This window comes from Akebia trifoliata, chromosome 6 (assembly GCF_017979445.1).
Source record: "Akebia trifoliata isolate Shusen 1 chromosome 6, ASM1797944v1, whole genome shotgun sequence".
Taxonomy (NCBI): domain Eukaryota; kingdom Viridiplantae; phylum Streptophyta; class Magnoliopsida; order Ranunculales; family Lardizabalaceae; genus Akebia; species Akebia trifoliata.
In genome coordinates, this window is record NC_141380.1 from 20,391,291 (window position 1) to 20,463,379 (window position 72,089).

At 35.3% G+C, this 72,089-nt stretch overlaps 1 protein-coding gene across 2 annotated transcripts; it reads right to left on the reverse strand.

Annotated features, from left to right (window-relative positions):
* Window positions 1-20,584: 20,584 nt before the first annotated feature.
* On the reverse strand, window positions 20,585-43,828 carry LOC147400382 (Mitochondrial glycoprotein family protein). Of its 2 annotated transcripts, none has more exons than XM_086446058.1 (4): window positions 43,640-43,828; window positions 43,175-43,521; window positions 21,922-22,108; window positions 20,585-21,377 (listed from the first exon to the last, which is right to left on the reverse strand). In XM_086446058.1, exons 1-3 carry the CDS (start codon window positions 43,751-43,753, stop codon window positions 21,943-21,945), a joined length of 627 nt encoding a protein of 208 aa, XP_086302184.1. In that variant the 5' UTR covers window positions 43,754-43,828; the 3' UTR covers window positions 20,585-21,377; window positions 21,922-21,942. The 2 variants fall into 2 exon arrangements, with proteins under 2 accessions (XP_086302184.1, XP_086302183.1); XM_086446057.1 differs by having other exon boundaries at window positions 20,591-21,405; window positions 43,640-43,827.
* Window positions 43,829-72,089: the final 28,261 nt, after the last annotated feature.

Sequence of the window (72,089 nt, forward strand, 5' to 3'; positions counted from 1 at the left end):
GTCTTAAAATAGGTTCATTATATAGGGTTGTTTTGCTCTTGAACCTTAGAAATGAGTATCTCGGTTGTATAAGATTTGGACTCAAGAAATTTTATAAAAATTGAATAGCCCTTGCTGATGAAGATCGTGGTGACCCACGAGTGGGATTAAGCCCTGAGATTCTAACGAACCTACAATAGATAAATGTTGGTTGTGTACACAACCCTTGTCGGCGAAAGATGATTGGAGTGACCCACAAGTGGGGTCGATCATGACAGATTCTAACAAACCTAAAATAGATAAGGATTGATAGCATTTCATGGCCCTTGCCGGTGAGGAATAATGAAGTGACACATACATGGGGTCGATCACGAGAGATTCTAACAAACCTAAAATATATAAGGATTGATGACACTATATTTCCTAAGAATTTTGAAGTTCTAAGGAAGGGAGAATGGAGGTATATCATATGGATTGAGACGAAAAGCTTTTCACCTCACTTTGGATTAAAGTGCAACTTAGAATTAGGAACTCGTGTTGGATTTGAAAGGACGAGTACTTTTAGACCTATAAATATACTTAGGTCTAAAGAGTCGGAACCTTAAATCTAATTTTAAGGAAACCACAAATCCTAGAGTTAGCTTGATCAAAGATGTAAAATGGATTCCTAACCTCCTTTAGGATTTTCTAAATCCGAATTACTCGAATGGGTTTACACAAGTAAAAAATTGACCACTTAAACACATTAGAATATCTATTGTGATAGGAGTGATGGCATTGTGTCCTAATCTTATACTTGAGAAAATCTGAAGGGCTTCGATAGACTTTAAGTTTGGACCTAAAAGTAAGGTTGCCTTCGACACCAACAAACCCTCAATTCAACTCTAAGTAGGAATGTAACGACATACTAGATTTGGATTTAAACACATCGTAAGAAGTCAAAAGTGTAGAAGAAAGTCAAGGTTATGTTTCGATCTATGGGCCAAGTTCAAATTAGGCCAAACACTTATTCTGGTTAAGGGTAAGGGTGGTCAATACCAAAAACCACCTCTAGAATACATTATTGCCTGGCCGAAGGTTAGATACGGCTAGGAAAATTTTTTGTCCTGGCCAAAGGTCAGGTATGGCTAGGCAAAACTTTTGCCTTGGCTGAAGGTTAGTTGTGAACCTACAAACTTTGTATTGACCTACGAACTAGAACTTATTTTTTTACAAAGTTTTTCCTCTTAACATCAGTTTTCAACTTATTTTGCTAGATTTTGGTCCTCTTCAAGTTGGAAACTAACTTTGGGAAGCTTTTATCATTAAGAAGTGCCTTGTAAGGCTGAAAAGAAAGAGAAAAGGAGAAGTCCTCCCTCACCAAAGGTGGGACATCCTAATCTAATACATGGATCATTTGAACAAAATCTTACAACTTGACCTTCGTGAATCGACTTGGACTTACAATGCTTTAAGGAATTAGCATACAATCTGTTGGGATTTTTTTTTTCAAAACACGTGTCTTAACCGAAGGCTATGCATGATTGGTGATAGGTAAGTTGAAGGTTCTCAAATCTTCAAACCTCCATACAAATCTCTGTGTCTTAAAGTGAGCAACCTCAAGGCATAAGATTACTTGGATCTGGGGCTAGAGAGTTTTTATAAAATAGGTAGTTTGTGCATTGACTATGATCGAGATGTGCACAAGTGTATTTAAAAAAGAAGTGTGCCAACTTTACAAGTAAATCAACCCCACAAGATAACCCAAATCAATTACTCATTATTACAAACATTCACCACTCAAAAAAAAAAACACAAAAGAAATAAAACAATGTTAGTTACAAGAAGAAGAAAAAAAATTAATGTTTCAAAATCTACACCATTGTTCATTAAAATCTAGTTTAAACCCTCGATAATCCCCAGTGGAGTTGCCAGGTTGTAGACACACGGGCTTCGGAACCTTTGGGGATTTTTTAGCTCATCTATATGAATTTAAGAGTCGCCACCATTCAATTAAAGTATGAATGGACATTATGAAAAAAGAAAATTTAATCTGTCTTTTGGCTTGTAGTAACTTACATATCCAAAAGATAATAGGGAAATATTCTACCTAAAAATCTAAGGTAAGGAGGTTTGGTTGAGGACCAAAGAAGGTGTTAGGCACCTTGTCCCTCCTATCCTAAGATGGTTACCAATAGATGACCAAATGGTGTAGTTAGGAAACTTTTTTTTGGCTTTAAAAATAAAGGAACTTATAGAGAAAATTAAGATGCAAAAAAACTATAGTCTAGTTTTATGAAATAAAATATTTAAACTAATGAACAAGTTAAAATAGAAATGTTGCTTGCTGAAATTTTTTGTGAGTTTGAGACTTTGATGAAAATCCACATGAATCTCATCATTTGGAGTCCTAAAGTTTCAAAATAATTTTATGTGCTCCTTAAAGAGATTTTATTTATTGGTTTGATCATTTGGTGAGGTTCATGATTTGAACTATATCATATGGGAATCAAGACTACATGCATGAGATTTTGTTCATTTTTAGCCTATTTTTGTCGGCTCTAAAGGTTGAATATAAGTTCATAGGAACCTACACTTTTATTTGTAGTCATTTTAGAAGTGAGTGTTGGCAAAGTGTATGCATGTGATGGAATTAACAAGAGAAGATTATCTCCAAGGAGGGTTTACTCTCTAACTTTATTGTCATCAAAGAAGGTAAAACAAGAAGAACTATTATTCTAAGAAACTTAAAGTGCAAGTAAAGTAAAAAAAGTAAAACATCTACATTATGAATTTAAATTGTATGGACATAAAAAAATAAAGTAAAATCTAATCTAATGCTCTCAATGAGTTTATGAGGACTTATTAGGGGAAATTACCTCTAAGAGGGATTATTCTCCCTCTCTCCCCCCAAGCCTTTAAACTATAAATTTAAATAACTACATTAAGAAACGAGTAAGTAAGCTAAGTAAAAAAAGTGCTAGAAGGTAAAGATGAGGAAAAAGTGAAAAAAGAGGGATTAAAAATGGGAGGTTAGTGGGTTTAGTCCCACATTGGTCTTCTTCTTTTCTTCTTTATTTTTCTTCTTCTTATTCTTGATTTGTTTTTCTAGGGATGTTTAGAGAGGTTTTGAGATAATAGGAAGACTTGTAGATGTTTGGGAAAGATTTAGACAAAACCTCTAGCCAAATGAGTTTTTCATCCCTCCCTCTTTGTGCCTGGGAAGGGTTTCTTATTTATAGTATTTTAGAAGACTCTTGAGGATAAATTTGTCCTAAATCATAGGATTCCCAATATTTTCAATAAAACCTCTAGAAAAAACTCAAATTACTTCTCCTCTCCTTGGACTTGATGGTCTTTTATCACCTACAAGTCTCACCAATCATAATGATCAAGAGGATAAGATTATAAAAGGTTATAGTTTCTAGAAAATTCTTTGAGGATTGTAAAAGAATCTTAAGTCATTGGCTTTGGGTTAAATCTTAGAGAACTAGGTTAGATGGCATGTAAATAAAGACTTGAATTTTGGACATTAAAGTCATTTAACCTAACTAGTTCTCTAACAACTTAAGGTTAAGAATGTCTTTTCTGACAAGTTTTCAAGAATTCTATGGGTTAGGCAAAGTTGTCAAAATCCTTTGAATGGTCTAATTACATTGACCATTCTAAGTTGAAGATAGACTTGGAAGATATATGGGTATTCTACCTTGGTCTAGTTCTAACAAAATGAGGTTAGGGTAGTAATTACACTCATATGGGGACCAATTTGACTAAGGGTCTTTGTTGGAAGAATAGAAAATTACAAAATGACCATGATGGTGGGTATATTAAAGAATTAAATGATAAGCAAAAGAGTAAAATGGAGGGACTTTCTTGGGAGAAATTCGAACATGCATGGGTTTGTAATAGAATTGGCCTTAGATGAACCAAGGCCTAAACAAAAAATATGCCTGGCCATGGGTTACTTTTGGACCAAGTAAAAAATTGCTCTTGGCCATGGGTTATACTTGATCAGGCAAAAAATTAAGCTTGGCCAAAGTTGAGGTACAGCTAAGCTTAAATTTAAGTTTGGCCAAGAGTGAGGTACAACTAGATTTAAATCATTTTTTTAAATGGCCTTCAGGCCTTGTGGTTGCTTGAAAATAGGGTTTTTGAACCCTCTTAAAACTTTTCTTCGGTCAAGCCCCTTCTCGAAAGGTTTTTGGTGCTCTCAGGCTCGACCTAAGCAAAAATGAGGTGTCTACATGGTGGATTGCGAAATAGGAAACATATCTACAAAGCAAAGGGGAGGATGACGACCAACAAACTCCTAAATGGATGTAATATTCTCTTTTCTATGCAAAGCAAGCTCGAAGGCATCCGTTAATAGTTCTGGGTGCAACATCCAAACATTGGGCTTGATATTTGATCATAATCCCTATATGAAAGTGCTTACAAGATGAGATTCGTGTAGGGGTGGGTTGACAAGGTTAGAAAATTGCTCGAACTTGGTAATAAATTCTTACACTGTGCCGATTTGTGTGAGTTTAGAAAGAGATCCTCCTTAGTTGATGTGTATCGATCGCCAAAATGAACACATATAAGTCATGAAAATTCTTGCCAACTTATAGTACCCATAAAACAATACAACCAACGAAACCAAGATGAAGCATCCCGAATAAGTGAAGACCAGCCAATGCAACCATCTGATTGTCGTAAATGCCATAAAGATGTCAATATTGTTCCGCACAATCTAACCATCCTTCAGGATCGATGCCCTCAAATTTATAAAATTTATTCGAATTGTTCGGCCATGAAACAATGTATTCAGTGTGACACCATCATCCATGAAATTGTTATGGCAACCACCCACAGGTTCTCAAGCATCATGCACTAGTAGTTGAGGGGGCCTATAAAGTCCTTGTTACACTAGTGGTTGAGGAGTTCTAGGAAGGCCTTATTTTGTACAATTCTCATTGGGAAAGAGTGTCTGTAACTGCTCTGACAATTGTTGCAATTGAGTAGTAAATTCTTGTGCTCATTTGTAGGTTACCTATATCAACAATTAGTTTGTCCAGTTTAGGTTCCAAGAGATCTACCCGATCATTGACCTCTTTTTCCAACACCATGTTTAGTACCAAGATCGATTGCTCTGATACCAGATGATAAGATCCTTGGATCTTATGTTGCCGATTTTCTTCGAAGAAAATCGTTCCTCTAATTATATTCTAAATTCTGAATTTTATTTGCTAAAAAATAATGATCTACATTTTGATATTTATAAAGAGAGCTTTCGAAACAACCTATGACTCTTACCAAATTAGAACTAATTTAAAATACTTAAAACAATTCAATGACTCTAAAATAAGTAAGTACTTAATACATAGTAAGGCTCTTACCATTTACCTGTGATGATCACTGGAAAAAATAATCTTGAAATCGTTGGAATGATTTGGAAGAAATGGTTTTTGAGAGATTTCTTGCCGAGAAAAAGAAAAAGAGAAAGATTCAAATGTGTAACCTTTTTTTCTAGACATAAGAAAAACCCTAAATTATTTTTATGTATGGTTTACTAACCTTACTAACGTAGTAAGATCGAAAATATTAGTATTGCTCGTTGGGCCCACAAGGACAATCACATTGGAAATACAACACCATCACAGCCATCTAGCTTTCATTGAAAAAATTAGATCAACAAACAATTTTGAAATAAAATTTGTGAGGTTGTGTTGAAAATGGACAGTTACCGAACTCTCAATTTTAATATTAAAATTCAATGGTGAAAATTAATCTCTTTTTTTTCCTTTTTTTTTCAAAGTTCCTAGATTTTTGTCCTTTACAACCCTGTCACATCATATCATGTTTTTGATGCCACATTATGATGCTTTCATAAAATTTTTCTTAGTCACTGAAAGCGCCCTCGATCCGCGGTACGCGCGGATCCGCTTTTGACCTTTGAGGTTTGGGAGTCACCACCTAGTTATTACGGTCTAGGAACCGAATAGATACTTGAAACAGATAAATCAACTAATTTACTATAAAAAAAATATGGGTCCAGGGATCACGTTACGAGGTTGGAAGGTGTTAGGCACCAACCCCGCCCGGCCAATGCTGGTCTCTACTTATCCCAAATAAAGTTGCATTGCTAACGAAAAGACCTAAATAAAAAAATAAAAGAATTTTACCTTCGAACGCAACGATTATATTCCCTCAGATATGATAAAATAGCTCCTTGTACAGTACTCCTCACTTCATTCTGTCTTCGAATCTGATTTTTGATCTCCGAGGCAAAGTATCTCTATCGTAAATCCGGATTCTTCGGATTTGTTTACGGATTTCTAGGTGTTTTTGAAGGGTTTCTAGGTGTTTTTTAAGCTAAAATCAAAGTATGGGTGTTAGGTAAGGAGTTAGGCCTTGAAATTAGTGTTTATGTGAGGCTAGGAAAGCTTTTTGATCTACTTCTCTTAGGATTTTTTATTTGGTGCGAAAATCCTATTTATAGATTTTTTTAAGTGTTTGTTTAGATAGAATTAGTGTTTAATTATAATTCTTTTCATTAAAGTTATATTTTAATTAGAATTATTTTAGGTAGAGTTATATTTTAGTTAGAATTCTATTAAATAGAGTTATTATTTAATTAGGATTGTTAAATAGAATTATTATTTAATTAGAACTCTATTAGGGTTTTAACTTTTGGTCTTATTTGATTGACTTTAAGATTTTGACTTTAGTCTTACTTGATTGACTTTAATTTTTTGGAGAACCCCATTTATTATATTTTTAATTATTTGAGCCCCCAGATGGAGGGGTCCTTGAATAAATATCTTGACAACCATCAACAATTTTGTCTGAGAGCTTGATTGATCGATTTTTTTGGTTAAAATTTTTAAATTAATTTTATTAATATTTCACTTTAATTATTTAATGTTTCTTTATTAATTTCAAAAATTTTAATTATAAAAATTGTAAAATTATCGTTTAGCCCTCGGAGATGATTTTTTATATTTTAAGTCATTTTTCAATGTTCCAAGATGTTTTGGAATCAATTTTTCATAAGGAATTCAATGGAAATGTTAGTTTTTATCATTTATGAAGTTTTTGTGGGGAATGGTCGTGAACTTTATGAGAGGCATTTTTGTAATTTTATCAAATTTTGTGAAAATTGGCGAAATGATTTATTTGATTTCTACTTATTATTTTATGTATTTGAATTGATTTTCCTAAGCGTAATGTAGTCTCTAGAGATATTTTAAGATTAGGGGTATTTTGGTAATTTGATCATTTTTTAGTGCTTTTATTGTAAAACTTTTTTTGGTATGTAAGATGATGATTTCTATGCTTCTGGGTCATATTTTCCTAGCGTAACGTGATTTCTACAATTTTGTCAGCTCGAGATACCTCATCCGGATTTCTGAAACATATCTGATAACAAAATAAAGCATTAGAATAAATATCCATCATTGGGAACCGTTGCGATCAGGTTGACGAGTTGATTAATCAGGCGAGTGCAAAAATGGGGTGTCTACAGATGCCCCTCTTTGACAGATGGTTGAAGCAAACTAGATAGCAAATATATTTTGGTAGATAGTGCGATATTGAATGCCAAAGCTAGTGATAGTTCATTTTACAGCCTGATTTAATAATTTGACGGGATGTTCGGTTCCTTGAGGGTAAAACTCTCCTCGAACTAAAAAGTTGTCAGGTCCTTGAACGAGAGCTCTCACTGACAGTGTCAGATCCTTGAATTTTAAAGAATTCTCCTTGACTAAAAAGTACAAGTGTGAGTGTGTGTACTGTGTGAAACTGAGTAAAAATTGATAAAAAATTCAGCATAAACTAAGCATAATCTGATTAAAATCTAAGCATAAACTAACCATAATCTGAGCAAAAGTGAGCATAATCTGAGTAAAATTTGAATGTCTTACTCTATCCTGGGTGAAAGAGTAATGAATTTTTTTTTTTTGGAGTCCTACTCTATCTACTCGGGGTGAAAGAATAATGAACTATTTTTTTTTCGGAAGTTTTACTCTACCTACTCGAAGTGAAAGAGTAATGAACTAAGTTTTTGGGAGTCCTACTCTACCTGCCCAGGGTGAAAGAGTAATTAACTAATTTTTTTGGAAAGTTCTACTCTACCTGCTCGGGGTGAAAGAGTAATGAACTAATTGAGTAAAATCTGAGCAAAATCAGTGGTATCTGGCTGAGCATAATCCTAGATAGCCCTCGGTGGCAACTGGCTGAGCAAAATCCGAGAAAGCCCTCAGTGGAAACTGGTTGAGCATAATCCGAGAAAGCCCTCCGTGGCAACTGGTTGAGTATAATCCAAGTTAACCCTTGGCGGCAACTGAGCAAAATCCAAGATAAACCTTGGCGGCATCTGAGCAAAATCCAAGATAACCATTGGCGGCAACTAAGAAAAATCCAAGATAACCCTTGGCGGCAACTGAACAAAATCCAAGATAACCCTTGGTGACAACTGAGAAAAATCCAGTTAACCCTTGGCGGCAACTGAGCAAAATCCAAGAAAACCGTTGGCGGTATCTGAACAAAATCCAAGATAACCCTCGACGGCAACTGAGTAAAATCCAAGGTAACCCTTGGCAACAACTGAGAAAAATCAAGATAACCCTTGGCAGCATCTATGCAAAATCCAAGTTAACCCTTAGCGGCATCTGAGCAAAACTGGCAAAGGAATGAATGAATTTTAGGAAAAAATGAATGAATCTGGAGAAGAATGATTAAAATGAATCTGGATGAGATTGAAAATGAATCTGGAGAATAATGATTGAATCGGGAAACGAATAAATAAATCTGGAAGATAATGAATCTGGAAGAAAATGATCGAATCCAAGAATGAATGGATCTGAAAAAGAATCTTGGAACGAAAGAATGCCATATCTCCTACTCTAGGTAAATGAGTTATTATTTAATCTATGGGCATAATCAAATGTGAGATCTGAAGTGCTTTTGTTTGAACCTCAAGGTTTTATCCAAAAGTTTTATGAATTAAAACCTGAGTTTTTATTTCTTTTGAACCTCAAGGGTTTTTTGAAAAATTGTTATAAAGAGGGTGACCTTACATTTGGGGGTTCCCACTATCTTTTAGGATTAACATTACTCAAAAACAAAATGCCCCTGGTTTGATAACAAATATGGCATTGGAGATAATTGAATACATTATGCAAAATTAAAAAAAAATGCCCTTAATATAAGGGAAAAACTACATATCTAGAGGAAAAAGAAAATGCCCCTTGTATGAAAGTTTGAAATATTTGATTACCACAAGCGCAATAAAGATCCAACTTTTAATTTTGATTAATTTTATAGAAGATTTTAAGTCAAGCTCAAGAAAATAAAATATTTCCTTTTGAGACTCATTATAGAATTCACCATTCACTCCCTTGGTTCACTTGGGGAAGTAAAAAATTTTAGATCGATCGTAGATAAGATACTTGTGGCTTCTGAGTCTGTGCCTAGATTAAGTTAAGTATTGAACTTGATTATTCAGACTTCTGATGTTTCAGCTCGGACCGCTCTTAGCTTTTCTTCTGTTTGGCTTTGTTGCTCTAACTTTTGCCTAGATCGTCTTTTCAGTTTTCAATCTAGCGAACTTACTCTAACTTTTGCCTAGATCGCCTTTTCAGGTTTTTAATTTAGCGAGCTTTCTTTTTTCTTTGCTCTGATTGTTGCCAAAGTTGTCCTTTCAGATTTTCAACCTTGCGAGTTTGCCTTAATTTTTGCCTAAGTCGCCCTTTTCGAGTTTTCAACTTAGCAGACTTTTTTTTTCTTTCTTTCCTTTATGAACTTCTGGATTTACTGTCTGATCATGCTTTACTACCTTCCGTGACATTTTCACACAGTACTTAGGAGGACTTTCATAGGTAGGCTTAGGACCGGACATAAAAAGAAAGGGAATTTTGAGGCCCAAAAATCAAAATGCCCCTTTTGTGGCATTTTTTTTATTTTGCTTTGAATTTTCTTCCCCATTTTGAAGATATTTCTTTTTTTCTTTTGAATTTTTTCTGAATTTTTTTTGTGGGGAAATAGATTTTTTTTATTTTGATGTGGTCGAGCTTGAAGTAACTTCTCAGTTGCCTACGTACCCCAGAATTTTGGGATCAGACCAAAACGTAGTTCGAATTTTTTCCTCCCTTAGGTTAGGTAATCAGGCTGAGAAATAAAAAGGCATAATTTTTTTTTTTGGAAAAGATCGCAACGGACTGAGAAAAGAGATATTGAACTGGGTAGTAGAAAAATTGATTCCACCAAAGATAGCCTCCTTAAATGTAGTACCGCTTGATCTGGTCAAGGTTGGTTAGTTCTAGTAATTTGATTCCATCATGATTTTGAAGCCTAACAACTTTTCCTGGTAATATTTCATTGATGATAAACGGACCTCCCTATCTAGTTTGAACTTCCCTCTAGAGTTAAAGATAGGTACTCAATTCTTTTTGAGTACTAAGTCCCCAACTTGTAAGTGACAGGCCTTAATTTTTTTGTCAAACGCACGAGCGACTCTTCTTTGATAAACCTGCACGTGGTACAAAGCTCTTAATCATTTTTCTTCAATCAGATTTAATTCTTCATACCGTTGACGAACCCAATCTGTTTCTAACAACTGACTTTCCAACAAGACCCTGAGAGACGGAATTTCCATTTCAACTGACAAGACTGCTTCCATGCCTTACACTAAGGAGTGAGGAGTAGCTCCCGTAGAGAATCGAATTGAAGTGTGATATATTCATAGCGCGAATAGTAACTTCTTTAACCAATTTGGTGTGATTGACACATTTTCTTGATGATTGTTTTGAGATATTTTATTGACTGCTTCAACCTTTCCATTAATTTGAGAATGGTAAAGAGATTATGCCGGATCTTAAACCTTGAACATAGAGTAATAATCTCGGCTTTGAAGTATGACCCGTTATCAGATATCAATTCCAAAGGTACCTTGTATTGACTTATGATAGATGTAGTGAGGACAATATTGAAATGTTTTGTAACATCTTCTTTATCTCGTTAGTGCTTTCATTCATCGAGCGAGTATCTATTCCATGTCGGACAACACTCAAGCTTGCACCTAACATATCCTCATCAAACCACGCGAACAAGTCTTTTGAAATTTCTGAGTAAATTCATTGTCCCTTCATGTTCCTCAAGGGATAAGATGGTTTCTATTTAAATCTCTTTAGGAATTATTTTCTGTTTCAAGGTTAATGACCTTTGCTTTCTGATTGAAAGTTGTTGAGCCCGGCCTTTATCTTCTTGTTCACAAAAGAAATCTATCCTTGAAGTTAGATTATTGGTTAATTTGCTAATGTGCTCGAGGTATTCAAAAATTTCATTTATTCAAATGGGACGATAGACACTTCTATAAACTTGACAAATTAACCTGACTCAATAGAAAAAAGTTGACTCAATCTTAAGAAAACATAACCTTGTTGGATTAATAAAAAAAGACTCAAGCTAACCCAAATGACTTATGAAAACTCCAGACAAGTAACCACAACGGACTTGATTATGGACTGAGGACTCGAGACATTGCTTATAACCGGCAAGACTGAAATATTGTGACCTTCAAGGAACAACTGGGAAATGTTGAGATATTCTAAAAGATTGATTTGGCGTTGACGTTCGTTCCAACTGACCGGACTAGTAATCCTAACAAAAAGGTGAACGATTGATCTTAGGTGCAATGATAATCTTGAAACCCCATCAAATGTGAATTTGATCAATTCCAATTACCCCCGTGATAACATTTTAAATGAACCCTAGATTTTATTGAATTTTGTGCACCAAGCCATTAAACAATTCATTTATGCAATAATCATTTCATAAGAAAAAATAATCTTACTGAATTATCAAATATCTGATTTAAATAATTTTTTCCTTTAGAAAAGCATATTTCAGTAATTTTTCAAATTCCACGCAAAAAAATAGATCTTTTGTAAAAATCCTTTTCTTTTCTTTTGGGAAAAATATATATTTTTTTAAATGAGTTGAAACTCGAATTTAAAAAAAACTTTGATTTCCCTTTTAATTTAAATGGTCCAGTCCATCATGATTGTTGGATCGAGATGGACTGGGTCATTATGAATTATTGCTACATTTTGAATGGATTCTTTATTGGGTCGGTGCACCCAGTAATACAGTAGTTTCAAATCGAGTTTAAAGAAAAAGATTTGATCCTTGAGGACAAAACCGTACATTCACATACATTTTGATCTCATCATTCACAGCATTCATTATTCACAAGGTCTCATTCAATAAACAACCCGGGAACACTCTCGATAAGTTCGGGTCGTGTCCTATGGGGGAGGTTTCTAGACTCTAGGCTTACTACGTGCAATGCATTTTTATCTGGCCACCCTTGCCCAAATACACCTATATACCTCTCGAGCGTACTCAATCAGACGGTACGTGGTGACTTGGTTTGATATACCATAAAAATGATAATCTAAAACTCCAACTTACTTCTCTGAAGTCAAAAACAACTAGTTTGATCCCCAATTGAAAGGTAGCGCACGATGCTAAGCAAGGGTCCACTTAAATACCTCTCGTTTAGAAATAGACGTAGTCTATCCCCCTCATACAGTAGGGTACAGCGGAGTAGGATCTCACTTAGGCACCAATTTTGACCAAGAAGTGCAACTAATGTACTTAAATTATCTTTGATATACCTACGAATACGAGTCAAGAGTCATAGCTTTCATAAATGGTTTGGCATCCCACGAGGGGACCGACCACGTACTAGTACTACGTTGGCAAACGGGACATGTGACTGTGCGGCTTACAATAATTCAAAGACTCAGGTCGCTCCAGCCTGGGTGCATCGATATACCTTTCAGAGTCACCTCATCAGACGGTACTGATGCCCCAGTTTAATATACCCTAAGGTACGTGACTGAGTTGTTGTTTTCATGAATGACGTCACATTTTCGAAGAAACCGAACCACGCACTAGTGCTACGTTGGCTATATTGGGACATGCAAGCGTGCAAAATAGTAAATGTGTATGTGATGTGTGCAAAACAGGGTGGGGTGTGCCCGGGGCCTTTTTCAAATAAATCAATTCATGGGTCCAAATCAAACCATACAAGCAAAAGTATTAAACCATACAGGTAAAAGCATACATTGATCAAGACAGATTAGAGACATTTCTATATGGTTCAATTCAAGATTAAAACATGCACATTTCCTGCATACATAAATCATGGCAAATCAATCAATGAATATAGCATATGATAATTGATCAGATCCAATCATGGTAGTAAGCAAAAAAAAATTTATATATATATATATATATTTTATGGTCCAATCGAAGATCACTTCGTGATCCTAAATTAATCAAGATTCTCAAAGGAAATGGAATTGAGGATGTAATATTGAATTGTTGAGATAAGGAATGATGAAAATCTTTTTTTTTTTTTTTTGTAAATTGAAAAAATAATCTGATTTTACCGACACAAAGAGAGTTCAAAATTTACTAAGGGTCACTAAGCCAACATGGTCATCTCATCGGTAATCCAATACCATAGCCTTTTTTAAATCCAAGGTTTTGAAAATTGGTGACTATGAAAATCCCAAAAAAAAAAAGAAAAAGAAAAATCTTTTTATTTGTTTTCATACATTTTTGAAAGCTCATGGAATTCCATACTCTACAAGTCTATGGTGATCATGCTTATGAGTGTCACGTGGTAAGCTTAATAACCCTTAGTAAGAAAGAAATCTTATTAAACATATGAGGCTAGCTTTACCTTTTTGTCTATTTACTACCCTCACAACAACTATTTTTTTTTTTTTTCATTTTGAATATTGTTCTTGTTGTTGCTAACAACATAAACACCCACCTTTTAAAAAAAAACTTGATTATTGGACAAAATAAAAAGGAATCTTTATTTATTTATTTATTTATTTATTTATTTATTTAACTCTCTCTTTCTCTTCTATCCAAATCACACAATCAATTTTTTGAGCATGCATTGCTGGCAGCAACAACACTCACTTCTTTATTTTATTATTTTTTTTAAATATTATGCTGCCAATACTCACAACGACAAAAACAATATGTTTTTTATATGTTGCTGCCAGCAACATACAACTCAACTCTTTTTGTTTTTTTTTTTTTTTTTTAAATCACAACAATGGACTCTTCTCTTGAATTTCAACGTACCAAGTGAAAACCCAACCCAATTAATTGAAGTAAGGGACGAAGGCCCATCACAGCAAATCCAGCATCATTAGATGATCACAGATTCACTACCTTTGTTTGGAACCTTGGAGATAGGAAAAATCAGAGACCTAAGGATACAAGCTCCTATTCGCCATGGCGAAGGGCGCATCTTGAGAAAACTCTGTTTTACAATTCACATTTTTTTTTTCTGATTCAAATTTCTCTTCAAATTTAAAGCTATGATATTAGAGGATGGAGAAGCGAGATGAAGAGGTATGATGGAGAGAGAGAGAGAGAAAAAAAAACTTTTATTTTTTTGCTATTTTTCATTTTTTTTCTATTGGAGAAGGAGATAAAAAACAACAAAAACGGATTTCTGCTAATGGCACACCACGCGTAAAAAAAAAATTTATGATTTTTTTTCTTGAAATTCTCTCCTTATCATGAACAACATTAAAAAAAGCACTTTTTTTTGTTTGTTAGCGCATTACTCACAAATAATTTATTTTCACAACTCGCCGCATATGCCTAGTAACGCACAAAAAAAATTCATCCAAGATTTTTTTTTTAAAATCATAACTCTCATCCCAACCACCATCATTCCGTCCTCAATTTATGTCAATTTGAATCTTTCATTATTTAGGGTCATCCCAAAACGACCCTAGATTGAATCATAAAAAAAGATACTCCAAAATGACCTATCCAAAATCAATCCAAATAATGTCAAGAAAAAATAATACGACCAAAAAAATATAAAATAAACCAAATAATGAAAATGGTTCAAGAACCATTTTTTCCACACTGTTATGCTCTTGACATCCTGCATTATTTAGGGTCATTCCGAATGATCACATATTGAACCATGAAAATGTGTCAAAATAAAGTACTTGAAATCCAAACAAATGATCTATAATTAAGTCAAAAAAAAATGATAAAAGAATAATAAAATAAACAAATAAACAAATAACTAAAAATCAAATAAAAAAAAGGTCCTACTGGCAATGCATCCCATATTTGGGGTTTTTCAAGTCTGATCCTCAATGGTCCCCAGTAGAGTTGCCATTGAAAGCGTCCTCGATCTGCATGGCGCGCGAATCCGCTTTTGAGGTTTGGGAGTCGCCACCTAGTTATTACGGTCTAGGAACTGAATAGAGACTCAAAACGGATAAATCAACTAACCTACTGTAAAAAATATGGGTTCGGGGATCACGTTACGGGGTTGGAAGGTGTTAGGCACCAACCTTGCCCGGCCAATGCCGGTCTCTACTTATCCCAAATAAAATTACATTGCTAACTAAAAGACCTAGATAAAAAAATAAAAGAATTTTACCTTCGAACGCAACGATTATATTCCCTCAGATCTGATAAAATCACTCCTTGTACAGTACTCCTCGCTTCGTTTTGTCTCCGGATCTGATTTCTGATCTTCGAGGCAAAGTATCTCTTTCGTAGATCTGGATTCTTCAGATTTATTTACGGATTTTCTAAGTGTTTTGGAAGGGTTTCTAGGTGTTTCTTAAGCTAAAAATCGAAGTATGGGTATTAAGTAAGGAGTTGGGACTTCAAAATTAGGGTTTATGGGAGGCTAGGGAAGTTTTTTGACCTACTTCTCTTAGGATTTTTTATTTGGTGCGAAAATCCTATTTATATATTTTTTAAGTGTTTGTTTAGATAAAATTAGTGTTTAATTATAATTCTTTTCGTTAGAGTTATATTTTAATTAGAATTATTTTAGGTAGAGTTATATTTTAGTTAGAATTCTATTAAATAGAATTATTATTTAATTAGGATTGTTAAATAGAATTATTATTTAATTAGAACTCTATTAGGATTTTGACTTTTTGTCTTATTTGATTGACCTTAAGATTTTGACTTTAGTCTTACTTGATTGACTTTAATTTTTTGGAAAACCCCCTTTATTATATCTTTAATTCTTTGGGCCCCCAGATGGAGGGGTCTTTGAATAAATATCTTGGCAACCATCAACAATTTTGCCTGAGAGCCTGATTGATCGATTTTTTTGATTAAAATTTTTAAATTAATTTTATTAATATTTCACTTTAATTATTTAATGTTTTATTTATTAATTTCAAAATTTTTAATTATAAAAATTATAAAATTATCGTTTTGCCTCTCGGAAATGATTTTTTGCATTTTAAGTCATTTTTCAATTTTCCAGGATGTTTTGGAATCGGTTTTTCATAAGGAATTCATTGAAAATGTTGATTTTTATCATTTATGAAGTTTTTTGTGCGGAATGATCGTGAACTTTATGAGAGGCATTTTTGTAATTTTATCAAATTTTGTGAAAATTGACGAAATGATTTATTTGGTTTCTACTTGTTGTTTTATCTATTTGAATGGATTTTCATAAGCGTAATGTAGGCTCTAGGAATGTTTTAAAGTTAGGGTTATTTTAGTAATTTGATCATTTTTTAGTGATTTTTATCGTAAAGCTTCTTTTTGTCTGTAAGATGATGATTTCTATACTTCTGGGGTCATATTTCCTAGCGTAGCGTGGTTTCTACAATTTTGTCAGTTCGAGATACCTCATCCAGATTTCTGAAACATATCTGGTAACAAAATAAAGCATTAGAATAAACATCCATTATTAGAAACCGTTGCGATCGGGTTGACGAGTTGATTAATCAGGCGAGTGCAAAAAATGGGGTGTCTACAGTTACTTAATAAGCAAAGTGTTTTTCTTTTAGGAAATCTCCACTTAGATGATGATTTTTCCAAATCTGTCATCTTATTTATTCTAAGTATTTGCACCAAATTTTCTAATTTACTATACATTCAATGACAGTTCTCGGTAAAGCGTCATCTTATATATTAATGATAATGTCACAATTTAAACAAAATTACCGAAATTAGATGACAATTTTTAATTAAACTTTCATCATATTTATTCATGTAGAGCAACATTCGATAGTTTTTCAATGCAACGTCATCTGATGTATCTATGGTCTATGTTACCCAATTCGTTTCCACTAGTCCAAATCATGAACTGGTATGAAGTGAACAAATTCGCGAGACGGTTCGTATGGGGTTCGTAAAATCAAGCGAATCACGAACCCATGGAATTTTGGTCGGGTTATAACTTGTATACTTGAATTATAAATATGCACAAGCGAACCGATCTAGGAAACCAAAGCAAACCCAAAAATGAATTTTCTCTACATACACCTACGAACTGGGTTCATTTTAGATTGGCTAACCACGAATGTTCAGTAAAGCGTCATCATATGTATTTGTGGTAATGTCACAATTTACACAAAAATTCTCAAATTAGATGACAGTTTGTTAATTAAGTTGTCATCATATTTATTCTTGTAAAACAAAATTAAATGTCAATTTTTATTAACGGTCATCGTTTTATTCTTGCCTAATCGTGTAAAACCACATTAGATGACATTGTTTCATTTAACTGTCATCTTATGTGGATCAAAAATAAAATTATAATAAAAAAAGATGATGATTTATCCAATAACTGTCATTTTAAGTCGCGAATCAAACAATATTGATTTTCTGAAAAACTGTCCCATATGGTCCATAAATACTTAAGATGGCAGCTTTTTGAAAAACCCTGATCTTATGTTTAACATTAAGATGACGGTTTTTCAAAAAAAAAATTCCTCTTAAAGTTTCGGTATTTTGTTCATACAAATATTGGACTTTAGATGACGGTGTTTATGAAAACTGTCAACAATTTCTTTTTCACAAGTGTCATGAAAAGTCGTTGTTGTAGTAGCATTGCCGATGTCGAGGTGCCCACATAATCATAGATGCTTTCACTCATATCTCAATGAAAAACATCTATCCACATCAGCAATGTGTGGAAAGATGTCAATTTTAATGTCACTCAACAATTTCCTTTAATTTAAAATTGTGCTGCAGTGACTTTAAAAATTATATGGACTCATCCTTCTTGCTGATGTGGAGGTGTGCATGGAACCATAGATGCTTTTCACCCGTATCTCGATGAAAAACATCTATGTACGAGTGAAAAGCATCTATGATTTTGTATACACAACAACGTAAACAAAGTGTGAATCGATGTGAATTTTAAAGTCACTTCAGTACTATTCTTTGATTTAATTAAGTATATACGATTAAAATCTTTTATTATAAAAACTAACTGAATTACTTGATACCAGTTGAACAATAGATAGTAAATCGAAGTAGGTTGATGAAAAGATAATCCTCCAAAGCTCAATGCGTCTACTCGCCAAGATTTTTTCTCTTAATAGTGTCTCGGCCATTTGAGTGTTGATGTGTATCTCTCATTAGTACCCCGGCATCCCTACTTATGGGAGAAGCAATCATTGCTTCCGAATCACTCTTGAAGGAGTGTCCGCTCATATTCAGATTGGAGATCTTCTTGTTGTTGAAGTAAATCGAGTCTCCTACTTTTATTGTGTTATGATTTCTAACTCAATTGAGTCATTTGGTTTGGATATGGTTCTTTTGAGGTTTGTCGACAACAAATTTTACAATCTATCTCGAGATGAACAATATAAGATGACAAATTATTTTATCGATTTTAATAAAGATGGTGATACAATTCTTAGTACACTCGTTTAATGGAGTGATCTCCTCTGATTAATAGCAAAATAAACGAAAATGATAAAGTGTAACATTTTTCTTTTTGAACTTTGTGCTTGATCGACTGAAAATGATTTCTTTGGGAATAACTTGCGATCAAGGGTAGAGCCAATAAGAGGCTGGTAGGAGCATGGTTTTTAAACTCGATATCTCGTCTCGTTCAGCTCTGATACCAAGTTGACTCGAATAATACGTCTCATCTCGTTCAAGTTGTCTCGTTCGACATTGAGACAATGGTTTTTAACCATTTAAAAAATCTAAAAAATTCTGAAAAAATTCAGAAATAATTCCTATTATAAAATGAACCTAAAAAAATATATAATTAAAAAAAAATTGATTTGGGGGTGAAAGAATAGAGGGTTGAGTCTTTAACTTGTTTGTCTCGATTAACTCGGATGAGATTTTGAAAATCTTGTTCAATAGATCCCGTTTAACTCGTGAGTTAATCATTTTCTGTGCTATCTCGTTTGTATCGCCCGAGATATTGGAAAATATCATCCAGAGACGATTCGCTTATCTCACGATATGCAGTCGTCTCAAAATACTTTGTGAATTAGTCTCGTTCAACTCCGATACCTAGTTAACTTGGGAGATACGCCTCGGTCTCGGATGAGTTTAAAAACAATGGGTAGATGGGAGTAGTTTGTATCCCCCCTCAATTTTGTATGTGATTCAGAAATCCCTTGCATTTTATTGATTACTTGAGATACCCTTACGTGTTTAACCTACCTCCTATAGCTTCCCCCCTCCGTCGTCCAATTTTCACCCTTGACTTTTTTTATGAACATTTTAAATACCTTTTTTATGAAAATTTATGTAAATATTTTTTTCTTCAACCTCTAACCAAAAACCCTTTTGTTTTCTCCCACAAACTATAATTAACTTTACCACTTAATAATAGTTTGCCCACCCTATCAAAAAATCTTAACCCTCACCTCTTCTTATGATGCTTAATTTTCTATAGTGACTTTATGTGAATCTCTTGTAACTTAACTCTTACCTCTTATGATGTTTAATCTTCTATAGTGACTTTGTGTGGGTCTCTTGTATTTGTACCTCGCACTTAATCGATTGAGAATTACTTTTCGACTTTTTGAGAAAAAAAATTAGACTAAATATTTTCTTGAATCAAAATCCAAATCTCTATTAAATGAATTTGCTTCTTCTTTGAACAAGGGAGTGAATTTTCTTTTCTTTAGATGGAGAGTGAAAGACTTCGGTATTTATAGACTTAGGATAAATTGACTTTCTGACAATCCTTGTAACTTGATAAACTTTTGTGTATTGGTCTCAAGATCAAATTGGTTCAAACCAATTTTGATGATTTTATAGGCTCTTGATAAGACAAGCTTGCTTATTTGATTGTAAAATTTAATTTTTAATGTGTATAACTTGAACTTATTTGAATCATGGGTTTTATGTTTGTGAAAAACTCTAACCTAAGCATAGACGGCTCTGTCACAATCAATTGGCTCAATTTGGATGTATGCACTCACTTATAGATTTTAAGGACTTTCTTATAATTTATGAAGTTGTAAGGTCCATTTGACAATTTTGATGTTTAGAAGGTCTATGAATTTAATTGTAGTACTCAACCATTTTTATGGTCTAGGAACTGTGACTCGAGATTCAGGTATGTGTTGTTCTTTCACATAAGACTATGGTATGGAATGGTACGAGGGTCAAGTTAAAAGGAAATAGGAACATGTTGAGCACCGGCTCCATGGCAACTGAGTTGTTCTTGAATAGGTTTGTCAACTTAATAACTTGTACTAAGGTTGGGCTATCGGTTCATCACATGCAACGTTGGCATGGAAACAAGAAAGAATATGTTGGGATTGAAAGCATATTCATCGGGTTAAGGAGGCTTTATATGGGATACGTTCGAATAGGGCCATCTGTGTCAAAAGGACTGGAGAGGAGGTTCTCTTTGAAATAGGGACCATGGAGACTAGGTGAAATATTTTCGGACACACCATAGCAAAATGTGGGGAGCAAGTTAAAAGAGATTGAAACCTTCAGTCCTAGAAAAATGCAATTGTCCACCAATTGAAGATGTTGGCTCACTCAGCTCACAGAAGTCATTGCGTACATCTCATCTTTATGTGCAAATATATAATAAAAAACAATCAAGGGGTGAGGGCTTCAAAATCAGATTATAAGGAAGAAACAAATACTAGAATCCAAATCAAACACACCCTCAATGGGTGAACCAAGTGTTCTTGAAACATTAAGATTTGAAGTGCTAAAGAGACAGTTTGACCATCTGAGTGGTGGAGCAGTGCTCTCCAGGGTCAGGAGATTGAGTCTCCCCCCACCCACAACTTTAACTCTACTTGTGGTGGCAGTGCGTATCTGCAGAGATTAGTCCCACTTCCAAAGCAGGTAATCATTTTGATAAAAATAGATGGTCAAAAACCATTATGAAAGAAATGTTACCAAACAGTTAAAAATGATACCATTTGAATAATCAGATTATCATCCCAATTCATTCTTTGCAATTTCCAAGTGTGAATTCTGAGTTGGGAGCATGTTTGGGCGAGAGAATCATGCTCCCATTATGAGCCTCACATGCACCTGCTGATACACCATTTGTAAGCATGCCTGATTTTCAGCCTTGAAAGTTGTACCGTCTGCTCTTCAACATGGAGTCTGGTAACCTTTAACAAACATAAGATCATATAGGATCTGCAACAGAGCCCAAAATAAAGCAAAAAAGTAAATTAAAACAAAATCAGTCCACTTCGCACAGATGTATCTAAATGCTGTGAAACTCGCATAAAAATTTCTGAAAAGAGTAATTTTTTCAAATTTGACTTGAGTCAAAGTCAGGTCACCCACGTGGCTTTTGAAAGCGTAGATTCAGTCTGGGACTACTTGACTTGCTGAAACAATGAGTTCCAAACCTTACTGAGAGAGAGAGAGAGAGAGAACCCCCACATTTCATTCTTTTCATTGACCTCGTAACCCATAAAATCAGCAGTAACTGAACTGCCTCAAAGCACACTAATTTTATTTTATTTTATTTTTCACAATTATCATTTCAGAAGAGCCACAATCACACTAGGACAAGAAAGCTATTAACCAATGAAGGCTTGAACAAATAGGTCCATTGCAGATCAGTAAATAATATGATTTGGTAGCAAAAACTATCATGCAAAAAAAGTGATGATATGGATAAGAAAAAGGGAGACAGAAAACAACCTGAGATCTTTGTCTATCTGATCAAGAGCCCTTCAATAACATAGCTTCAAGCTTACGAAGCCAACTAACATACTGATCCCTGTCTTTTTTATGCAAGTGGAATAGAATGAAGTTGGTCAAATCTTCTCCTATCCCCATAGCTATCAAGTATTCCTTGAATGCAGACTGTAATTGAGGGTCCAAAGAGCTGCACACACACACCCATTAGATGGAAAATAATTAGAGCTTTGTATGTATGTGGTCATTCAGAAGCGAACCAGTAAGATATTTGCTCATTAGAAAACTAGGGGGTAAAAATTGAAAATCATAAAAACCCCTACAATATCATTGCCTCAGATTTTTTGGAAAATAGTTCGAGATCTTGGTATTGTGAATGAACGAGACTGGCACCAAGACTGGGATTTCTTCTTCTTTCTGGTTCACCAATCTGAAAAATGCTAAAAAAATCGCCAAGAACAAGATGACTGACCTGAGTCATCTTGAATCATTCATGAACGAGATGAGATGCCATAACTGGGATTTAAAACCATGATGAAAAGGAAATCTTATTTCAACCTGTTAATACACCAAGAAACCTGGAATTTGCCCTTTTTTAAAAAAAATTATGGTTTATCCCCACTTTCAAACCCCACAAGAGCACTGAGGGTTCCTTTCCTTGCTGCAAATTTAAAAAGGCTCTAAGCATACATGCAGAAGAGTGAAAATGATGTTGATGTAATAAGAAAAGATTTGAAGGGTCATGCCTTGATAAAAGATATAGCTCTAAGATACATGGTCGAATGGGAAAATAGGATTAATGATTCCAACACCAAAGTTTGGGAGTAAGCATAAAATGATGATAATAATACTATGGTTTATCCCCAAACTAATCAATACAATTATTTAGCATATTTGAAATTCATAACTGTAGAAAAATGTGACTAACCATTACATGCTTGAATAATAATGATAAAACAATGTGATTGGAAGGCTTAGACAGATAGCTCTGTTGTTTTGACACATTGCCAAGCAACTTTGAGGTCGTGGGTTCAAGTCCAGCTTACCCATCCAAAAAGAAAAACAATGTGAATGGAATATTTCTTCACAACTAGAGAAAATAGAAAATTGAAATCTGTAAGCACCCTAATATTGCCTGATCAATCCCAAGAGTTCCCAGAAATTCACAAAAGGCCCAAGGTCTCAGAACTCAGCCCAAGTCCCAAACCAGAAAGAGTAGAGGGCGGAACCTTTGGAATTCAAAGGAAAACAGGCCAGTCCGTACCTAGGGCATGGACCAGACCAAAAATGGTCTGGTCTGGTCCACCCCTAAGGCAAGGACTCCTTCAATGTTTGCCTAGTACATGAGCAAGGAACAGTGCAAAGTTGCACAAGTCCTTACCTTGTATCCATACCGGTTCGTTTTCTGTTGAATTTGAATATTAGTCCATGTGATTACAGATTTTTACTAAGGTGTTTTTACACCTTAACCCTCCTTAAAAATCCCTTTACCACCTTTGTCTTGAGACAAATAAGGGAATTCTCCACTCTATCCATCTTCTAATCTTTTGATATGAAATTCCACCAAGTTTTCCTTGTAAATATTGGCTTTCCCAAGGGAAATTGGCCTGTTGTCCTCCAAAAGGTCAATTACCTCCTTAACCTCAAGTTACTAGACACAAGACAAGGTAATTGACCCTTAAGACCTCCCTTATTTGAATAAATTTTTAGCTTCTGCAAGTTCTTCTTTGCAAATTGACCAAGTTCAAGAGTCATGGACACCTTTGCCCATTAAAAGAACTCTCTAGAACTTAAGAGAGTAATTACTCTCCTAACCCTAAGTTGTTAAGATACGTTAGAGAATAAAGAGTAATTGACACTTAAGGTTCCTCAAGTTTGGATGATTGCATGCTACCCTTAAAGTTTTCTATGTACTCAAGCTCCCCCCAATGGCATGGACAATTCAATCACTCAAAGAATTCTTTAGAGACCTTGAGGGAAATATACTCTTAACCTTTGATTATCATGATTAATAAGACTCATAAATGTGTAAATGACAAATCAAGGCCTTTTTAATAAAGGGTAATCAAAGTCCATCACTAAGGATTTCTTGCAATTAAGTTGAACTTGTGGTGTATGGACTATTATATCTCCAAGGGTCTTGAGAAGCCTATAAATTGAGGAGGCTCCCACGGCTTAAGGACCAAACTTTTTCCATTCTCAAAATTCTGTCAAATTCTCTTCTCAAGAACTTCCAAGACCCCAAGGCTCTGTCCAACTCCCACCTCAAACCCCTTTTGAAGATAAGTCTTGAAGACCCAAGAAGAAGAAGACCAAGGTAGGAACTATATTTCGTTTTCATCTTTTACTTTACTTGCTTTGTTTTGGGTGATTCAACAAAAGTAGAAATAAAAATGCATTCTATCAGTCCAAAAGATGTTATAACATTATATATAATAATATAAATCTACTTTTAGACAGATTAGAGCCAAAGATCTGTCTAGTCTAAACCTACTATATAGCTGGTTTTAGAGCTCTTAATGGCATGCTAAAAAATGTGTGTATCTTGTTTTATGTTACTAGTGATCAAACACCTTAAATCCTTCATAAGTTTAACCGACAACTTCCCAAACCTTTGTTTCGGACCTATGTTCTTTTTCTTGCATTAGAGCCTAAATCAATCCAAGCCCCTATCTCACTTAGTACCCCAATAAATTTTTCAACTTGTAAACTAGGGTTTTTAGCTTCGGAATGGGCCGATTTTTTGGGAAGAAGATCTCCTCACCATGGAGATACGCCCATTCTGAAACTTCTACCCCATATAGGACAAAAGACGTTGGAAAAAATGTTGGATCTTGAACCTGACCCTATATATATATATAGGGTCAGGTTCAGGTTCAAGTGACAATTCTAGACAAAGTTCTAGACGAAGCGTTTCATCCTATATGGGCTAAAAGTTTCGGAATGACCTGATTTTTTGTGAGAATGATCTCTAATCATCCTCATAAAAGATCAGCCTATTTTGAAATTTCAAACCCTAGTTTATAAATTGAAGAATCATGGACCGTCAATTTTTACCATTAGTTTGTAACCACTTTTCATGGGGTTAGAAGTCGTGGAATGGGCTGATTTTTTGTGAGGATGATCAACTCACCATAGAGATCATCCACACAACAAATCAGCCCATTCCAAAACTTTTTAGCCATATGAGACAACTTTTTCTAGAACATTGTCTACAATTTTGTCTACTAAATGCTAACCATATATATATATATGGGGTCAGGATCCCTCAACTCCTAAGAATGACTCATGAAAAAAACACATGATCCCAACCCTTTAAATGCAAAATCCAATGGTTTGAGATTTATCCTTGAGATAAGTATCTCTGAGATTTGTGTTATCAAGACTCATAAATCTCAACCATTGGATTTTGTGTTTAAAGAGTTGGGATCATGTGTTTTTTTCATGAGTCATTCTTAGGAGTCAACGGATCCCAACCCATATACATATATATATGTGTGTGTGTGTGTGTGTGTGTGTAAATACCCCATTTTACACCCGACTAACCCGACAATCCATCCCCCCGGTTGTTGTGGATTCTTAATGATGAGCACGGATTAAATCTGACAAAACAAAAGTTCATATAAGACCTCTCCTAGCTCTTTTCAACCTCTCCGATTCTCTTGCTCTTTCATCTGAATTCTCTACAGAGTGTTTCTAATGTAGGGTAAAACACACAAACCTAGAGTTTATGTTAAAAATCAGATTCTAGGATGAAATCACATGAACTATGAGTAATGAAGAATCTCTATGTCAAGTAAAACATACTAAAAACTTCAATCTAGGTTTGAGAATGATGGAAATCAATCGCAAACACTAAAATTAAAAACAAATATTTAACTCTTATGCTTTAAAAATAAAATAAAAAAGGGAAAGAGAAATCTCTTCTTTTTCTTTTATTAATCAATCGTCAAAAAACTAACTACTAAATTTGTTTAGTGGAACTCCTCATATAAATAACTCTTTTATATCATGATACAACCAAGGAAGAAACGAGATGCACAAGAGCATCACCCACATGGTTCAATCAAGAGAAATTGAAAACAAAAAACTATAACTTTGCCCAACCCAAAATAGAAATTGGCTAAAATTTATCAATACATGAAAATGAGAACACTTAATTCACGTTGGAAGGTCTTTAAGTGTGAAGGGTGTTATTAGATATAGTTCTTTTTTATTTATGTTTATGTCATGTCCTTTTTCGTCTTTTCCTATTTATCATGTAACATATGTAAATAAGAATAAAGAAAGAATAAACGCAACTTTTCTCTGGAATTTCTTCTTGTCTTCTTTCTCTCTTTATCTTCACTAAACCCTAGATCACTTTTTACATGGTATCAGATCTTTGGTGATGATTGAGAAAATCAAAGAGAGTTCTGAAACAGATCAAAAAGTTCTACGATCAGTCAAGGGGGGCCACAAGGCTTCAATCTCCAACTTTTTGTAGCTCTAAAGCTATCACTGGCCACCATCTGGGGGGTTGTTAAATTAGTAGCAGCCACCTAGGGCCGTCGCACCACTTCAACCACCTCCTAGGGCTGTCTCCAGTCACCTAGGGTTGTCGCCACCTCCCACAGACCATCCTAGGTCCATCACTTCCCTTGAAAACCTCTCTAGGTTCTTCATCCAACCTACTAGGATTTTATGGATCTCCATTGAGTCATTCTTCGCACTTAATTGGCTATTACAGCCTATGTCATGGTTGTAATAACCTTCAAGGTGAGTAAGATTTTTTCCTTTCATCAAGAATACGGAGATATACTATAATCTAATGTTATACATGGTTCATTAGCGTTTTCGAGTAATTTCTCATTTGATATAGATTTTCTGTACGTAGTTTATTTATCTGAAGCCATGTTAGAAGTAACTTCAGGACAATCTACCAAGGGTAGGTTTAGATCCTCGCAAATCAGAGATGAAAATCCAAACCTCTAGATCACCACAGTCAAACTCGATGGCACAAACTACCTAGGAGTGGACTCAGTCTGCGAAACTGACTCCATGGAAAACAGAAGACGGGATATTTGAATGGGAAAGAGAAACAACCTAATATCTCAGATCCTAACTACAAACAATGGGATGTCTTGGATACCTTGGTTATGTCTTGGATTCTTCGTTTTTCATGAACATACAACAAACATTTGGACCACAAAAACCCCTTCTCAACAAATCTAACATTTGGATTCTTTCCCACACAATAGACCAAACAAATAACGCTACCTTGGAAGGTACCCGGGGGCCTCAAACCGCAACAAAAATAAAAGACGGGTCTCCACTTCTAATGAGATATCTTTGTAGAAATCTTTAACCGAAAACATCTCTTTGCAATTTGGGACCCAAAATCTCACATCTTCCACCAAAGGACTTCCTACACTATGTCAACATAATCCATCAACTCGATGATCTCTGACACTTCCCAATCGTTTAACGACCTCCTAAATCCCAACCTATGGTCCCTCGATCCAACACTCGGAAGCTAGCAATCGAAAGGAATCTTTTTCTTGGAATTCCGTACAACCTAGGATATCTATCCCTCAAAAGGCCTCCCCCACACCACGCATCCTCCCAAAACCTTACTTTGTCCCCCTTCCAAATGTAAGGGAGAACACACAAACCTAGAGTTTATGTTAAAAATCTGGTCCTAGAGTGAAATCCAAATAACTAAGAGTGATGAAGAATCTCTATGTCGAGCAAAACAGACTAGAAACTTCAATCTACGTCAACTGCAAACACTAAAATTAAGAACCAACATCGGGTTCTTATACTCAAAAAATAAAAAAACAAAGAAAGGCAAGAAAAGTCTCTTCTTTTTTCTTTTATTAATCAATCTTCAAAAAACTAACTTCAGAATTTGTTTATTGAAACTCCTTATATAAATAACTCTTTCAGAACAACTTAAAAACCTTCTAAAATACAAAACGTACCTTTCTATTCTATTTATAATATATTACTAACATTCTAATCCTATTAAAACTCAATTTAGACATCTGAAAGGATTTTTAATTATAACTTAAAGAATAAAAACAAAAATTAGAAACTAACTAGGAAAAGAAACTTTCTAAAATTGAAATAGAAACTAACTAAGACTACTGAAGCAACTTAACAAATAGAAACTCAATAAAAGAAATATTCCTAAGAGAAGTTGGACTAAGTTTTGTGGACTGATCAAAGATTGGATCGACTTGACTTCGTCAATGTTGCTGATTTCTTTCTTTGAGGCTTCTTAACTCGGACATAGGCATTGAGATAAGTATCGACAAGCCTATCTACATCATCCTCCCCGGGTTAAAGAGAATTCGCACTCGAATTCGTAGTAGCATCATCGGAAGGAGTATCACCAAAGTATGGAGATAGGTGCTTGACATTAAAAATGTTGGAAATGCATAGAGTGGTGAGTAGTTTAAGTTGGTAGGCATTAAAATTGATCTTCTTTAGTACTTCTAAAGACCCAATCTCCAAGACCTTAGTCTTGTTGTTGGTGCCCATTGGAAAATTATCATTGCTAAGTTAGACCATCACTAAATATCCTTCTTCATGGGATTTGAAATGCCTATGCTTATATTTGAAAAAATTCTCCACAGTAAACAACCAATTAAGGAAATCATCGATATTGAGAAGGCCACTGAATTATGAGATGTTCGTCTTCAGCTAGTATGAGTGTAGTGAGTATTCAATTTATCAAGATAATCAATGTAAGGGGCTGGTTGGGTTTGGGAAAAATGTTGAGGGTTATATAGAGGGTTGGGGTTATGAGATACATGTTGTGAGGAGTTGACATTTGTTGGCTGGTTTTGGTGAATATGAAGGGTCATATGGAAGTTGATGATGATTTTGGAGCTTATTTTGGTGTTCCTGATAGATATATTGTTGGGAAAGTACATGAACAACTTGGTTTGAAGGTGTTGGAACAAAAGGATTTTGTTGGGGATGGAGGGTTGGGGGTGGGGAATTTTGGTTTTGGCCCTGGAGGGTTTGGGGAGTATTTTTTATAGCCGAAATAAATAGGGGATGAAAAAAGACACTTTCATCAGCAAATTGAGGAAAAAATTGCAAAACATCGTCTTCAACTTCATGAACCCTCTGTAACAATTGTTTTAATTTGACCTTGACTATGGATTGAATTTCATTCCGAAGTGATTTGAGTCTCTCATCAAAAGCTTGTTTCTTCCTTCAAAATTCTTTCATCTCTCTATCATGCTTCACCAACTCTTTGTCGTACTTGGCTTGATTTGCTTTAAATCCACCTCCAAACTCTCATTTATTGATTGATGAATAATATCAAACCGAGTAACAATTTTCTCTAGTGCACTACATGCTTCTTTGTGCTTAATATGTTCTTGTACGTCTCCTTTCAAAAGATTGTGGCTCCTTGTATTAATCGGCATGATGAACAACAAAAGAGTATGGCTTTGATACCAACTGATGTAGGGGAGAACACACAAACCTAGAGTTTACATCAAAAATCTGGTTCTATGGTGAAATCTTAAGAACTAGGAGTGATGAAGAATCTCTATGACGAGTAAAACAGACTAGAAACTTCAATCTAGGTTTAAGATTGATGGAAATCAATCGCCAACACTAAAATTAATAACCAATATCAAGCTCCTATGCTAAAAAAAACAAAGAAATGGAAGAAAAATCTCTTTTTTTTTCTTTTATTAATCAATCTTCAAAAAATTAACTTCTAAATTTGTTTATTGGAGCTCCTTATATAAATAACTCCTTCATAACTTAAAAACCTTCTAAAATACTAAAACGTAACTTCCTAATCTATCTATAACATATTACTAATCTTTTAATCCTATTAGAACTCAATTTGGACATTTAAAATGACTTCTATTTATAACCTAAAGAATAAAAACGAAAATTAGAAATTGTAGATGATGCCGAAGCAGCCAAGGCACCGAACAATTGTCGCTGAAGTAATCATGGTGCCGAACAGTAACGATGTAGAAGTAATCATGAGCCGAACAACATTAGGTACCGAACAAATGTCAAGTGCTAAATAGTGTCAAGCGTCGAGCAACATTAGGTGTCGAACAAACGTCAAGTGTGGAATAACGTCAAGCGCTGAGCAACATTAAACGTCGAACAACATCGAGTGCCGAATGGTTTGGTGTCGAACAACGTCAAATGCCGAATAGCATCAAGTATCAAACAATGTTATGGGTTGAACAACATTATATGCCGAACATCATTAAGCGTCGAACAACGTTAGGTGACAACATCAACACATGTCGTCAAGCATCAATGTTACAACTGCCGCAATCGGTAGGAGAACTAATAGAGTACAGTACTAATCGAGACGACATCTCAGTAGAAGAAACAACTACTGGACGACCATGAATGTTGTTTAGGCAATGGTAAAAACTACCTTAAACACTTGGCTCACGACATGCTCAAAGACCTTACACAATCGTCATCTTCAATCTTTATGTCGAAGGTTCATGACGTCGAGCAGTCACGTTGCACATCAACGCAAGTCATCCGGTTATACTTGCACTCTTGTCATCTTCAATCTTAGTGCCAAAGGTTCATGGTGTCAAATAGTCGCGTAGCACATCAACGCAAGCCATCTCGTTAGATTTACACTATATCATCTTCAATCTTGGTACCAAAGATTCATAATGCCAAGTAGTCACATAGAGTCATGGAGTTACACTTTCACTATCAACATCCTCAATCATGGTACCGAAGGTTCATGGCCCCGACGGTCACTTGGCAATATTGGCAGTAGTCGTCAAGCCGTACTTACATTACCTCTGTGTGCACTCACGACATCAAACAGTAGCAACGTTGAAGTAGCCACAGCCAAGAGCAACCAGCATTTGCAACTTTGTCGTGTTCAAGATCAATCAAAGTAAAGAAGGGGTGGTGTCGGCCTAGTCACTTTCAACCCCCTGTCACAAGGGAAGACTATGTAAAGCCCTATCGAGTGAAAATTGATCCAAGGATTGAGATGTTAAGCACATCATTGGTGCCGTCAAAGTTCAAGCAAAAGGATCCGACACCAAGTGAATGGGACACAAGCACATTGTGGCTTCCTCAAAACATTGTCACCACCATCATCAATAAGCATCACCAACCAAATATTCAGTTACTCATCACCAAATACGCAACGGCGACAGCACCTCTTTCGGATCTAGTTGACGACGTCAAATTTTGGATTTTGGGCGACAAATCCAAACCCTTACTAATCCACCCAATCATTGGTGCCTACTCCTTTAAGTTTGGGATGACACAAATAAGTTTGCTCATCGTCAAACAAGTAAGGGCGACTACGCCTCTTCCCGATCTAGGCGACGATGCCAAAATTTTAGGTGCCTACAACTTCTTCGAGTTTGGGATGATGACACAAATAAATTTGCTCATCATCAAACAAGGGTGACGGCGCCTTTACTCGATTATGGCAATGACATCGAACTTTGGGGGTTTCGGGTGACGATGCCAAACCCTCACTAACATACATAGTCACTCAAATCCACACTCTTCAAGTGTGGACAGCACAACTACGGTACAAAGTAACGGTGTCACAACTACCCTGCTTGACGCCACACCATTTCTATTTCTTGTCGTCTTCACAACACATCCTCATGACACTCATGCCGACCACACAAGCCTTACGCCATCTTCAAAGCTCTTATGTTGTGTTCATGGCTTCTATGTCCTCTCGCACCATCCTCACGGCTCCAACACCATCATTGGTTCTCATGTCATCCATACGAATTTGATGGTGTGCTTGTATCATGCCATCTCTACAGCTCCGACATCTTGCCCACGACACTCACATCATCCTTACGCCTTTGATGTCGTGTTTGTGGCTCTCATGCCATCCATACAACTCCGACATTGTGCTCACAATACTCACGACATCTTTATGACTCTGATGTCATGGTTGTAGCTCTCATGCCATCCTTACAACCTCGACGTTGTGCTCACGATTCTCATGTCATCCTTACGACTTTGATGTCATGCTTATGGCTCTCATGCCATCCTTACGACTCCGACGCCGTGCTTATGTCTCTCACGCCACCCTTACAGCAACATCGTCTTGTGGCTCACATACCATCCTTACGACTCTGATGTCATGCTTATGGTTCTCATACCATCCATGCGGCTCTCATGCCATCCTTACAACTCTAATGTCGTGCTTATGGCTCTCACACCACCCTTACAGCTCTAACGTTGTCCTTGTGACACTCATGTCATCCTTACAACTCTGATGTCGTGTTTATGGCTCTCACGCCACCCTTACGACTCTGACACTGTCCATGTGGCTCTTATGTCATCTTTACGACTCCAATGTTGTGCTTATGGCTCTCACGCCACTCTTACAGCTCTGAGACCGTCCTTGTGGCTCTCATGCCATCCTTACGACTCCGATGTCAACTTATGACTCCCACACCACCCTTACGGCTCTGACACTGTCTTTGTAGCTCTCATGACATCCTTACGACCATGATGTTGTGTTTATGGCCCTTATGTCGTCTATGTTGCTCTCATGCCATCCTCACTGCTCCGATGACGTTCTTGTGGCTACTATGCCATCCTCGCGACTCCGATGTCGCGCTTGTGGCTATCATGCCATCCTCATAAATCCAACACCGCCTTGTGATGCTTGCACCGTCCTCACGACATTCAAGCCATGATTGCGACGAAAAACATCCTCGTAAAGGCACCCGTACCCTCATTGTAATACTTATGTTGTGAATATGACTTTCGAGTCATCTTCATGCCACACAAGACTAATCGACTCTAAGGCCCTCAAGTCAATAAGCTTTTCTCACAAAGTTCATGTGTTCCCTTATGGAACTTATGTCATCTTTACGGTACTCATTGCATATCTGAAAAATAATGCCTTCGAATGTTCTCCCTATTTTGTCATAATTTGCACGAAGGAAAGCACGCTGCATAGCTTATCACAACCTTTGCACCGTGCAAGGGGCTAATGTAGATGATGCAAATTAGATGCATCCATGTATGCACCACGCAGACTAATCACATGTGAGGTAGAAAAATTATAGTAAATGTGAGAAGGGCAATTAAGTCATTTCACTTTTGCTCCTATAAATAAGACAAAATAGTCACATTTGAGGGGGACTCTCTTGGGAAGGATGATCACCACCTCTCTCTCACCTGGCTTCTTTACCGCGCTTCATTTTTTCTATCTTTACTTGTCTATCACCAAAGGACTTTCTCCATTTCTAATGTAATGTAACATTATAATAACCTCAAGAATAATGAATGGCTCTCCGAAGCCTAGGGACGTAGTCCAGGTTTTGGACGAACCTCGTGAAAAAATCTTGTGTATTGTCTCTCTCTCTCTCTCTCTTCTCCTTCTTAAGTACTTGTAAAATGCTATGACTGTTGCCAAAGGCATGAAACATTCATGTTCTAGCCAAGTCATCACTCACCTAAGCCGTCGTAGGCTAAAATCGTACGGAGACAAACATAATCCGACGCAATACTAACACTGAACGGCCATAAAACATGATTTAGACGGTGATGGGACTACCTTAAGTACCAATTGGCACGTGATGTGCGCAAAGACCTCATCCTCCATGTACATAGTAAAAACTAGGCTCGACAGAAACTATCTAGGAAAAGAAACTTTCTAAAATTGAAATAGAAACTAACAAGACTATTTAAGCAACTTAACAAATAGAAACTTACTAAAAAAAAGAGTCCTAAGAGAAATTGGACTAGGTCCTGTGGACAGGTCAAAGATTGGATCAAGTTGATTTGGTCAAACAAATTTGACTCGGTCAATGTTGTTGATATCTTTCTTCGACACTTCTTAACTCAATCGTAGGCATTGAGATAAGTGTCGGCAAGCCTATCTACATCACTTCCCCACCTTGAAAGTGATTCTTCTTTTAAACTGTGGAAGAATCTTTAAAGTGCCCTTCCACACCCCAAAACCAAATGGATTTTTAGCTTCACCACTCTCCCACCCCAAAGGATCTTCACTAAACTTAACCACAATCACCTTATGCCATAACCGTTCCCTTTCTACTCCAAACCTCCGAAGTCATTTTCCTAGCAAAGTCCCATTCAGAGTGCCCAACTTCCCGAATCGAGACCTGAGGCTCTTAACTGTGCACACATTTTTCCAACTGACCAAATGCAGTTTACTTCTACCTTCCTCGTCATGCCACAAGAAATCTTTAAATAACTTATCTAGTCTCACTTGCACACTTCTAGGAATTGAAAATAAGAACAAATAGTAAACTGGGATACTAAACAAGATGCTCTTGATCAAGGTTAGTCTACCACCTTTAAAGAGATAATGGGCTTGTCAAGAACTTAATTTTCTAGAAGTTTTTTCTATCATAGGCTCCCAAATGCTTTTACTCTTGTAAGGAGCTCCCAAGGGAAGACCAAAATAAGAAGGAAGAACACCCGTTTAACACCCCAGCGAAGCTACAAGAAGATCCACATCAACCACTTGGTCCACTAGAAAGACCTTACTCTTCCGTTAATTAACTGGCAAACCAATCATTACTTAAAAGCAACACAGTAACCCTTAAAAAAATCTCACTTGACTAATGTCTGTATCTAGCAATACCAATGTATCATCTGCAAATTACAACAGGTAACCAAAAGACCACTTGTACCCGGGCAAAACCCCCTCAAGTCTCCATTCTCCACCGTTTTAGCAACAATTCTACCCAAGGCCTCTACCACCACAAGAAACAAAAAAGGAGAAACTGGGTTTCCTTGTCATAAATCCCGAGAACTCCTAAAGAAACCCTTCGGAAAACCATTAATAAGGATGGAAAATGAAAGGGTAGAAATGCAACTCATAACCTAGTAAATCCACTACCCAAACAACTCCAACTTACGTGATCATAAGCTTTCTTTAAGTCAATCTTACACAAGTAAATCCATTTATAACAAAATCCCATCTAACCTAGCAAATACCTCAAGCAACTCCAGCTTACATGATCATAAGCTTTCTTTAAGTCAATCTTACACACTAACTCCGACACTTGAGATTTTACCCTCAAGTCTAGACACTCATTAGTTACAAGAACCCCATCCAAGATTTGTCTCGTGCTCAAAAAGGCCCCGTGGCTTAACCCAATAATCCTGGACATCACCTCTTTCATCTTAGTCACAAGTAACTTAGAAATGATTTTATAAGTTGCACCCACCAGACTAATTGGTCTAAAGATCCATAATGTCTTCCACCCCCACCTTCTTCGGAACAAGAGTAACAAAAAAACAATACAAACCAATATCAGAAAAATTGTAGAAAAGTAATTATCAAATCTCATAATGAGAGCTTGGCAAATATTTATATTAACTAATGTGTGAATGGACATAAATGCCCTTACATAAAAATAAATAGAAAACTACATTCTTTTCAATACTCCTCAAATTGGGGCAAATATATCAACTAAGCCCAACTTAACAAGATAATAGTTAGTGATAGAAGAACCAACAGAATTCGTAAGCATGTTGGCAAGATGATTTGAAGAAGATAAAAAGACTGTCTAAAGAGCGCCAAATCGAACTTTCTCTTTCAAAAAGTGAACATCAACCTCTATATGATTGGTTTTTTCATAAAGAATTGAGTCAGAAGCAAACAAGACAGCAGACTTGTTATCACAAAACAAAATGGACAAACTAGAGATGGGAAATCCCAGCTCCGTCAATAAAGTTTGAAGCCAAATAAGCTCACATGTGCCAAGAATGGAAGAACCAGAGACGAGAAATCCCAGCTCCGTCAACAAAGATTGAAGCCAAATAAGTTCACATGTGCCAAGAGCCATAGCACAATACTCATCTTCAACAGAAGAATAAGAAACCACACTATGTTTCTTTCTTTCTTTTCCAAGAGATCAAATTACCATCATGAAAAATACAGAAACTAGAGGTAAATCTCTTATCTATAAGATAACCAGCATAATCAGCATTAATGAAACAGGACAAATGAGGTTGAGCAGTGGACAAGTAAAAAAGCCCAAGACCAAGACATGACTTCAAGTAGCGAAGAATACGATAAACAACATCAAGATAAGAAGTGTGCAAAGCATGCATGTACTAACTGATCACATTACCTACAAAGGTCAAATCCGATTTAGTGTTAGTCAAATAAATCAAACGATCTACGAATATCTGATAAAAAGAGGGATTAAATAATTGATTGCCAGATTCGACATGAAAGCGATGATTCTGATCTATAAGAGGAGAAGCAGGACAACAACCAAGTATATTAGTATCTTAAAGAAGATCCAATGTGTCACAACAGAAACGGGCACTTCTATACCCAAAGAAGTACTTGAGGGGGCCCAAATCCTTAACCTCAAAAGCAATACCCAATAGCATCTTTAACCTGTCAATCTACTGTGCATCAACTCCAATCAAAATAATATCATCCACATAGATCAGAACAATGGTGCAACGACCATCCAATCATCGACGAACAAAGCAAGTATCATTTAAATGGCATCTGAGAAACTCCATAAATAAAATAACCTCAGAAAAATTTCGAAAATAGGCTTATGGAGACTGCTTCGTGCTATATAGAAATTTGAGAAGACCTTTTCCCAAAATATTATCCCGAAGACGAAACCTAAGAGAGGGTCCATATAAATCATCTCAATTAGATCATCATTCAGAAAGGCATTCTTCACATCGAGTTGGTGAAAAGGCCATGAGTGACGTGCAGCTAAAAAGATGAGGCGAACAATGCAAAGTTTAGCTACAGGAGAAAATATAGCACCAAAATCCTTTGCCAGAGTCCCTTAGCAACTAGACGTGTCTTGTACTGATCAACAATATCATCCACGAGATATTTGACAGTGAAAACTCATTTACAACTAACAATCTGCTCCCCAAAGGAAAGAAAACAAGCTCCCGGGTGTGATTCTTCAACAAAACATCCATCTTAGTAGTCATGACTCCAGTCCACTAAGGATCTCGTAAAGGTTCTAATACAGACCAAGGAACTCGAATAGAATCAATGGCAGCAAGGAAAGCCTAATATGAAGAAGAGAGTCATTGATAAGAAATACACTGAACAGTAGGATGATCAGAAACACACTTCTAGTTACCTTTACGAAATACAAGAGGCAAGTAAGAGTCAAAAGGGATAGGATTAGGTGTAAAAAATGATATACCTGAATCCAAGGGGTTGACAAGGTTGGAGAGGGGCGAAGACGATAAGAATTGACGTAGCGGAACGTTAAGTAAATCACGACTATGAACAAAGAAGAAGATCACCGTCTTCAACCGGTAGGATCACTAGAATCTATAAGAGGAAAAGGTCTGAAACCATTTAAAAAAACATAATTTATTTTTGTTATTCTCAATTTTCGGAATTCAAGCTCCTTATATAGATAAGTCCATCATAACTTAAAAACCTACTAAAACACTAAAAAATAATATTCCTAATCTATCTATAACATAATAACAACGTTCTAATCTAATTGCAACTCAATTTGGATACTTCTAAGGACTTTTAATTAGAGTCTAAATAATAAAAACGAATTTTAAAACAAATTAGAAACTAACAAGAAATTGTACTCCTAACATAACTATGAAATTAAAATCCTACTAAAACTCTAGCTACAATTGTAAAAGTCCTACATCAGTCCCCTCTACTTGAAAAGAACTCGTCCTCGAGTTAACTAATGGTAATCGATGAGAATTTTGTGCGTAATAGTCAAACAAATCTTGTACATTGGAAGTCTTCAAGATAGCCATGTCATTAGGAAGATCAATGACATAAGCATTATCATTAGGTTTCCGCAGGATCTTGAATGGTCTAATTTTCTTCTATTTTAATTTATTGTACGTGCCAACTGGAAATCTCTCCTTGCAAAGATGAACCATAACCATATCATCCTCTTTGAAAACCTTTAGCCGACAGTGTTTGTTAGCGGTAGCTTTATACTTGCTAGTTGACATTAGTATGAACTGAAGTCATCTTTTCAACCATGTGATCTACAATAATGCTTATACCAGGTAACTTTGGTGGTGGAACTAAATCCAACGTGTGTAGAAAGTCGATCATACACAATCTCAAATGGTGTTTTCCCAATAATTAACCACATTATTGTACGCAAACTCAGCTCGGGCAAGAGCAAGGTTCCACTGTTTAGGTTTCTCACTAGACAAACTCCGCAAAATATTTCCTTAGGTTCAATTTACCACCTCCATCTAACCATCTGTCTATGGATAACATGTACTACTAAACTGCAATAATGTATCCAATCGTTCCCACAAAGTACACCAAAAATGACTTAAGAATTTACTATTACAATCAGAAGTGATAGTCTTAGGTATACCATGCAAACACACTTCTTTAAAGAACAAGTTGGCAATGTGGTAGCATCTGTTGTCTTCTTTCATAGAATGAAATGTGTCATTTTTGAAAACCTATCGACTACAACAAAAATAGAATCCATACCTCGTTGAGTCCGCGAAAGACTCGACACAAAGTCCATAGAAAGATCCCATGGTGCATTAGGTATCGGCAATGGGGTATAAAGACTTGTTCTGTGTTTGACCTTTGGATATTTGGCAAGTATAACATCGTTGTACATATTGTCCCGCCCCACATGATCTCCAAGTCTTCCGCCATGCTTTTCTCGAATGATGTGTTCTCGCAATGAGCTCTTGGGAATACATAACCGAGTTCCTATAAACAAAAAACAATCTTGGATTTGGCATTCACCTGAACTTGGTTGTTTTGATATGCATCTAGCCCATTCGTCCTTAAAATCTTCATCAACACAAATCTTTCAAATAATCAAACCTAATAACCTCACTTTTGACTGCAATCAACTCCGCCTGAATCATTACCCAACACTTTTTGAAGAAGCCCAAAGTGAACCCATCCAGCCCAGGTGCCTTGTTTGAACAAAATGTTGAGATAGACGCCAAAACCTCCTCTTCCTGAAGCGATCTTTTCTAACCACAACTTTTGCTCGACAGAAATATTATCAAAATGCAACCCATCTAGCTTTGGTCTCACTGAATGGGGTTCCGAATACAAACTAGAATAAAACTCACCCACCACTTTCCTAACCTCTTCCCTTCAACCCACCTTCCCCCAATTTTAATCTTCTATCACATGTTTTTTTGGTAGTTTGGGGGATTCGACAACATAGGATTTTGGTTTTAGAAGAGTGTTCGATGATTGGGACATGGAGGAATCAAATGGTGTGATTGCGGTCATATCTAATGTGGTCCTTAGATCGAGTTGTGATTATAGTTGGTATTGGAAGGGACTAAGAACAAGACCTCTTCGGTGAGCTTTCTATATAGATCGCTGATTATGGGGATTGGCAGGGAGTTTCCACATCGTTTTATGTGGAGAACGAAGGTTCCATCAAAGGTTTTGCTCTTCCTTTGGCTAGTAGTGTTAAATAGACTACAAACAAGTGAAGTGGAGAGTCCATTTTTCATATTTTTCCTTACTATGGCTTTGCTAGAGAGGTGTGGAGTAATTTCTTGGATTTATTTGGAACTAGATGTTGTTTCCTTTAGTCTGTGAGGTCTCTTTTATAGTCTTGCAAGGATTTGGGGTCAGATTTCTACCAAGCAAAGAAGTTTCAATGGTCTTGTCTTCCATTTGCAGTCTCCTTGTCTATTTGGAAGGAGGTAAACCAAAGAATCTTTGAGGATAAAGAAAAGTCATTCCACGATGTTTGCTTATTCGTGTTGGGTTCAAAGAGTTTAGGGGAGTCTTTTTGAGGATTTTGTGGTTAAATGGGATTGGATTTATACTTTACCTCTCGTTTAACTTGGTCAGTGCGCTTGTAATTTTTGTTGGTCATCTCTACCACATCTTCATTAATATGATTTGCATTTATCAATCAAGAAACAAAAACAAACTAATCAATACCAAACATCACTAGTATCACAACAAAGATGTTAAACCTCATGTGAGGTGGTACAATTTGTGCCTAATTCTATGAAAACCTAGGATCAAAACCCCACTTTCACCTACTTAAACCTATCAAAAACAAACAAACATGGAAATGCAAAAAGAAAAAAAATGTAACTTGAGAAGAAGAAATAGTATTTATGTCCATGATGCAAAGAATGGAAAGGAGTTACCAAAGTACTTCCCTAGTTTCATGAAAGGTGATCACTCCGGATTGGTAAGAAGAATAATGTTCGCTTTTGGGAGGATCAATTTCCTAGTTTCTATACTATTGCATCGACGAAACATCTCCTGGTTTGGAATTTCATGATGCACATCGAAGGTGAGATATAATAGGACTTTGGCTAAAGAAAAAACTCCAATGATTGGGAAACACACCTAGTCGTCAATCTTAGTGAGAAGATGTCCAATGTAACTATATCCCAATGGGATAAGGACCTAATAATTTTAGCCAACACTAGGGACAAAGCCTTCTCAATCAAATTTCTCAAAAAATCCCTTATCAAGGTTTCAATATAGTCAAAGTTTTCTAGATCTATTATTTGGTGCCAAAAAAAAAAATCCTTTGCAAGGTTGGTTTTTTCATTCTATTTGCATCCTTGAATAAAATTCTAGTAGTGGGCAATCTAATGACCTATGGTATTGTATTAGTTAACATTTGTTCCATGTATAAAGCTTCTAGGAAGCAAGTTAATCCATTCTAAGATTGACATATTGTGTAGTCTCATTTCATGTCGTTAATCCATTATTCTAGTTGTTTCCCTATCCTCTCGCTCTTTAAGAGTCCGCAATCCTAGGTTTTTCAAGAGGAGTGAGGATTCTATGATATTTACTTCTTTTTGTTGTCTATTGTCAGTGAAGATATTTGGAAGGAGAGTAATAGCTCGGTTTTTTTTTATGGGAATGAGCAATGAATGTGATAAAGGACGGTGAGGGAAGAAGAAGAAATTTGGGGGTTAGAGAATTTGACTTAGGATTCTGGGTTAGGACAAAAGGTAAAATAAAATGTTTTTGCAATTATTGTAGAGTAGAGAAAAAGATTAAGATTTGTAGTATAAGGATTAAAAGTTAAGAAAATATAAAAAGGATTAAGGGTTGAGGTTTGTAGGTTTCAAAAATCAAGAATTCAAGATTTCTTAAAAAATCAAGAAAACAAAGTTTATGGATTAATTTCTTCAAAGGATCAAAAGGTTCTTGATGGTTACTTGATCTCTTACAAATATATAAATAAAAATTGTAGAAAAAACGAATTAAAGATCATAGAAGGTAAGAAAAAAGTTAGAGGAAAAAAACCGATATATGTACCTTGGAATCACCCCACTGATTTCCATGGCATCAACCACATTGAATGCACCACACCAACATCCAAACAATAACTGAATTTTTGATTATTCCGTCTATTCTCTGTCACTAAACCCTAATATAATCTATAAATAAAGAAAATCAATCAAGAGTCCTCATAAAACTAAAATACCAAACAAATAACCTAATTTTCATAACTTTCTCTCTCCTAAATTTTCAATCCTTATAGATTTAAATAAAAGACAAACTATCCCTAAACATTATATTAAGACCATAAGCCAATAAAACATGAAAATAAGCCCAAAAAATATATAAATAAAGACCTAAAATAGAAAACTAAATAAATAAAATAAAATTTGGTCGTCAAGCTTTGATGTCCCCATCACAGTGTAAGTACTAATCATTACCATTTTGGGTATTATATTTATTGCTGCAAATTATTTAAGGATTTTAGGAGTATATTTTTTGAAGGCCTGTTATTCAAACGGGAATCAATATGTAATAGGCATGAAATCAGGAGAAAGTATTTGTCAAATGTGTTTAAACGAGGGATATTCACCAACATGTTGTCCATGTATGACTTAATACTTTTCTTAACATGTTCGTAAACATGGTAGTCGCCAATCTTTAAAGATGGCTCCCACATTTTGCACTCTTACTCGAATATTTAACTAGGCAGAACAACAGCTATTAATATTTTTCTTCTAAATTTGTTTTGATAAATAAAATACTCTTTGAAAGGGTTGAAACCATATCCTCTCTTTTTTCAAAACCTCATTTATAATTTGTAAGTGGATGTCAATTAAAAAACAAAACCATAGAATGCTTCTTCCAAGATCTTGACAATGGGACATATAAATTAACCATAATATTAATTTTATTTTTATAGAAATTATATAATTCACTCGATTTTTTTCAACAAAAATGAATGCAAATCCTCAAGTGGCTCACAAACCTTTTTCATTAAAATCTGCATTATTTTTTAAAATAATTTTAGTGATGCCATTACTAAGTATCATGTGCATCGTGTGTGCCCCTTACCCTAGTTAAATTGATGGGGCTCTAATTTATTACATTGAAATATCAAGGAACCATAAAAAGGCAAATGGCATGATGATCCTTGACCTACTTAACAGGTACTTGAGACATTTCAATCCAATTTTTTATAAGTGACTAACTTGGAACACAAATCTATTTAGTATTTTTAATGTTTTATTTTTTGACCTATCGTCATTACTAAAACTGCCTTAATTATTTGGGGTCGGTTGCCAGTCAGATCTACCTAGAGCTACATCCTTTGTTAGGGCATGTCTACTTAGATATTGTATTATTACCACATCATTCTCTCTCTTATGTGCATCCAACCATTCAATCAACAATAAAGCCCTCCTTCTCACTGGTCTTATCATTAGTCTTCGTCGAATATGCCAAAACCATCATGGAAGAAACTTAGAAGCAGGCAGCCTGCTTCAAAATTTTGAAAGAACCCGCTTTGTTGGATTATGCATTGCATTTCCAAGGAGTTATTTCAAATTTTGGCGAAAATGCAGGGCGTGAAATAAATTCAAAGCACCATGTGTTTTGTAACGAGGAGGGTTCCTTCAAATTTTGAAGTGGGCTGCCCGCTTCAAAGTCTGACTCAAGCCATCTTAATTTACATCCCTTTTTACTAAAACAAATTAAATTTTAATAAATAACAATTTCCAACATAATCAAATCTATAATGCTTGAGACATGAATAACGAAACGCTAAGCAGTAAATGATGTAAGCATTGTTTCAACGTCTCATCTCGTCCATGAACAAGGCCAAGTCATCTCAGACAAGATTTAAAAAAATGCCTTAGAATTAGAACAAATCATGTTTTTGAGATGACTTGTCAACTCGACTCATTGGTGGACGATAGGGAGACAACTCAGACGAGATTTAAAACTAAAACCATGGATGTAAACCAACTATTTTAGGGAAAATTAGAATTACAACCAAAAAAAATACAAAAAACTTTCAAATCTGACCTGAATAAGGGTCCTTTGTAGATCGAAGCTCCCAAACATCTCATCGATCGGTGATAATACGCATTGTAGATGGAGAAATCAGATCCATCATCATCATTGTCATCTTTACTATAAATTTCGCAATCGAATTGCAAGACAGAGCTCAAACCAGGCTTTTTTACGCAAACCTTCATCAATACTTGATAGGAAAACGAAACTTCCTCCTCACCTTCGGAATATAGTGATCCAAGCAAAGCTGACACAGTAATGTCTTCTCCTGAACCACATTTCCTCCTCAAAACCAAATCTTTGGATCGACGTTCGCCCCAATCTAACACGAAATCCTTCAAAGAAACAACTTTACGCACCTGTCAATAACAACAAAATCCAAAAATCTAGATGCGTTCGATTTTTTAAATGATGTCTAGGGTTTGTAACAACTAACAAGATCGATTCATCAATGGATTAATCGAGATTTTGAAGTACCTTAAAGGGATCTGAAGTAAGCTCGTGATAGAGTTCGGCCTGCACAATTTGAACTAACTCAGTGTCTCGAATGGCTCTGTAACTTCGTCTAAATAAATTGATCAACTTCGCCATTCCTTTTGCCACTACTGTGCAGTAGCGGTACCGCTCAATTGCCCTATTTTAAGATGCCAGAATGTGGGTTTGTACATTCGGATTCGGGTTTGAAATCATATTGGGGTAGATTTCTTTCTATACCCTATATTTAAAAAATAAAAAAATAAAAAAATAAAAAAAAAAAAAAGGAAATATTTACCCAGCAGACTTAACTCTTGCATTTTTATAATAAAAAACCCGCTCAAGTTCTAGCCTCTCCAATGGAACCGTACTTTATGATGTTTGTTACCCACCAAACTAACGTACCTTACGGTCAAAGACTAAACGAACATACCGTAAAAGACTAGAACATCTCACTTAAAAGCATGGGGACCAACCGACATCCCTCCCAAACTTGTTGAATCATGTGAATGAGGGAGAGGTCTATGATGTCTCCGCCATCCAGAAATAAAAGTTGCCTCACCACCATCAAAATGAGGGCATTAAAAAGAACCAACGACCTCGAGAAATTCGTAAGATGCTCAATCAAGAAAGATCTATGCATAGTCTTTAAAACCGATCCACCATCTGGAATCTTCAAAAACTTACGATTTATCTCCAAAAGGTCAGAAGTCTCGCCTCAATAACCCTCATGCAAAGGCGGAACAACAACCACACCCGACATTTTTAGACCCAATAGTACTTCAAACTCCTCAACGATAGAATTCATCTCATGCTCTTCAAGACAAAAAATGTTGAGTTCAGGAATCCAACACCCTAACATAGCTTCAATCAAATCCCATTGCAACAGGATCTTAAGTAAAGAGAATGTGAACCCCAGCTTGTTCAAACTCTATTCAACCTTACAAATAAATATATATATATATATATATATATATATAATACAAAAATAAAAAAAAATCAAAAAAATCAAAAATCAAAAGAACTTCAAAAAAAACTTTCGCGTTGTACTCAACTCCGATTTGTCAAAAACACGACAAAAAATACCCAAATTTTAAAATTCTCAAATCAAATCCAAGATCTCAGACAAGCTCTGTGCCATCGAGATCAAAGAATTAATAAGACAAAACTCTGTCAGACCCCGTGCTTGAGTAGTCATTTTCTACAAAAATCATCAATTCAATCAGTAATTCGACATCGTATTTTTGATAGCTTTTCTAGCCCGTACAAATAGGAGTCTAGTATATTATTTGCAATCTTTTATATACAATTCCTACAAAGAAAGGCAGCTATACACACCCCAATTTGAATAGGCCCCCACTCGAAATGGCCTAAAAATATTAAATTTTTAATAAAACTCGTCAACAGGCCTAATAAGCCCAATTCATCTAAACATGGCATTTTGATCAATCTAAGGTCTCTAGAGTCTAATAAACCCACCAAAAAGACTTGATGCATCCCATATTCCCTATCTTTCATCCCTCCACCCACAAAATCGAATTATCCCAAGCCCGCTTAAAGCCCACGAGCCCTCAACGCACAAAAAATTCATTTCTCACATTATCCAACCTAACCTAAACTTAATCCCATATTACCCAAACCCTAAATACCACCAACCATTAAAACTCATTATAAAATAAACCTTAACTAATCCCAAATAACCTATAATCTTCCAAAAATCCAAGCCCAACACACTAAAGCCCACAAACCATTATCCATACCAAATTCAAATCCACACCTATAACCCTAACACACAAATCAATCAACACCTATAACCCTAACCCCAAACCACTACCCACATAAACCAATCACCCTTTGATCATCAAAGGGGACACATGTCATCACCCCAATTCACCTCCCTCATCCAACTACCTACCCTTACCCACATCACCTCTCTCTAAAAATCATCTCAACCTATACCCTTTTCTAACCTACCATATCATTATTTCTCTAAACAAATCATCTACCTTCATCTCAACCCATACTCTTCTCTAACCTACCCTCATCATCACTTACAAATTCATTTCAATAAACCAAATTCACACCTCTTCTAGACGCCCCAATTTGTACTGGCCCTCACTTGAAAAGGCCCAAAAATAGTATTTTTCTAATAAACTTAGCCCATAGGCCTGAATTATTAAAATATGGCATTTTTGTCAAAATCGAGGCCCCTAAGACCCCCTAAGGGTCTAATAGGCCCACCTAAAAAGACTCGGCATGCTCCCATTTACCCTTCTCCACTCAAATACCGATTTTTCAACGAAGTGGGCCGATGGGCTTCAAAAGCTCGAAACACTGAAAACGACATTTTTGACCGAACCGAGACCTCTAAGACCTCCCAATGGTTTAGGAGATCCACCAAAGGGGTTTGAACTAACCTGCACCTTCCCAACCTTTACCACTCCGCTCAAGTATTCAAAAATACCCGAATTCTCGATAAAATTTTCCAACGGGCCTAAAAAGCCCGATTCGCCAACACTTGACATTTTGATCAAACCAATGATTTTAAAAATTCTTTAAAAAAATGAAAAAATAAACTTGGGACACCTATCACCCCATCTACCTTCCACCGCTTCGTCCCCAAATCCACAAACACCCTAAGCCTATTCAAAACCCACAAACCTTTAACCATTTCCTAAATTAATTTCTCACCTTAACCCTAACCTAAAATCGATCCCATATCACATAAACCCTAAAATGAACCTACCCTCAAAAATCTAAACTAAAACAAATCCTACCCAATCCAAAATAACCCAAAATCATTTCTAAAACCCAAGCCAACACTCAAAACCCACAAACCCCTATACATATTCAATTAATATCCAACCCATAACCCTAACCCATTAACCATTACCCACATCAACCAATCACCTTCTCAACATCAAAAGATGACACATGTTATCATCCCCTTTCACCTCCCTCATCTAATCACCTACCCCCATTATCTTTCTTTAAACAATTCATCTAACCTATCACTTATCTTTAAAAATCACCTCAAATCATACCCTACCTTAACCTAACCTATCACCCTTCTCTAACACCATCAACCACGCACATCACCACCCATATCCTCGACACCCTAACCTATCACCATTTTCTAACATCATCAACCACCCACATCACAACTCATATCTTCTACTCCTCAACCCATCATTTTCCCTTAAAATACTCCAACAAAATCACCTCAACCCATACCTCCTACCATCATCACCAAACCAACATATACCCTTCTCTCTAATCAAACAACCACCATCACCAATCAACCAATCTCATCATCTCCCCCCATTTGCCACATGTCATCATCCCCTCAATTCTCCCAAAATCCAACCTACTAATCTCTTATACTACCCATCTCCCCAAATCTAAACACCTTACCTCTTCCATCAACCTAACACTCAATCAAATGCCTAACACCTTACACCCATATTTTCTCCATCAACTATCACTCATCTCATCTCACCAAATACTATACCCATATGAATTTGGGTAAGATCCAAACCATTTGGGTTAAAATACAACTCATTTTCCTCATTATAGAACTACCCTCACTTACACTTTAAATTTCATACCCTTCACTTCTAAAACCTATGTTATTATCTATTCTCCCAACTCTTCACCCTATTATATCCCTAAAATACTCTCCCAACACCTATAAATACCCCTCATCTCCTTCTAAAAATGGTTATCAAGTCTCATTAAAAAATTGAGTTCTATAACCATCTCTTCTTTATTCTCACATCAATCTTCTACAAAAAAAATACATTATCTCATTTTCTACTAAGGACTTAAGAAGCATTGAAGAAGAAGAAGAAAAGAAGAAGCATCAAGGTGGGTTTGAAGTGTATCTCTCCCCCCCTTCTTCTTTTCTACCCTCTACATCTCCTTCTTCTATTACCCCCTTCCTCTTCTTTTATTTTTGTTTTTAGAAGGCCTTTAAGATGCAATGCTCCCCTCCCTTATCTCTAGTAAATTGAACTTCGATCCGATCGAAAGTATAAGGATTGTAATCCTTTTTAAAAATAAAATTGATTTTAACCCCTAAATCGTTTGTAAGCATTTGAAAATTGGATCCTTCTTAGCTCATGAGAATGGATCTAACCTTAGCCCACATTTTTCAAATATGAATTATGTCTAAGGCATGTCTATTAGGATCATCTCCTTCAATGAGATGATCCTATGATCGAGCTGCTATTTAGGGTACAAATGCACGACACGTAGCGATTTATTTTTCGTTTTTCAACCAAAATGACCGAGTTCTTTGAGGTTACCACCACTTGGCGGAGAGAAAAGAGTGTCTAACACCTTTCATTTTTTTCAATCGAGCCGCTTACCCCAAATCTCAAGATTTGATTAGTTCCTATCCATCGTGAGTTACTAAATGCCAAAATATCATTTTTTCTGAAAAATGCACATCGGATGACCATTCACACCCACTTACAATATGAATGGTGGCGACTCCAAACCTTAGTGGACATGGCCATCGTAATCGTGAAAACCACGTATCTATAGCTGGTGACTTTGCTGGGGAATGTGGCTCATCCCTCGTGGACAACTCGGTCATTTGAAAAAATAAATAGATTTTTGTTTTACTAATGTGGTTTGTTGGTTGTTGTGTGTGTTTTTTTTTTCGTTTTAGTTTTCATTCATATGTCCACGATGTAATATTTACTTACATTCTTGTTTTACTTCACTACGTATTTGTAAGGGGGTCGATGAAAAGAAATAAAAAAATGGCACGAGTACTTGCAAGCATGGCCCACTTCACAAGCCACCCTACCCTCAATATATTTAGCCCCGATGCTTAGTAGTTCCAAGACTTGATATCGTTATTTCAAGTGTCGGGGATGAACACATGAAATCCGATCACCAACCAACGATGTGCGTACTCCGGTATGCATTGAGATTTGAAGATTAGGTAACCGTGAAACCACCTACTAGCTGCATGTATGTACCGATTAGACAATGCTAGGACACAAGTTCTTAATGTTACATCGACCACCAAAGCAACGTTGTATGTATTTGATATATTCGGGCCTCGCAGCCCAAGTTGTAAGCCTAAAGGGGCACACGTAGATCATGGGCTAGTTATTTCTATTTTCCTTCGTTTCCCCTTTAGGTAAAAGGGGAGGAATGCATGTTAAAAATGACAACTTAGTGAAGCACATCGAAAGCAAGAACTAAGAAACCAGTTTCTGTGAACAGGATTTCTTTCTAGTCCGTATCCATGACATGGGTAGACAAAAATATGCCTCATCCTTATTGGGAGCACAGTCAAAGCAAAAATATGCCTTATCCGTGTTCGGAGCACGGTTGAAATTGTGAGCACCTCATCCGTGTTTTAAGCATGGTTGAAACAGTGAATGTCTCATCCATGCCCAAAATATGGATGACAAAAGGATAATTACATTCGTGCCATTAATACGAATCAGAATGAATTCGGGCCCACAAAATGAATGCAATCCATTTTTTAAAGAGCCCACTTACCATTGATCAAGCATTGATGGCACCTTTAGAAAAATCCTAAATTTTGAAAAGATTAAGTGAAGTGGATTTTTGTTAATCAAGGTTTTCAACAAAATACAAAAAAAAGGAACGTGCGAATTTTCCCAAATCAAACCAATTTTGTGAACCGACTCCTATCCAAACTGGATTGGGTCCCCCCACTCGTATCCATTTAGAATCGGGTCCACAACCCAGATCCATTTCAACCAGGTCCACGACCCAAATCCATTTCAACTGGGTCCACGACCTAGATCTGTTTCAACTGGCTCTCTCACCCAGGTCTCTTTCAGATGGGTCCACGACCCAGGTCCATTTCAATTAAGTCCACAATCCAGGTCCGTTTCAACCGGGTCCATGACCCAGGTCTGTTTTCAAATGCGTCCACGACCCAGATCCATTTTCAGATGGGTCCATGACCCAGATCTGTTTTAATCGGGTCCATGACCCAGATTCATTTTAATTGGGCCCAAGACCCAGATCCACTACAATTGGATCCACGACCTAGATCCATTTCAACTAGATTCACAATCCAGATCCATCACAAACTGGGTCTACGACCTATATCGAATCAAGTCCATGATTTATCTACGATCTAACAAGGTTGACAACTAATCAATCAACTCAAACAAATTCAATCTTTTTCAATAAATTTTTTTTAAAGCACCAATTAAAGTTCTTGATCAAAGTCGGTGCCTAGAAAGATCTTACCCTATTGATACGAAGGGGATAGACTACGTCTATTCAAGGAAATGAGGTGATTTAAGAGTACCATTGTGTGCTGCCTCTTCCTTGGAGATCTGACTGGCCGACATTGATTTCATAGAATTAGATTGAGGACTAAAAAAAAATATGTCTTTTCAACTCGACTTGTTTACCCACTTTTTCAAAATGTTATACCGACTATGTGTCGATGCCAGTTTCGTGCTGAGATAATTCTTTTAAAAAAAAAATTATTTTACCGACTTCGTGTCGATGCCAGCTCCGTGTTGATGAAATTCCCTTGTTCAAAATATTTTTTTGACTCCATGTCGATGCCAACTCCACGCTGATGTAATTTTTTTTAAAGGTTTTATCGATTTTGTATTGATGCTAGTCCCGTGTTGATGAAATTCCCTTTTTCAAAATATTTTACCCACTCCGTGTCGATGTCAGCTCCTGCTGATGCCAACTCCATATTGATGCCAACTCTATGTTGATGCCGATTCCATGTCGATGCCAGCTCCGTGCTGAGATAATTCATTTTTTTCAAAAAAAAAATATTTTACCGACTCCGTCTCGAAACCAGCTTCGTGCTGAGGCCAACTCCATGTTGATGCCGACTTAGTGTTGATGCCAGCTCCGTGCTGAGATAATTCTTTTTTTCAAAAAATTATTTTATCGATTCCGTGTCTATGCCAGCTCCGCGTTGAGATAATTCCATTTTTAAAATATTTTACCAATTCTATTGAAAGCACTCTCGATCCGTAGGGTGTGCGGATTCACTTTTGACCTTGAGGTTTGAGAGTCGCCACCTAGTTATTACGATCTAGGAATCGAACATTGACTTGAAATGGATAAACAAATAACTAATCTACTAAAAAATATTGAGTCCGGGGATCACATTACGTAGCTGAAAGGTGTTAGATACCAACCTCACCCGGCAAACACCAGTCTCTATTAATTCTCAAAAATGATTATATTGCTAAAAAGACCTAAATAATAATATAAAAAAAATAAAAATATTTACCTTTGTAACGCAACGACTTTGTTCCCTCAAATCTGATAAAACAGGTCCTCTATAGTACTCCTCAATTTGTTCTGTCATCGAATTCGCATCAGACCTCTAAGACGAAGTACCTCCTTCTTAGATCTAAATATTTCTGATTTGTTTATGGATTTCTAGGTATTTTTTAGTGGTTTCTAAGTATTTTTTTTAAGCTAAAGTTGGAGTATGGATGTTAGGTAAGGAGTTAGGACTTCAAAATTAGGGTTTATGAGAGGCTAGGGAAACTTTTTAACCTATTTTTCTTAGGATTTATTTTTTGATATGAAAATAGGTTGTAGGGACCCTTATTTATAGATTTTTTTAAGTGCTTTTTAAATAGAGTTAGTGTTTAATTATAATTATTTTAGATAGAGTTAATGTTTAATTAGAATTATTTTTAAATAGAATTAGTATTTAATTAGAATTACATTAGATAGTTTTATAGTTTAATTAGAATTCTATTAGATAATTTTAGAGTTTAATTAGGTTTCTTTTAGATAGTTTTGGAGTTTAATTAGAATTCTATTAGGGTTTTGACTTTGGTCTTATTAGATTGATTTAGGGTTTTGACTTAAGTCTCACTTGATTGACTTGACTTTAATATTTTGACTTAATTTTGACTTGATTGACTTAAATTTAGGGTTTTGACTTAAGTCTTACTTGATTGACTTGACTTTAGGATTTTGACTTAAGTCTAACTTAATTGACTTGACTTTAGGATTTTGACTTAAATCTTACGTGATTGACTTGACTTTAGGATTTTGACTTAAGTCTTACTTGATTGACTTGAATTTTAATTAGGATTTCACTTTACATTAATTAATATTTTAATTATTAATTTTAGAATTTTTAATTATTAAAATTATAAAATTACCATTTACCATCGAAAATGACTTTTTGCGTTTTAAGTTATTTTTTAATGTTCAATGATATTTTGAAATCGATTTTTCGTAAGAAATTTAATGGGAATATTGGTTTTTATCATTTATGAAATTTTTTGTGCGAAATGGTCGTGAACTTTATGAGGGGTATTTTCGTAATTTTGTCAAATTTTGTGAAAATTGACGAAATGGTTTATTTGATTTCGATTTGTTATTTTATGTGTTTGAAAAGGTTTTCGTAAGTGTAATGTAGGCTCTAGGGATGTTTTGAGGTTTGGGATATTTTGGTAATTTGATCATTTCTTAGTGATTTTTATCGTAAGACTTCTTTTTGTCTGAAAAATGATGATTTCTATGTTTTTGGGATTATATTTTCCTAGCGTAGCGTGATTTCTACGGTTTTGTTAGTTTGAGATACCTCCTCCAAATTTCTGAAACATATCTAGCGACAAAATATAGCATTGAAATAATCATCTATCATTGGGAACCGTTGCGATCAGGTTGACGAGTTGATTAATCAAACGAGTGCAAAAATGGGATGTTTACAGATGCCCCTCTTTGGTAGAGGGTTGAAGCAAACTAGATAACAAATCTATTTTGGTAGATAGTGCGATATCCGAATGCCAAAACTAGTGACAGTTCATTTTGCAGCCTAATTTAACAATTCATCGGGTGTTCAAATCCTTGAGGGTAAAACTCTCCCCGAATAAAAGGTTGTTAGGTCCTCGAGCAAGAGCTCTCACTGATGGTGTCAAATTCTTGAATTTTATAAAATTCTCCCTGAATAAAATGTGCAAGTGTGTGCACTTGAAATCTAAGATAAATCTCAAAGGGTCTAAGTAAAATTCGAATAAAACTGAGTAAAATCTGAGCAAAACATAAAATCTAGGAAAACTTGAGAAAAATTTTGACTTCAAACAAAACTTGAAATAAATTTGAGGTTTGAAAAAAATCTGAGCAAAAGTTGAGAAAAAGTTGAATGTTATACTTACCTACCCTGAATAGAAGATATTCTAAATACACATCGTTAACAAAATAAAATAAATAACTAAATCCTAAAATATTCTTAAGCATACGAGGGCTGCAACTCGTTAGCAATGAACTCCAAGTGCTAACTCAAAAAATACTCCTCAAGAATACTCCGAAATTTATCAAAACTAAAAGGGTGAAGGATAGTGTGAGTAACAGGGGAGTTACCTAACATGAAATATTTATCTCAAGCTACCAGTTTCCTAAATATGAAAAAAATCATTCAAACATATTTTGAAAAGATATGTAAATTTTTTTATGTAAACATTAACAAAATGGTTAGATCATACTATATTTAAATAACCTCAAATCATGTCATAATATAAAATTTATGAAATAAACAATAACTAAACAACAATAAACATTTATATTCTTTGTCAACCTACCAATTCAATTTTTAAAATAACAAATAAAATACCAAGCATCAAAATCTTGTGAAACATTTTAAAGTAAAATGTAAGCAAATTTATAAAATAAATAAGTATTTTCATCAACCTATAAATATTCAACTTTTAAACCTCGTTCTTCAATTTTTAATGAAATAATTCTTAATTATAAAGTAAACATGTTAGAAATATAACTACAATCACTATTTAAAATAGTTAACGTAATAAAATTCAGATTTTATAAATTAAAATAAAGCAAGTTCAATAATTAAGTACAAACAATGGCAATGTGTTTATTAAGAATGTTGAGAACCACGACTGAATGTCATCCCAGTCAGGATTTTGAATTATGTTCCTCATTTAATTGATGTGGAATCCTATCGTTAATTTCTAATTCTGTGACTGATCGTTGCATTTACCACAATTGGGTGACCATTTATCTAGTTCAGGTTGGTCGTTGATTGTGACTATAAAAAGCATGTTTCTTCACGATGTGTCAAAACATTCAACTACTACTAGCCAATTAATGATCATTGACTCATCATCTTTATTTAAGCCTATCAGGCAAATATATGATTCCCTAAGACATTTTCACACTTTCCAAATTCACTTTTACATTACATAGTTCACCTGTAAAGATATAGAAGAAACTCTAGATCTCAGTTGTGATATATATCTTTTATGCATCCCATACTATATAAGAATTTAATATCGCAACCATTCATCCTAAAATAGTATGTCACTCTGGACATGATATGACAAACTATACTTTCAGGTTTTCTCAAGTTCTTTAACGGATCTAAAAATAGCTATGGATAAATATTTTTTGCTTCGAAAAGAAAATAAAATAAAACATACAAATGTTTGGAATGGACATCTGATTTCCTACCATGTAACAGCCCAACCCATAAAAATAAAACAATAAACATCACTTCGCGATAATAGAATATGAACTCTCGGATATCCACTCGCCACCACACGCAAATAATGAGAATCCGTACTCTCTTTTAACAAAACCAAAGACACTACATCTAAAATGTGATTATTACAAATTAAAATAATTCAAACCATTTTCTTTCTCAACTTAATCAAATCTTTATATATTCTTTTAAGAAATAAAAATAGATTTTTTTCAATAAAATTCAAATATCAAGACTTATTTTACAAAATTATTTGAAGAAAATGATAAAAAATGATCAAAGATAGGTTTTGTAGGTAATTCGAGACAAAATCATCATTGATTGGTTAAAGTTGTGAAAAGCTAGTGAAAATTTGGGTAAGTGTCGAAAATGTGATTTTTCAAAGTTCTTCAAATTGAAAATGGAGTTTTGGAGATAAAATTCTTAAATAGGAAATTTGAAATTATGTATTTGTAAAGCTTAGTTTGAACAAAAAGTCCAAGAAGTCGGTAATTGCAAATCTAACAAAAATGTCAAAAATTGTATTTTATTCTTGAATCCAAAATTTTGATTTTAATTTGTTGAGATTTGAATTTTTAAATCATTCCCATTGTTTTCAAATGGATGGTAATCCCTTATTTTCATTAAATACCTTAAAATGAAACTAAAATGTTGAAAAGTGTACAAATTGATGAGCAAAACATAGTACTAAAAACAAATTGAATTGTAGCTTTTAACATAGGATCGGGTGATCAAGGTAGAAGGTCGATTGATCGGTGTGTTCAATCAACCAAACCTGAGAGTTGCTAACCCTCAAGTTCTTCATGGGGCAATGTGTCGGTTGAATGAGGTAGAAGGTGGGTCGACCGAGCAGAAGGGATTACTCATCCTTTCAACGATTTTTTCCCAAATCTATCATAACTCTTCAAAAATAATTTTTTAAATCGATACAAACAAGAAAATATACTAAAAAAATAATTCTAAACATGAATTTTGTAAAATATCAATAGTTTTTTAATTTAAAATAAAGCATATAAGATTTTAAATCAAAAGCTATGATGTATTAAAAACTATGACTACTAGAGAGGTCTAGAAGTTTCCTACCTTCAAAAACTCAAAAAAAAACTAAATAAGAGATAAAGATTCATTATGAAACACCAAATAATACATCTAAAAGTATGATCTTTAAAAAGCATCATTTATCCTAATTTTAATAAAAAGAACATTAGGTTTTAAAATTTGAATCTACTATGCAATTCAAAACTAAGACTATTAGGAAGGTCAAAAATTTTCTTACTTCAAATTCAAAGGCTAAAAACTCTATGAAATATGTGGGAGATTGAGTTGGGTCGAAGGTTTCATGTGTATGTTGTTGAAATTTCTAACTTCTTATATCTCTTCAAAGGTTGCGATGATCCAATCATTTTTTCTTTTATGCTAACGTCTAACCGAAGTTCAAATTAGTTGAAAACCTAGGTTGAAGATGGAGAGAGTCTAAGGTTTCTCTGAGATTTTCTTTTAGAAGAAGAGAATGTGTGAAATAGATCACTAATTCTAGAAATTTTCTTGGGTCCTAGTATTTATAGTGTTAACAGGATGTAACATTCATTATTTGATTTGTTCTGTTTTAATTAAAAAGTCTATATCTGGAACCCCTATTTACGAGATCTTATAGGCTATTTCAATTAATTTTTCAGTGCAAATCTAATGGTGTAATCGGTTTAAAAAAAAAATCTAACTTCAAAATTTTTCTCCTATTTGTTGACCTATGAATTTCCTCAAGCTACATATTTAAAAATCTGAAGCGTTATAGTTCAGGACTGAGTTGACCTCAATACCAATCATTTGACCTTTGGATTGGAGTGTCCCATTTGAAGTAATACCTCTAATTATGCCATATGAGTTATTTTAGGACACGAGTAGATAAAATTTCTCATGTCATTCATTACACTAGAAAAACTTTAAACGATACCCAACTCAATAACTCGACTACGGAGAATGAATTGTTAGATGTAATGTTTGCACTCGATAAATTCAGATCATATTTAATGGGGTCTAAAGGTGTTAATTTATATTGACTATGCAGCCATTAAGTATATTCTTACCAAGAAGGATGTTAAGGCCCGACTTATCGGATGGGTCTTACTTCTATAATTATTCGATCTCCAAATTTGAGATAAAAAGGTCTTAAAATGTGATTGCTTACCATTTGTTTGGATTTATCGATGAGTCATTATCCAAGCCATTTCCAATTCTTGAGACTGAAAAACTCATGTTCATCTGTCATTCTCATATTTCGTGGTACACTAATATTGTGAACTATTTTTTCACGGAACAAACTCCTAGTACCTGGTATACGTAAGCACGTTTTAGATTCTTGAGTAGGGTGAAGTGGTACTTTTGGGATGAACTGTAATTTTTTAAAACAATGTCCTAATGAAATTCTATCTTTTTTGCCATGATCATGCATGTGGTGATCATTTTAGGAGAAAGAAACTAATGCAAAAGTTTTGCAAAGTGATTTTTACTGGCCAACAATATTTCATGATGTATATAAATATTGCAAAGCTTGTGATAGGTGTCAACATTAAGGAAAAATTTCTTTCCATAATGATATATTTTTACAATCAATTCTTTTCATTGAGATCTTCAATATATGGGGTTGATTTCATGGGCCCATTTCCTATATCACGTAGCCATCTTTATATCTTAGTTGGGTAGATTACATTTCCAAATTGGTTGAAGTTGTAGCTTGCAAGCCAAATGACCACAAGGTGGTGGTCACATTCCTAAAAGAAACCATATTCGTTCATTACGGATCACCTTGAGTCGTTATTAGCGATAGGAAAAAATATTTTTGTAATTACACATTCGAATTCGTAGTGAGAAAATATGATATCACACATAAAATTGTTATCCCATATCATCCTCAAACGAGTAGACAAGTAGAAATCTCTAATAGAGAAATAAAAACAATTTTAGAGAAAACTATCAACACCACTTGTAAGGATAGGTCTTTGCGCCTTATCGATGCTCTATGGGCATATAGAACAACTAACAAAATACCCATAGGAATGTCTCATTACAGGTTAATCTTTGAAAAAGCTTGTCATTATCCAGTTGAGTTGGAACATAAAGTCTACTAGGTAATCAAATGCCTAAATTTCAATCTTGACAAGACACGAATTCATGGGAAACTTTAACTCAATGAGTTACAAGAAATCATAAATAACTCAAATGATTATGCTAGGAGATACAAGGATAGAATGAAAATGGTACACAATAAACTCATTTTAAGAAAAGAATTCCTCCCAGGGTAAATTTTTTTATTTTATGACACTAGATTACACCTTTTTCCTAGAAAATTAAAAATTAGATGGCCCGGCTCATAAAGTGTACTATGTTCATCAATATAGTGCAATAGAATTCCAAAACCTTAAGGATGGGACAATTTTCAAAGTCAATGGACAAAGACTTAGATTGTACTTGGACTATTCCATTCTAGTAGGTGAAAAGGTACAAATTGAAGATCTTGTATACTAGTATTAGTAAATGTCATCTATTTGGCTGAAGACATACAACTTAGCAATTCTAGGAGGTAATCCATGATTTTTAGATTTTTTAGGCAACCTAAGAGGAGGGTAGATTAGATTAGTTTTAAATTTTTTGGAAAAAAAAATGGATTTCAGTGTTTCTAATATTTTAGGTTCTATCCAAGATCCATCAATCAAGTGGTTTCCAATTATTCACTTCAATCATTCTAGAAAATCAATCAAGTGCTTTCCAATTATTCATTGCATTCATTCTAGAAATTGGAATAATGAGGACAATATTAAGTTTAGGTTTAGGGCTATGAGTTGGTAAACAAAACAATTGAAAGTTTATTTCGATTCAAAATAATAATAATAATAATAATATTTTTAAGGGTTTAGATTTTCTAAGAAAATTAATTTTCCTTAGAAATTTTCTAAGAAAAATTACTTTTCACTTATTTTCTCTGATGGAAATTTTTTTCACGAAAAATTCATTCTTTTAAAAACTACTCAATTATTCTTTTTCAAACCATCAACTTCCCTACATAAATAATACAACAGCTCACGGTTTCCAACTTTTGCCAACCTCGTGCAATTTCTAACCACAATGTTACGTTCCTCAATATTTTTCGATCACCTACTGTAGACACCTCATTTTTGCACTCGCCTGATTAATCAACTCGTCAACCCGATCGCAACAGTTCCCAATGATAGATGTTTATTCGAATGCTTTATTTTATTACCAGATATGTTTCAGAAATCCGGATGAGGTATCTCGAACTGACAAAACTTTAGAAATCATGCTACGCTAGGAAAATACGACCCCAGAAACATAGAAATCATCATCTTGCAGACCAAAAAGAAGCTTCACGTTAAAAATTATTTAAAATGACCAAATTACCAAAATATCCCTAACATCAAAACAACCCTAGAGCCTACGTTACAATTAGGAAAACTCATTCAAACACATAAAATAACAAATCGAAACCAAATACATCATTTCACCAAGTTTCATAGAATTTGAAAAAATTACGAAAATGCCCCTCATCAAGTTCATTACCATTTCATACAAAAACTTCATAAATGACAAAAATCAACATTCCCATTGAATTCTTTATGAAAAATTGATTCCAAAACATGCTGAAACATTGAAAAATGACTTAAAACGTAAAAAATCCTCTCCGATGGTAAAATGGTAATTTCACAATTTTAATAATTAAAAATTTTGAAATTAATAAATAAATCATTAAATAATGTAAAGTGAAACATTAATAAAATTAATTTTAAAATTTGAACAAAAAAATCGATCAATCAGGCTTTCAGGCAAAATTGTTGATGGTTCGCAAGATATTTCTATAAGGACCCCTCCGTTTGGGGGTCCAAAGAATTAAAGATATAATAGAGGGGGGTTCTCCAAAAATTTAAATTCAATCAAGCAAGACTAAAGTCAATCAAATAAGACTAAAATCAAAATTAAAGTCAATTAAGTAAGACTAAAGTCAAGTATTAAAGTCATTCTCATAAGACTAAAGTCAAAATCCTAAATCAAAATCCTAATCTAAACTAATCAAGTCAATCTCATAAGACTAAAGTCAAAATCCTAAATCAAAACTCTAATCTAAACTAATCAAGTCAATCTCATAAGACTAAAGTGAAAATCCTAAGTCAAAACCCTAAAGACTAAGTCCATCTCATGAGATCAAAGTCTAAACCCTAATTGAAACCCTAAAAAGAAACCCTAATAAAATGTTAATTCTCCTAAAAAACTTTATAAATAGGAGCCTCCACACCCTATTTTCGTATCAAAGAAAAAACACTAGGAAAAGTAGGTGAAGAAGGCTCCACAACCTCTCCAAAACCCTAATTTTGGAGCCCCAACTCCTTACCTAACACCCCTACTTCGATTTTAGCCTAAAAAATACCTAGAAACCTTTCAAAAATACTCCCAAAATCCATAATAAATTCGAAGCACCCAGATCCAAGAATGAGATACCTTGTTTCGGAGATCAGAAATCAGATCCGGAGACAGAACGAAGTAAGGAGTACGGTACAAGGAGCAATTTCATCAGATCTGAGGGAACAGAACCTTTGCAGATCGAAAGTAAGATTTTGTTATTTTTGTTATCTAGGTTTTGTCATTAGCGATGTAGTCTTATTTGGGATAAGTAGAAACCGATATTGGCCGGGCGGGATTGGTGCCTAACACCTTCCAACCCTGTAATATGATCCCCGGATTCAGTTTTTCTATAGTAGATTAGTTTTTTTTATCCGTTTTAAAGTCAGTTTAGTTCTTAGACCATAATAACTAGGTGGCGACTTCCAAACATTAAGGGTCAAAAGTGGATCCGCGTACCCCGCGGATTAAGGGCGCTTTCAGTGGCCACTCCGCTGGGGACTATTGAGGATCAAACTTGAAAAATCCCAAGTATGGGAGCATTGCCAAGATGACCTAATTTTTTTTTTAATTATTTAGTTCGATTTATTTTATTTATTTTTCCTGTTTATTTATTTTTGTGACTTGATTGTAGATGATTTTGGGCATTGCATTTTTTTTTCCAATTAAGGATCACTTTTTGATGACCCCTAAATAACGAAAGATTCAAATTGACATATGAAAATGATGGAATGATTAAGGTTGGGACAGTAATGTTAAAACGTTTTTACAAAACATTCTAGTGAGAATTAAGTCTGGGAACCTCTTAATAAAACGTAGATCTCATCGAGTAGATTAATTTAGAATATAAGTTCACTCAATTTCGTTATCGGAAGCCTTAGATATCATCGATGCAAATTCAATCTATAAATCTAGAATTGTTGCTGAATGAAAGTTGGGACAGTAATGTTAAATGTTTTTACAAGACATTCTAGTGAGAATTAAGTCTGGGAACATATTAATAAAATGTAGATCTCATCGAGTAAATTAATTTAAAATCTGAGTTTACTCAATTTCATCATCGGAAGCCTTATATATCATCGATGCAAGTTCAATCTACAAATCTGGAATTGTTTCTGAATGAAGGTTGGGACAGCAATGTTAAAATATTTTTACAGAATATTCTAATGAGAACTAAGTCTAGGCACCTGTTAATAAAATGTAGATCTCATCGAGTAGATTAATTTAGAACTTGAGTTCACTCGATTTCGTTATCGAGAGCCTTAGATATCATCGATGCAAGTTCGGATTGTATTTTCCTAATTCACAGAAAATCCGAATTTATCTAATGTTGGCACAATTAATGTTCCTGAGAGTGAGCTCATCTCAACCATTGTCATTCTATCATCAATGTAACATCTATTGGAATCTCGATTTATTTTGGATCACCCAAAAGTGATCATTGATTGGACCTTAAAAATTATAAAAATTATGCCTATTGCAATGTTTGTTTGATCAATTATTATATGCCATTCTCATTAATTGATTTGCCATGATCTTGATAGATATATTTGTGATGTGTTTGCTTTCATCTTAATTTCGATGTGATGGATTTTGTATTATTTTCTTGATCAATATTCATTTGATATCCATATGTGATGACATAATCTGGCCCATGGGCCCATGTGTTTGAAAAAGGCCCCGGGCACACCCCACCCTGTTTTGCACACACCACATGCATGTTTACTGTTTTGCACACTTACACGTCCTATATAGCCAACGTGGCATTAGTGCGTGGCTCGATCTCTTCGGAGATGTGACATCATTCATGAAAATCACAACTCCAGTCACGTACCTTAGGGTATATCAAACTGGGGCATCAATACCGTCTGATCAGGTGATTCTGAGAGATGTATTGATGCACCCAGGCTGGAGCGACCTGAGCCTTTTACCTATTGTGAGCCATATAGTCACATGTCCCGATTGCCAACGTAGTACTAGTACGTGGTCGGTCCCTTCGTGGGATGCCAAACCATTTATGAAAGGTACAACTCTTGACTCGTACCCATAGGTATGTAAAAGATAATCTAAGCATATCAATTGCACTTTTTGGTCAAAACCAGTGCCTAAGAGAGATCTTGCCCCACTGTACCCTACTGTACGAGGGGGATAGACTACGTCTATTCTAGACGAGAGGTATTTAAGTGGGCCCTTACTCAGCATCGTGCGCCACCTCTCAACTGGAGATCAAACTTGCTATTTTTAGCTTCAGAGAAGTGGGTTGAGGTTTTAGATTATCACCTATACGATATATCAAACCAAGTCACCACGTATCAAAAGGTATATAGGTGTGCTTGGACAAGGGTAGCCAGATAAAAATGCATTGCACGTAGTAAGCTTAGAGTCTAGAAACCTTCCTTATAGGTTACGACTCGAACTTATCATGGGTGTTCCCGGGTTGTTCATTGAATGAAATCTTATGAGACTTTGTGATTAATGTGAATGATGTGGATGATGAGATCAGAGTGTATGATTGTCCCCTAAGATCAAAAATGTTGTTTTTGAAAATTAAAATGGGTGCACCAACCCAATAAAAAATCCATTTTAAACTTGACCCAGTCCATCTCGATCCAACGATCATTATGGGCCGAGCCATTTGAATCAAAATGAAATTCAAACTTTTTTCTGATTCGGATTTTAAACCCATTTAAAAAGAAGGAAAATATTTTCCAAAAGAAAAATATTTTCCAGAAGAGAAATGCTTTTCAAAAGTAAAATATTTTTCGGAAGAATAAGATTTTCCAAAAGGAAATGCTTTCCCAAAAAGTTTTCTAAAAAAAATGTTTTCTAAAAAAAAGAAAAGGAAAAAAAATATTTTTCAGAAAAAAATGGTTTACAAAAAATCTATTTTTGCATGAAAAATTATTGAAATATGTTTGTGGAAGTTGTTATTCAATGAAAACATTATTTGTCAATATTTTTCAAGAGTGCAATAAAATTATTTTTCTGAATAATCATTACATTAATGAATTGTTTAATGGCTTGGTGCACAAAATTCAATAAAATCTCAGGGTTCATTTAAAATGTTATCAAGGGCGTGACATTGATATTGGTTAAATTCACCTTCAAAGAGGTTTAAGGGTTATCATTGTGTCTAAGCTCAATCGTCTAGCTAGGGTTGTAAATCCGGTCAGTTAGAGTAAACGTCAATATCAAATCAACAGTCAGAAATGACCTCAAAATTTCTCAACATCGTCTAGTTGTTCTTTGAAGATCATAGTTCTTCAATCCTACCGGTTATAAGCAATATCTCAGTCCTTAGTCCTAATCAAACTCGTGTGGGTACTTGTCTTGAGTTTTCATGAGTCATTTGGATTAGCTCGAGTTCTTTTTTCCAGCAAGGTCATGTCTTCCTTAGATTGAGTTTACTCTTTCCTATTGAGTTATGTTAGTTCATCGAGTCTATAGAGGTGTCTGTTGCCCCATCTGAAATTGATGGGATAAAGGAAATTTTTGAATACCTCGAGCGCATTAACGAATTAACTAATAATTTGATAGATTTCATTTCTGAACAAGAAGATAAGAGTCGGGCTCAACCTTTAATCGAGAAAGGAAAGGTTTTTGACCTCGAAACAAAAAATAATTCCTAAAGAGATTCAAATAGAAATCATCTTATCCCTAAAGGAACACGAGGGAATAATGAATTTACTCAGAAATTTCAAAAGACTTGTTCGTGTGATCATATGAGGGTATGTTAGGTACAAGCTTAGGTGTTGTTCAACACGGAATAGATACTCGTCTATATCGATGGAATCAAAGAAGATGTTATAAAATGTATCAGCATTATCCTTACTACATCTTGAGTTTCAAATCACATATTATCAGTCGATATGGGGGTACCTTTTGAATTGATCTCTGATAATGGGTCGTACTTCAAAGCATAAATCATTACTCTATGTTTAAAGTTGAAGATCCAGAAGCACAAATCATCCCCCTACCGTCCTCAGATCAATGGAACGGTTGAAGCAGTTAGTAAGAGTCTTAAGACTATCATCAGGAAAATGTATCAATCACATCGAGATTGGTCAGAAAAATTATTATTCACGCTATGAACATATCGAACTTCGATTCGATGCTCTACTGGAGCTACTCCCTACTCCTTAGTGTATGGCATGGAAGCAGTCTTGCCAGTTGAAATGGAAATTTCGTCTCTCAGGGTTTGTTAGAAACAGATTGGGTTCGTCAGCAGTATGAAGAAAACGAGTTAAAACCCTGTACCATGTGCAAGCTTATCTAAGAAGAGTCACCCGTGCATTTGACAAAAAGGTCAAAGCTCATCATTTACAAGTCAAGGATTTAACTATCAGACTTCAAAGAAAATTGAACACTCCTCCTCGACTATAGGAGAAAGTCTGAACCCAATTGGAGAAATTCATTCATTAAGGAAATACTGTCTGGAAAAGTCGTCAGACTTCAAGATCATGATGGAAGTGAACTACTAGAGTCAACCAACCTTGACCGGATCAAATGGTACTACATTTAAGGAGGCCATCTTTGGCCGAATCAATTTTTTTGCTACCCAGTTCATTATCTCATTTCTCAGCCCTTTGTAGCCTTTTAAAAAAAATGATGCCTTTTTTCTTTCTCAGCCCGATCACCTAACCTAGGGGAGGGAAAATCCGAACTACGTTTTGGTCTGATCCCAAAAATTTGGGGTACGTAGGCAACCTTAGAAGTTACTTCAGGCCCGACCACATAAAAAAAAATAGATTCTCCGACAAAGAAAAAATCTAAAAAGAAAAAAAATTCAAAAGAAAAAATTGTCAAAGTGGGGAAGAAAATTCAAGGAAAAAGAAAATAATTCAAGATGAAATGCCACACAAGGGGCATTCGGGTTTTTGAGCCTCAAAATTCCTTTTTTTTTATGCCTAGTCCTAAGCCTACCTATAAAAGTCCTCCTAAGTACCGTGTGAAAAATTCAAGGAGGGCAGCAAAGCATGATCAGACAGTAATTCTAGAAGTTCAGAGGAGAAGAAAAAGATAAAAAAATGATAAAGCCTGCTAAGTTGAAAATCCGAAAAGGGCGACTTAGGCAAAAATTAAGGCAAGCTCGCAAGGTTGAAAATCTGAAAGGACAACTTTAGCAACAATCAGAGCCAAGAAAAAAGAAAGAGCTCACTAGATTGAAAACCTGAAAAGGTGATCTAGACAAAAGTTAAAGCAAGCTCGCTAGATTGAAAACCTGAAAAGGCGAACTAGGTAAAAGTTAGAGCGACAAAGAAAAATAAAAGAAAATCCCAAACTGAGAGCGGTCCGAGCTGAAAAATCAGAAGTCCGAATAATTAAGGTCAATACTTAGCTTAAACCAGGCATAGACTCGGAAGTCACAAGTATCTTGTCTACGATTGATCTGAAAATTCTTACTTCCCCAAGTGAACCATGGGAGAGAAGGATGAATTCTATGATGAGTCTCAAAAGGAAATATTTTGTTCTCTTGAGCCTGACTCAAAATCTTCAATAAAATTAATCAAAATAAAAAAGTTGGATCTTTATTGCACTTGTGGTAATCAAATATTTTAAACCTTCATACAAGGGGCATTTTCTTTTTCTTCTAAATATGTAATTTCCTCCCTTATGTTAGGGGTATTTTTTAATGATGTGTTCAATTATCTTCAATGCCATGCTTATTGTCAAACTAGGGGCATTTTGTTTTTGAGCAATGTTAATCCTAAAAGATAATGGGAACCCCAAACTTAAGGTTACCCTCTTGATAACAGTTTTTCGAAGAACCCTTGAGGTTCAAAAGAAATAAAAACTTAGGTTTTAAATTCATAAAACTTTTGGATAAAACCTTGAGGTTCAAACAAATACATTTTGGATCTCACATAGGATAGGGCATTCATTCTGTTCCAGATCTATTCATTCCCAGATTCAACCCCTCTTTTCCAAATTTTATTTTCAATCGTTCTTTCCCAGATTTCTTCCTTTATTCTCAGTTTTACTCAGCCAGATGTCGTCGAGGGCTTTGTCGAAATTATGCTTAGTTGCCGCCGAGGGCTTTCTCGGAACTATGTTCAGTTGTCGCCAAGGGTTTTCTTGGAACTATGCTCAGATACCGCCAAGGGTTTTCTTTGAATTATGCTCAGATGCCGCCGAGGGTTTTCTCGAAACTATGCTTAGATGCCGCCAAGGGTTTTCTTGGAACTATGCTCAGATACCGCGAAGGGTTTTCTTTGAATTATGCTCAGATGCCGCCGAGGGTTTTCTCGGAATTATGCTCAGATGCCGCCAAGGATTTTCTTGGAACTATGCTCAGATACCGCCAAGGGTTTTCTTGGAATTATGCTCAGATATCGCCGAGGGTTTTCTCAGAATTATGCTCAGATGCCGCCAAGGGTTTTCTTGGAACTATGCTCAGATACCGCCGAGGATTTTCTTGGAATTATGCTTAGATGCCACCGAGGGTTTTCTCGGAACTATGCTCAGATGTCGCCGAGGGTTTTCTTGGAACTATGCTCAGATACCGCCAAGGATTTTCTTGGAATTATGCTTAGATGCCGCCAAGGGTTTTCTTGAAATTATGTTCAGATGCCGCCGAGGGTTTTCTTAGAACTATGCTCAGATGCCGCAAAGGGTTTTCTTGGAATTATGCTCAGTTACCGTCGAGGGTTTTCTCGAAACTATGCTTAGATGCCGCCAAGGGTTTTCTTGGAATTATGCTTAGATGCCGCCGAGGATTTTCTCGGAACTATGCTCAGATGCCGCCAAGGGTTTTCTGGGAATTATGCTCAGTTACTGCCGAAGGTTTTCTCGGAATTATGCTCAATGCCGCCAAGGGTTTTCTTGGAATTATGCTCAGATGTCGCTGAGGGTTTTCTCGGAATTATGCTTAGATGCCGCCGAGGGTTTTCTCGAAACTATGCTCAAATGCCACCAAGGGTTTTCTTGGAATTATGCTCAGATGCCGCCGAGGGTTTTCTCGGAACTATGCTCAGATGCCGTCGAGGGTTTTGGTGGAACTATGCTTAAATGCCGCCAAGGGTTTTCTTGGAATTATGCTTAGATGCCGCCGAGGGTTTTCTCGGAATTATGCTCAGATGCCGCCAAGGATTTTCTTGGAATTATGCTCAGATGCCGCCGAGGGTTTTCTTGGAATTATGCTCAGATGCCGCCGAGGGTTTTCTCGGAACTATGCTCAGATGCCGCCCAGGGTTTTCTTGGAATTATGCTCAGATGCCGCCGAGGGTTTTCTCAAAAATATGCTCAGTTACCGTCGAGGGTTTTCTCGGAATTATGCCAGATGCCGCCAAGGGTTTTCTTGGAATTATGCTCAGTTTATATTTACTTCATGCTCAGATTTGACTCATTTCCAACTCAAACTCTTTGAAATCTATCTCAGATTTGGAGCCTGCACACTTGCACAGTTGTTACATCAGTCAAGGAGAATTTTCTAAAATTCAAGGATCTGACACTGCCAGTGAGAGCTCGCGCTCAAGGACCTGACAACTTTTTAGTTCGGGGAGAATTTTACGCTCAAGGATCCGAACACCCCGACGAATTGCTAAATCAGGCTGCAAAATGAACTATCACTAGCTTTGACATTCGGATATCGCACTATCTACTAAAATAGATTTGCTATCTAGTTTGCTTCAAACCTATGCCAAAGAGGGGCATCTGTAGACACCTCATTTTTGCACTCGCCTGATTAATCAACTCGTCAACCCGATCGCAATAGTTCCTAATGATGGATGTTTATTCCAATACTTTATTTTGTTACCAGATATGTTTTAGAAATCCGGATGAGGTATCTCGAACTGAGAAAACTTTAGAAACCATGTTACGTTAGGAAAATACGACCCTAGAAACATAGAAATCATCATCTTGCATACCAAAAAGAAGCTTCACGTTAAAAATCATTAAAAATGATCAAATTACAAAAATATCCCTAACATCAAAACAACCCTAGAGCCTACGTTACGATTAGGAAAAATCATTCAAACACATAAAATAACAAATCGAAACCAAATAAATCATTTCACCAATTTTCATAGAATTCGATAAAATTATGAAAATGCCCCTCATCAAGTTCACGATCATTTCATACAAAAACTTCATAAATTTCAAAAATCAACATTCCTATTGAATTCCTTACAAAAAACTGATTCCAAAACTTGCTGAAACATTGAAAAACGACTTAAAACGTAAAATATCCTCTCCGATGGCAAAATGGTAATTTCACAATTTTAATAATTAAAAATTTTGAAATTAATAAATAAATCATTAAATAATGTAAAGTGAAATATTAATAAAATTAATTTTAAAATTTGAACCAAAAAATTAATCAATTAGGCTTTCAAGCAAAATTGTTGATGGTTCGCAAGATATTTCTATAAGGACCCCTCCGTTTGGGGGTCCAAAGAATTAAAGATATAATAGAGGGGGGTTCTCCAAAAATTTAAAGTCAATCAAGCAAGACTAAAGTCAAGATATTAAAGTCAATCAAATAAGACTAAAATCAAAATTAAAGTCAATTAAGTAAGACTAAAGTCAAGTATTAAAGTCAATCTAATAAGACTAAAGTCAAAACCCTAAATCAAAATCCTAATCTAAACTAATCAAGTCAATCTCATAAGACTAAAGTCAAAATCCTAAATCAAAACCCTAATCTAAACTAATCAAGTCAATCTCATAAGACTAAAGTGAAAACCCTAAGTCAAAACCCTAAAGATTAAGTCCATCTCATGAGACCAAAGTCTAAACCCTAATTGAAACCCTAAAAAGAAACCCTAATCAAACCTTAATTCTCCTAAAAAACTTTATAAATAGGAGCCTCCACACCCTATTTTCGTATCAAAGAAAAAATCCTAGGAAAAGTAGGTGAAGAAGGCTCTACAACCTCTCCAAAACCCTAATTTTGGAGTCCCAACTCCTTACCTAACACCCCTACTTCGATTTTAGCCTAAAAAATACCTAGAAATCTTTCAAAAACACCCCCAAAATCCATAACAAATTTAAAGCACCCAGATCCAAGAACGAGATACCTTGCTTCGGAGATCAGAAATCAGATCCGGAGACAGAACGAAGTAAGTAGTACGGTACAAGGAGCAATTTCACCAGATCTGAGGGAACAGAACCTTTGCAGATCGAAAGTAAGATTTTTGTTATTTTTTTATTTAGGTTTTGTCATTAGTGATGTAGTCTTATTTGGGATAAGTAGAGACCGGTATTGGCCGGGCGGGGTTGGTGCCTAACACCTTCCAACCCCGTAATATGATCCCCGGATTCAGTTTTTCTATAGTAGATTAGTTTTTTTTTTTGCATTTTAGAGTCAGTTTGGTTTCTAGACCATAATAACTAGGTGGCGACTCCGAAACCTCAAGGGTCAAAAGTGGATCCGCGCACCCCGCGGATCGAGGGCGTTTTCACCTACCTACAACCAGCTCCCCCAACTCTCCACTCTAACCATGTCGTGGTCAAACCAATAACAATCCTCCCAACTTTCTCCAGATTTCAGCATTTTCCCCCTCTTTGTGTTTCTCACCTCGTCTTTTGCAAATAGAACAATATTTCCCAAATCAATATATGAAGATTCCTTCAAATCCGATTTTGGATTATGTTTGATCAAATAATTGATTGAAAGAGGATGGAATACATTTTTTTTATACTGGTGAGGAGAAGTATGTCGAATCCTTGGTCTGAGAATTTAGTCTTCCATCATTTCATGTGACCCAAAGATCCCCTCCCTCAGCCCTAAATTCTAAAATATTAAGTTCTTTGTTGACACGCTCGACATCAAGGACATCCTAGGAATTGTTCTGATTGCAAATGGTAAGTGGACCTCCACCTTCTCATTTGATTTCTTCGTCACGCACTTGGGGCTCCAAGAGCTAGAAATTCAAAGATAGAACAGAAGTATCAAGTCTAAGTATTTAAAATTTAATCAGATGATGTTGGCGTTGGATAGCATCCAACATCTTGGGTATTTAGAATACCACTCTAATATACACCAAGCATATGTATATCCCCTATGTGATCCAGATTCGCGATCGCCACTTTTTCCTTTCGAGTCTATTTCTAATGACTCTGATAAACAGCTTTAGTAGTACCTTGAAGTAGGGGCGTTCGCTTGCACTGCCATATCTTGTCTATCGGATCCTATAGAGATGGATGAGTATTTCTTTGAAATCCTAGCACTTGATAAGCATATAAAGAACTTTCGGCCCTTTGGAAAGGGATAATCCTTAATTGCTTGGATTTAGAACTATTGGGTGCCAGAATCTGAGCAAGTCATTGAGCATCTGATCCCAAGTGGCTATACTCGCCTTAGAACCAAGTTTGGCAATCCTAAGGAGGAGGCACCTATTCCAAAAGAGAGTGAGAGAGAGAGAGAGTCCAACCCCAAATTTGACGACTATGACTTAGCTTGACCAAGTAAATAGAACAGATGAGTAAGTAACCTTCAACAACATATTTCACAGCCTTCGCGAAATCCATAAACAAAATGCAAAGATCTTTGAGTATATGGAGGAGCAATGAGAATGCTCGTGCCTAGGATGATTAGGGTAGTTTAGTTTGTTTTTTGTAGTATAGTTGTTTTTGTTTCTTGCATGTAGTTTTACTTTATTCTAGTTTTTGTATCTCTGTCAAACTTAGTATAGTCTGGTTGGCATTTTGCTTGCAATACCAAAATCTTTCTTAGGTATTATCCACTTATTACCATTATAAATTAGACGTGTTAATGGTGTGTGCAAATAGGGTGGGGTGCGCTTGGGGTTTTTTTTCCAGATAAACGGGCCTTTGGGGCAAATTACATCACCAAAGTATGAATATCAAATAAATATTGATCATAAAATATAAAAATATCCATAACATTAAGATCAATGCACACACATCAAAAATGTATATCAATTAAGATTACGACATATCAGATAAGCAATCAATTAGGATAGTGCAAAAGAGAATAATGACAATGAATCAATCAGGATAGCACGAAAATAATACTAATCATTGATTAACTAATGAGATGAGCTAAGAAAAACTATTTTTTTTTCTTTGAGAGACATGCTTAACAAACCTTCTTGTTGAATTTTTAATACAAAATTCCCTTACTTTATGAAGTTTGCTACACGAAAATTTTGTGAGTGAGAACATAGGCTATCCTAATCAACTAAATAAGATTTGAAACCTTACTAAGGGTTATTGAGTTCATGTGGACCATCACATCGGCATATCAATATCACAACCTTTAGGTTTCACGTACAAAGCTTGGATTGAAAAATAAAATAAAATTCGAAAACAAATTCTTTTTTTTCAAGCTTAGACCTAAGATTTTGAAAAGGGACAACTTTGAAATTTAAAATGAAGATTCTTTTCTGAACTTTTTCTTTAAAAAATTCTTAGAATTTCTTCCTCCACAAGCTATTGACATTGGATCATTTTTTCGGGTGCCAATTTTTTTTTTAACTATCAATGTTCACCATTGGATTTTAATTTTCAAATTGACAAATCATAGCCATCTACACTCAAATTCAAAGATCAAGATCACTTCTTTTTTTTTAATCTGAATTTTTTCATGAAATCTAGAAGGCTACAGTGCCTGATTTCTAATTTGATCTTCCAAGTAGGCCCAACGACGCTTAGTAAGATTTAATATCTTACTAAGCTAGTCATAATAGCTTGACCCAAAGTAAGGTTTGTGTGACTAACAACGAGAAATTTTAAGGACTAAGGATCCAAAATGATGCAACGTTCCTAATTTTGGTCAGGTGGCACCTCACTATATGCCACGTGGAATTTTTTGAACCTATTAACCATACGGATATGAGGTTCATCCCTTGGTGAACCTTTGAACCAAAAATCACAGTGTTTGGCAATTGATATCCACTAGATCTAATCTCTTGAAAGGAGTTTAAATCCAATGGTTAAAAATCACTATTAAGACAATGTTAATATCAATGGATGCACATCCTCAGTCAAATTGATTTCTTATATGTAAATTTATCAAGGTATGGACCATACATCCATACGCCCAATAGGTCAAAAAAGTTATGTGGGGCATACTAATGGGGTGTCATTGACCATGGTTAGGAATGGCACACCATTCTGGATCACTATTAATTTTTTTTTTTAAATTTCTTGTTACTACGAACAATGCACACATATATGTACACAAAATAGTTCACCAATCACATTTTTAATTATTTTTTTCTTCTTTAATGCTTGCTACATCACACCCCCACTTTCTCTCATTCATATTTTTGTATTTCTTCTCTTGCAAGAAGCCTCACAAAACCCACTATCACTTGAGCATTAGATCCTTCCGAGATAGTTGAAAGGAAATCATTGGGTGGGCAACCCAATTTTTTTAATGGCATTACAATATGAAGCATAAACCCAACAATTAACCTCTCCCAATTCTTCTTGAACCTTAAATGTTAGATTATTTTGGATTTTTCAAAGGTGACCCATGGTTAAAACAAAACATCACCAAAAATAAAAATAAAGATTAAAATCGTCCAAAACGATAAAAACTCAATCGACATGCGAAAAAATGTAAGAAAGGAAAAG

Bases quoted from the DNA above. Each gene is read 5' to 3' on its own strand.
- LOC147400382 (XM_086446058.1), bottom strand. From the start codon at position 43,753: ATGGCGAAGTTGATCAATTTATTTAGACGAAGTTACAGAGCCATTCGA. The intron at 43,522-43,639 runs GTACTTCAAAAT...TGTTATTGACAG, and splicing joins TTACTTCAGATCCCTTTAAG to GTGCGTAAAGTTGTTTCTTT. The intron at 22,109-43,174 runs GTCAGATTTGAA...GTGTGTGTGCAG, and splicing joins TACAAAGGACCCTTATTCAG to CTCTTTGGACCCTCAATTAC.